The following is a 58710-nucleotide window of genomic DNA, read 5'->3' on the forward strand; positions in this document are numbered from 1 at the left end:
CTCGAAGTCATCGAGGCGCTTTTACAAGTACACATTAGTATCATACATGTAATGTGGACAATACCCACAGGAGCAAATCCGGGTGAAGTGTCTTGCCCAAGGACACAACGGCCTGACGCAGTGGCGGCAGGAGCGGGTTTCGAACTGGAGTTCCCCAACACCCCCCTTGATCTGATGATCAGATGCACAGACCACTGCGCCACCCGTCCCGTGTTAAAGGGGACCTATCATGCAAAATGCACTTTTTTATGTCTTTTATACATAAATGTGTCAGGGAACTGACGCAGCATCAGAAAAAAAAACCTCTCTTTTCCTCCGTACCCAAATCTCTAAAACGGGGCTACAACGGAGCTGATCCAGATTTGCGTCCGATATGACATAATATGGGAAATGTAGGCTGGCTTTACACCCACGGCCCTATCAGAAAGTTCACTTTAAGGCTTCATGTTGTGCGGCAGTGTTTGGGGGCTTTAATTTACAATAGTAACGAGAAGGATAATTAGGTTAAATTTGGCTGATGGGTAAAGTATTGTCATGTAAAAGCAGGAGAATAGGAAAGGCATTGAAACTGGACGAAATGAGACAGGAAGACCTATCACTCCGTATTGCTCGTCATGGCAATACTCGCTCCCTGCACTAAATGACAGGGAGCGCCACTCCTCAGCTAACCTATCACTCCCCTCCATTTACAAGCCTAATGATCGCACCTGTTAATCCCTCTATATATGCTCTCCCCTTTCCTATCAGCTGTCTTCCAGGTGTCAACGCGCAACCCTCCTCCACCTCCTGCTTTCAACTCAGGGCCAAGCTTAACCTTCTCCCTTCCAACCGGACCTAACCACTTATCACCACCACCACCAGTGTCTAGACCCAGGGGGGTTCATCGGCAGTGTTGTGCTAGTTACTGAAAACCAGTAACTAGTTACCATTACTAGTTACTTCATTTCAAAAGTAACTCAGTTACTTTACTGATTACTTACACAAAAAAGTAATGCGTTACTGTGAAAAGTAACGTTTTAGTTACTTAAAAAAGGGCTCCATTATATTAATGCCCTTATAGCCTTCATTTCAGTACTGTTATTGCATTGGAGAATAATACAATCTGTTGATCAACTTGACATGCACTATATGCAATCTGGATAGCATCGATATTAGCTGGCTTTACATTTTTGTATATTCTTTCTCAAGTGTTCCGTCCCATATGCCGTGTGCCGCCCGGACATGCTATCATGCTAACTAGCTCCCTGAAAGCGGGTGACTCCACTGTAGCAATAGCCTGCATGTGTTCTACAACATACCGTGCAATGGCTTTATCGACTTTCCCCTGGCTAGCAGTCCCTTAAAGTCCAGCCGCTGTTGCTGAGGTGGAGGTGGAGTGGCGTCGGCTGAGTCTCTGTGGTCTTAGCTACTAGCTTCGTCCCAGCATGTTGTTTCTGCAGATGTTTTAAGAGATTTGAATGACTGGTTTGGGCAGTAGATAGGCTCTTTGACCCGCCAGGACACAACTTACATTTAACTAAAACGTTATTTTCTTTGTGCTCGACAAAAGTGAAATAGTGAGAATATCTCCAGGTGGAGAAACTAGACTTGAGCTCCGCCGCCGCCATGATAGTCTTGTTAGTAAACAACACAAACACGCCCACAGCCCGTCTCCGCATGTGACACAGGAAGTATCTAAGTACATTTACTCAAGTACTGTACTTAAGTACAGTTCTCATATCTGTTCACCTGGCTGTTGACTATATAAAAAAACTAACGCAGTAACGCACCATGTAGTAACGGTAACTGAGTTACTGAATTTAAAAAGTAATGCGTTAGAGTACTAGTTACTGCCAAAAATAACGGCGTTACAGTAACGCGTTACTTTGTAAGCGTTAGTCCCAACACTGTTCATCGGAAACGGTTCTTCCCTTCCCGATTGATATCCTACAAAACCTGGGCCTAATCGCCAAAACACCATTTCATTCACTTGTTATAAACTGTCATCATTATGTTTCATTTATATAATGTGACCGATAATAAATATGTATTCCATAAATCACGTCTCTCCTGATTGAACTGTTGTAAGTCCAACAAAGAACAGGAAGTCTAAATCCAAGCAGATCTGAGAGAATCATGATCCCTCTTTCTGCATTTGTGCATTTCTCTCACAGGTGTGTCAGATTAAACTCCTTACTTTCCCTACCTCTTTTCCTGACAGATTTGAAAGGGGCTATTCTAGACCTCAACAAAATGAAACTACTGGATAGATTGTTAGAAAATGTGGTTAATATTTTAATGTGTCCAATACTTTGGTTTATTTTTACTTGTAGTTGTTTACTACAAGTTATTAATTGCAACTGAACATGTTTGCATAGAAAATATGATCTATAAGAACTACAACATAAATGCTTAACGTTTGAGAAGAAATACTTTTATTTTAATCAACATTTCAATGTTTTTAGAACAGACGCATTAGAAATAAGATGATACAGATACTGTATTCCTCAACAGACGATATATCATGTTTAGATTTGACAAAATCCAAGTTCAAACGGATGTCTCCTGCATTTTCTTGGTTTCAAAGTTCACATAAGTCTGCGTTCATCGTCCGTTTCCTCCGTGGGCCATATAGACTCAACAGCCCATTCCATCCAAGGTCAATACAGTTTATATTTGTCTCGTCCGGGCCGACACTGGATCAGAACGGTGCCCTGGGTTTCTGCACAGTTATAACCTCCAGGACTGATACACTCTGTGTACTGCAGCTCCGGCTAGGACTTGACTGGTGTGTCTTTCCTGTTCCTCCCGGCGCTGTATCGGAAACTCTTCAGTGGGTTCTTCCCCTGGATGTTCTATCAGAAGAGATTGAAACCATACATTTAGCAACTCTCCAACGTATTTCTATGTGAGATAATCAGCTCATTTTCATATTATGTTCAATGGCATATAAGGTGTTCAAAATCGTGGGTAAACAACTACTTAGGACCAGGGGTTAAATTGGGCCGGGGCTGTCCGGGGCTCAGCCCCGGCACATAGGACGATGCTCTGACGTCATCAACCTCGCACATTTGTCATATGTTTACAAAAAATGATATATGTTAAAACGTTTCTCGTTCTTAATATAGACTATGTGTTGACTTACTATGTGTTGACTTTACAGGTCTCTTTGACCAGATAGTTTTTTCGGCTTAGTGAACATGTGTCTCTTCCTTGGAGGAGCAGCATCGCCCGGACTCCGCTGCTCCTCCGTGCAGAGAGTCTGCGGCAGTGTGTGTGTGTACACAGAGAGTCTGCGGCAGTGTGTGTGTGTGTGTGTGTACACAGTCTGCAGCGGTGCCGCCAAATGACCCGAGCAGTCTTGTAACACGGAGCTCGGTTCCTAAACCATGCTAAATGTATGTGTGTGCATAAAGCCGAGTCATAATTAAATCATTTACAGTGAGATTTACTCCCATACTTTTGGCAGCCCTACAAATGAATTTGATTAAGCATATACCCTCAACTTGCTGTTCTTCTGCTCAATTCCCTGTTTATATATGCCACCACTTATGGTTACATTAGATGTTTGCTGCTTGTTCGTTAATCCTCTCTGAAAAATGCTAGAGATTCTGAAATCTTTTCTTGTCCAGGTACCATCTCCTCCGAACATAATGCACAGGAAGCAAAAGAAAGGTCTTCTGGAAAGCTAGCCATTTTTATCCCAGAGAACTAAAACCCGTAGAAGTTGTAGCCGAACCCTGTACCAGGTGAGCATCGAGGGGTTTATTCTCTTTTCCAGGTTTGGCTGGTGTTGAATCGAAAACTGTCACCAGTTACCTTTATGGGATTCAGTCAATTTGAACAGATTGTTTTTTCTTGGGTCTCACCTTGAAGCTGCTCTTGATGACTCCATCTGGTTTTGATTTTAGCATCTTCTTCTTCTTCCTCCTGCTTGACAGCGGATTCACGACGCCCTTCAGTGTCTCGGGAACTGGAGAACGGCAGGGGGAAAGGATTCATTACAAATGATTGACATTTACCATGTACAATGTAAATGTACTTTTTACTTTAATTGAGTATTTCTATTTAAAGATGCAATACTTTGCGAGCAAATATATTATAAAGTGGTATTCTAAATATAGATTTCACTAAAACTGATATTTCAGGTGTTATTTTGTGTGTGTCTCTTACTGAGGTAGTCGGGCACGTTCCTCAGGTGGGGTTTGATCACAGCAGGATGGAGGTCTTTGTCGTGTCTGAGCAGCTGCAGGTCTCTGGGATTGTCCTCAAAATATGTCTGAGAGACAGCAGGGACACCAAATCACAACATGTCCTCACACTTCAACTCTCTCCTAAAAAACAGTGGCTATCACTCACCTTGAGTTTTTCTGAATTGAGCAGCTCCTGTTTGATCTCCTTCAGTCTGGCCTCCTTCACTGCCTGCTTTGTCACTGAACGCATGGCATCCTGCATACAAACACCAGAAACGTTCATCATCCAAACGCTAGTTTTTTTCGCCATGCTGGAGTTTTAATCCAAATAAATTGTTGATCCTGTTTGGCTTTGTTTGGTTAGTCACAGATATGAGGAGGATGCTCACCCTGCACCTGTACCTGAAGCCCTCAATCTCGTCCATCTTAAACTCATATGGTTTTAGAACACAATCAGACGTATCTAAAAAACAAAATACATGTTTCATTATTTAAAACTGGCCACATGACTAAAGGCTTAGACTCAAAGTGTATTAAAAGAAGTCCTGGTTACCTCCTGTGAGAGCGTCCTCCACCTCTGATAGCACACCCATCTCAGTGTGAGAGATGAAGGACAGAGCAGTGCCGGGGTTGTCTGCTCGGGCTGTTCTACAAAAAACAATAATACCAAATCAGGAATTGATAGTTATAGAACATAAATGGCTTATTCCTTTTAATAGGAAGAAGGTTCCCTCATGAATCATTGATCCTGAAGTGTGACTGAACTGAAACACTGCTCACCTCCCAACTCGATGAATGTATGATTCTACAGTCATGGGGAAATCAAAGTTGATGACATTTGAAAACATTCTGGAAGTCCACCCCTCTGGAGACTCCATACTCTTTGTCCTTCGCCCTTTAACAACAGAAAAAATACCAATCAAGTCAACAAAAATGTACAAATGCCATGAAAAGGACCACAGAAAAGTCTGTCCGTTCATTATCTGATGAAAGAACCAAAATCAACACTTATGGGTTTTAACACATATAAGGATGGTAGGTAAATTATGAGCTGGGCCGTTTTAAAGGTAATGTTTGCAGTTAAGTTGCATGTGACATAAATCAATGTGCCGTATTTGATAAGCCATATTGTATCACCCTTGACTTCTCCCGATCATTGTCTATTGTACAAAAGAGTGTTCAGGGCTGATAAAAAAAATCTCTCAATGGACTCACCTTCCTCCCTTGTCTGTGTTCTTCTTCTTCTTCTTCCCTTTGCCTGCCGTCGGCGGTGGAGCAGCAGCGGGGGTCGGCCCAAACTCTGTTCATCTGTGGCGATGATGTAGTCGTAGAAGCCCTGGTGAACTGAGTGATGATGTGACACCTGAAGCAGGGAGGAAGGAAACATGATCAACACAAGGAAAGGGGATAACATGTTGTGGTTAATAATCTACTGTATGGCTTGAATGGCACTTTGATTTATTTGAAGGGTAGTTTCGGCTGACATGTTTGTTACTGTGTTTTAAATTGTACTCATTATTTTTATATCGGTGTTGAATGTAACGTTAACTAGGGGGCAAAGAAGCCCAACAAATAATGTATTCACAGTGCATGACATTCAGGATTTAGGGAGATGGCCCTGTGGGCCGTCTAAGCTAATTTACAGATGGCCCTGAGCCCAATAGAGATTGCCTGAAAAATGTGCGCAGACAAAATGACGCACGAAGGGTTTGGGGGGCCTCCCCCAAGAACATTTAGATTTTTGCAGGTCTTAGATGCTGTCTGGTGCATTCTCTAGACTGGATTATAGATGAACCACCACAATATTATATTGTACAATTTCAATTTTATTCTTCATTTCACTTGTTTGTTTGTTCTTGGTTTGGTGTTTGCTCGCTTGCATGCCCTGCCATAGCTATAAGAAACACTTAAGTTGTTGGTCAAGACACTTCCATCTGATGAAGGCAAATGCCTTCCCAGATGTTAAAAAAGTAGAAAACATACATTCAGTTATAACTGCCAAAACAAACATTATTTACACTCTTATGGCCCCTGTTTAAAAATGTTTGTAATGTTATCTACTGTAAGTTGGTCGAACGAATGCCTCCTCATCCGGAAGCTGACCGAGCAGACCCGAGCAGCAGTCGAGAGGAGCCGAGCGCATCCGCGAAGCACAAAAATAGCGACGTCAGAGTTCCCGTTAGCCGGCAAATCTAAATCTCTTCGGTCAAAATGTCCGGTCAAAATAATTTCCCTTTAGCGCAATACCGCTTCAGTTGCGCACTTATTGTGACAGGACAAGAAGAGTATGTGACAGACAAGAATAGACCATTCTAATGTCTAACACTTAATGTGGAGAAAGAGATGTCCTGTATGGGTTGATTGTGCGTTGATCTGTTGGTAATGCCTCGGGGTTCCGGTGGGCATGTAAACAAATGCATAATGCTGCGCTATACTTTGTGGCCTCACCCGGTTGCATAGCGACACTTATTGTTTAGGTGTCTTTTAATAAGCAGGTAGTCCTATCATTAGCTAGAACTAGCTGGATCTGATCGATATGGACATAAACGCGAGTGAAGTCTAATCTGACGGGAGAGAGAGATCAGCTGCTGCTGACGAGTCGACACACAGCTCTGCATGATCACATGCAGCGGTGAGCGGACAAAACACACACTTCAGGTTAGAATATCACACGTAGCTATTTTAATTACCTCTAAAACTACCTACAATTGTTATAGATACGTTTAGTTTTACTGTCGGGTCACCCATTACTGATCCGCGAGCTGCATGATACTGGCATAATAGATTGCCCGATCGGGCAACCAGCAGGTGAGGCTTCATTGCCCGAGATAAATACTAGATGGCCCCGGGCCATCGGGCAGTCCTTAATGTCGAGCCCTGATTCATCTTTAATATCAAGCTTTGAATATAACTGAATGCTTGGAATAATATACTATTAACTGCAATTACTGAGATACCCGGCAACCCTTTTGTGACTCTTCAAATTACTTTTCAGATGTGTATTTGCCGGTAAAAACACAGTATAACTGAAGAGTGGTAGAAGAAGAATTCAAAACCTTACTCAAGTATCATCAGCAAAATGTACTTAAATTATAAAAGTACTCATTGTGCGGCAATAGTGTTTTACTTATATTATATTTCTAGAATAATATTACAACCGATTGAATATGCATGATGCATTTTAATACTCTAGATATTTAGAGTTGTGCTACTTTATGAGAAGCATGTATCTCTAAAAAAACATTATCGGCCCAGAAAATAGCTTTGTATTTAGCTTTGGGACAATGTATTTTTGAAAAAGACGATGTCGGACAACTTATCTAAATGCATGAAGAAATGTTTATCTTAAATATTCTAAATCTCCACATTTGGAGAAACATGTTTTTTTCAATAGACGAAAAGGCTATACAAAATCATTAAGTTTAAACTAACTAGTAATTCTATTCTGCACTCTTCTCTCACCTGGACTGGACGGGCAGCTCAGAGTTCAGCACACAGGGCAGGAATACCAAACTGCTCCAGGAACAGTTTGAGTCTGTAGCTTCGGTCCACCGCTCCCACAAACACCAGCGTCTTCCCCTGAACCAGGCTCAGCTTCAGCAGCGTGTAGATGAGCAGGAACTTATCCTCCTCCTCACACTTGAGGCCGTACTGCTGCAGCTGGCTGCTGTCGGGGAGCTGAGAGCCCTGGAGCTTCAGGATCACCTGGGAGAACACAGATACCGGGGTAAAGGACAAACCAGGAACACTTACAGCTTCTAATATGTATTTAACTTAATAAACTGTAAGCAGATAACTCAGACACACATGCAGCCTGTTTAATGCTATGATTTTGAATAAGACATTACAGGGTTGTGCAGCAGCAGCTCCTTTAAGGCCTGAACGTCTTCTGTGAGAGTAGCTGACATCAGGAACGACTGGTAGATCTTTGGCAAATGACTGGTTAAAACACACAAAAATATGATTATGTACATTTTAAGATAACAGAAATAGTGTAGAAGAACGTGTGGAAATGTTGCAAATGTCACACGTTTATTGTTATAATAACTGCCTGCCATGGCTTATTGCTTAATTAAACCACGTGCAGCTGCCTCAGGTAAGTGATTTAAAGTCAACTGTGTTCTCACCACAACAAGTTCTTCAGGTCTGCCTCGAAGCCAAAAGAGAAGAGCAGGTCGGCCTCATCTACCACCAGCATCTCAAGGGATGAATGCAGGACCAGGTTCTGGGCACTGAGGTGGGCGAGCACTCGTGACGGGGTCCCCACAACCACATCGGCTTCTCCATTAAGATAGGCCTGTTTAAACACAAAAGACATATTATATCTTATTACACTTGATACAGGAGAATACATTCTAAGGTATTAAAACTCCTCAACCAGACCTGACCTCTGTGCTGATAGGTCAGCTTTCCCCGTGATGTCGGCCACTCGGACGTCCCTGGAGCAGTACGCTGTTAACTGTCTCATCATGGCCTGAACCTGCTGACCCAGCTCTTTGGTTGGAACCAGGATCAGAGCTCTCACTTCCTGCTCTCTAACGCTCTGAAAATAACAACAAAACACAGAGTGAGCTGACCAAGGGACAAAAAGGAAAGCTGAAGGATATGCATCACAGAGAGAATATCTTTGGTTTTTAATATCCTGAAGTTGTTTTCTCACCTGTTTGGAGGCCAGGATGCGCTGGATGACGGGAATAGCGTAAGCAGCGGTCTTTCCTGATCCAGTCCTGGCTCGTGCTAGAAGGTCTTTCCCCTCCAGAGCCAGAGGGATCGCCTTCTCCTGGATCAGAGTGGGCTGGGACCACCCGAGATCTGCAACCGCCTAAATCATGAAAATAAGAACAAGGATTAATGTCATGCATTTTGATACAGTGATTTCAATAGATATGTGTGTTATTTTGTCAGCTCTGACATATAAATGTAGTTAGTGTAAATAACGGGGAAACGTTTTTTGGAGGTTAAGACCTTTTCACACTTGGGAACTGCCATTTTCACAGTTTTATCAAATGTTGCAAATCTACCTAAACAATGTGTGGAAACCCTTTTTCACCAATTAAAGGAACTGATTAAGTATGACTAACAGGTCTGTTTCAGGTAACAAATGTTATGCATCACAATAAGTCTATTTTATAGCTCTTTGATAGCATAAATATAAAATGAATGCATTATTATTATTGTTTTGCAACTACTTAGCCAACTTAATTTTAAACTGATTACACACAGGTTTTAACACTTCTTTTTGGGTGATCAATAGACCTCAGGATATGAAACCTAATGTTAAAGTAAGCTCAGAGCAACACACATATCTACATATATATATATATATATGAACTATCAGAGACACCATATATGTACAGGTTTTTTACATATTGACAGATATTGTGATTCCATTTTTTGGGGGATAATGACATTCTGGTATGGATTTACAGTATACGTCCTGAGAAATAAATAGCCTAATAGTGGGAAGTGAACGTTTAATGCAAACAACAAAAAGAAGATCATGTAAACTCTACCGTGGATCTAAACACAAAGATAACAGTAATAATAGATTTGTTTAAAAAAAAAATGAAGGAAAGGGTTTAGCCGTAAAACCCTTTCCTTCATATTTGTTCTAGTTCCCCATACACGAGACAAGTTAAAGCGACACACGGAACCTCTTGTAGTTATTTACGTCGCGTTGCCTTCACGTTTCTGCCGTTTTCCCTCTTAAAATAAAGGTTTACCGTTTTATCAACAGTCTATTTATGATTTACTGATAGTGTCAAACTGGTTTTTACCTTTAAGAGACGGTCGTCAAAGCCCATTTCATGAAAATGAAGCATTTCAGCAGCCATCTCTCCTCCTCACTACACCACACGTGCGTCGCAAGGTTCTGACGTCATGATGCCTTCACGTCCCTCCTCTAAAGCTCCAAATTCCCACTTTTCCTTCATATAATCTTGCTTCCTTTTTTTCTTGTTTTTTAGTCAAACAAACATATATTTAAGGTGGTAAGGTAACACATAAAGAAAATAATAATAATAATAATAATAACAAGTTAAATAGAATACATTGAAATGTAATTCAATTACATTTAATTGAAGCAATACTTAAAAACTATCACATCCTCACAATCACAACAAACATAGATTAAAATCAAAATCTGGATCTTTGCCAAAGTACATTTTTTTATTTAAAATAATTGTTGCTTTGGTGTATTTGTGCAGAAAATATTTTTTTAAAACGTAAAAATAGTAGAGAAAATTAGACAAATGCAAAATACAGTAGGATAATGGGAATTTTAATATCATAGGGATTATGTTGCTTAAATATGCAATGTACTTCTACAACCAGGGAAGATATGAATAATTCAAACAATTCACTGTTGAAAGGACGTTGTGGTGAGATTGTTTACTCCATTTTCTCCCTTATTTCCCTAATATGGCCAGTAGATGGCAACAAACGCAACCAATGACTCAATCTCTAACGTCACTAAGAATTGTATTAACAATTAAATGTAAAAATAGCCACGGTACATTCAGCCTACTGAAACACACACACCAGAAGAGCGTCCATAACACAGCATGGACGTGGCTTTGAATTAGCAGCCATGTTTTTGTAGTAGTTTGTTTTGAATAAGGACTTGTTGAGAAGATGGTGCTGAGGGAGCGGGGGCTGGAAATGAAGATGTCTGAGCTTCAGCAGCAGCCTTTCTCATCTTCCCATCCATCCTCCCAAAGCAAAAATAAAGAGTCAACATGGCCGCGGAGGCTCGCCCTGCAGCACCTCTGAGGCTGAATAAAACCACACACAGGTAAATAAAACAAACATGGAGGGTTCGTTGTGGGAAATACTGGGTGTTTTTTCCTCATTTTAATGGATTGTTCAATCACTACGACACATCCAGCCGAGTATTCCCCAAGATAAAGCCACAGGTTGTTACATAATCTAAAAATGATAATATTCTAACCCTAAAGGCTGTAATAATGTCCCTTTATTGGATCATATGTTATACAAGCTCTTTATTGTTTATTCTTTAATATGTCACGGTTATTTCTCTATTGTTTTCAGATTAAATGGCGTTTATGTCCCGGTTCTCCCGGTCCAGGAGCAGCTCCAGGTCCCCGAACCGAAAATACACCGAGCGCGTGTCCCCGCTGCTGACCGTGTCCGAGCTGGAGAGGCTGCTGTGCACGGGCAAAACTGCCTGCAACCACACAGACGAAGTGTGGCCGAGACTTTACATTGGAGATCAGTGAGTGTACATCACCCTCACTTCATGATAACAGTGATGGAAGAACTCTATGTGCAAGTACAACTAGTGCCATCAAATAAATACTTTAGGAAAAAGTGTTTACTATTTTGAATACAAGTACAATTAAAACTATTTACAATGTGCCCATTGCAAATAATACATTACATTATTAAAGGCGTCACTTTAATCAGAGATGGCAAAGTACACATCCTTTACTCAAGTAGAAGTACAGATACTCGTGTTTAAAAATACTCTGGTAAAAGTTGAAGTACTGACTAAACTTCTTATCTTTACTCAAGTAAAGTAAAGAAGTATTGCCTTCAAATGTACTTAAGTATAAAGCACATAACTACCAACCGTTTTATAGAGTAACTGGTAAGTGGACCTCACTTTATTTTAATAGAACATTAAAGATATTCTATTTCAAATTGTAATAATGTCATTGTTAGCTAATTACTGTTTTCAACACTGAACAACCACCATTTAGAACACAAGCAAAGAAAAACAAAGTGGGGACAGGAAAAAAACGCCTAGGCCAAATTATATATTCAAGGGTGATTCTACCTCTTCTTGGACACACCACATTATAGAGAGGCGAAGTCCCTCCCTGTCCGGGGGAGCTCCATGGGGACCTTATTTCGGAAAAATTATGTATTGAAGTCAATGGAGAGAGAAAGATCATCTTTCGATCCCATTTGAATTGTGCCACGAATTGCACATATGATGTTTGTCAATTTAAAAATAATTGTACAAGTCACAAAAAATTAAATGTGTCCTAAAACTGTGAAGTAACACTTTGTTTGTGTGAAACCGCTCAATGGAACTACATCTCCCATCTCGCACCACACACAAGACAGCCGTCACGTTGGCACATTTCACTTCTTTCTTACAGAATGAGGCGAAAAAGTATTAAAAGAGGAGAAAATCACTACAAGTCTGGGCATGTTGAGAGCTGTACATACACACAAGGAAAGTTTAGTCGGTTCCGTAAGAGCCAGCATGCGGGACCGGGATTCTGGTTTGTAGTCTTTCTAGTTGCGTTCATTTTCATAGTCTTATATTCTAACAGTTTCTTTTTTACATGGAAATGATTTTGTAAGATTGACAAACATCATATGTGTAATTCGTGGCACAATTCAAACGGGATCGAAAGATAATCTTTCTCTCCCAATTGACTTCAATACATAATTTTTCAGAAATAAGGTCCCATAGGTCGGAAGTAGATGGGCGGGACTTCGCCTCTCTATTATGGTAATGATTTTTTTTTTTTTAAACTGATTTGATGTGAGTTATATGGTCAACTTTATTTAAAATCAAATAATTAACGACTACAAGTACTAGTTATACTATTAATCTGAAACTGTAGATGAACTCTTAACAAAAGCTGTTGTATGTAATGTAATATGTTTATAATATACAGTGGTCCTAAATGTAGAATATTTCCCACGCAAATGTCGTGCAGTAGAAGTATTAAGTGGCATAAAATGGAAATACTCAAGTTCAAGTAGTTCAAAACAGTAAAGGTAGTGTCACACATGCTTAAGAAACTAATGCACGACATGAAAATGTAATGCATGCAATAATGCAGGCGCACAAAGAAGCTACTCCTGCAGCAGATGTTGGTCAAAACAAACTCTGCATATGCATCCTTTTTGCAAAAGGTCAGAGTCAACCCCAGAAAACATGACATACAGTCAGCCATGTAAGAGCAGAAGTTCTTGTCATGCAGGCAAGTTCAGGCAAGGAGAAGAAAAAAGGCCGGAAAGCTAAAGGGCGTTTGCCAGTCAGACAATCTGGCAGAGAGCTAGCGTACATAAACTTGTTGGCTGAGAGCCAGGGGGAGGAAATGGCGGGAAAGGGGTTACTGCAGGGCAGGAGGGAGTGGCAGGGTCTCATGAGAGTCAGTAACAGAAAAAAGAAACACCAGGAAGGTAACGAGCAGGCTGAAATTGGTACACACAGTTTAGAGTTTAATTTATCCTCAATTGATGAAGGTTCACTCACAATATCTTCCGTACATCAGTGTTGGGAAGTTTGTTTTGTTTGTACTGTGCTTCAATGTTATGCCACTTAATACTTCCACTTCATCACATCTCAGGGGGAATATTGTATGTTTTTAGTATTTGTTTATCAAACCGGCCGTCAAACTCTAACATCTGCACAAACCCAACTGCCTTTGTTTATGTCACATTTACAAGTCAGAGGATTTCACTTCATTACTTAAATGAAACTGATTGGGAGAGAAGTGAACAAAAAGCTGCAAAAAATGTCTTCTCTGCAGAGATATCGCATCAGACCGACGAGAGCTGGCCAAACTCCAGATTACACACATCCTCAACTGTGCCCAGAGCAAGTGGCGAGGCGGTGCCGAGTATTACGCTGGGATGAACATCACTTATCACGGCATCGAGGCTCATGATTCCCCCACCTTCGACATGAGCGTCAACTTCTATCCTGCTGCTGAGTTCATCCACAAAGCCCTCATCAATGGAGGTATTCTGAGAGTGCATCCTTTGTAAACCTCAACAACATGGAAATATGTGGATTTGTGTGTAGCCATGATTTCAGAAATGCTAGATCGAGAATCTAAAATTATAATTAAAAACAATATAAATTTGAAAAACACAAAATGCTCCAAATTGTTTTACAGTATATTTTTTGAAAGTCACAAGTCCCAGGCTTCTCCAGCAATGCACATTTTACACAGCACTAAATTAAAGCAAATATGTATGGATGGATTTCTGGTCTATAAAACTTAATTCAGACTAGCAATCATTTTTATTTGTTTTACTCTTGTCTTCAGCAGACACCACACTGACATATCATCACTTTTTTTTAAGTTGAAGCAATGACTATGTCTCAACGAATTACCTAACAAAATGTATATAAACACGTAAGAAACATATGGAACAGATTTAGGGTTTCATGTTGTTTGTGTGTTCAGGTAAGGTGCTGGTCCACTGCACAGTGGGAGTGAGCCGCTCGGCCACTCTGGTGCTGGCGTACCTGATGATCAGACAGAACCTGACGCTGGTGGAGGCCATCAAAACCGTGAAGGACCACAGAGGCGTCATCCCCAACCGAGGGTTCCTCCGCCAGCTCAACGGCCTGGACGGCATCCTGAGAGAGAGCCGTAAGACGTATCCACAGAGCTGAAAACACACTCAACTGATATCTGATATTGGTTTCGTCTGATTCATTTGAATTTTTAATTGATTTATTTAAGTATTTTATATTGTTGTTCGTTTGTGTTTGAGCCGCTGAAAAACATCAACAGTGACATTTAATGTCTAAGGGAACTTTCAGCGCATTAATGAAGATCTCATTACGTCTACTTAGTCGAGTCAGTTTTATTGATTACAATACAACTTGGCTGTAAAGGGTCACAAGCAGGACAGTTTAGGAGCAACTATTCTCTTTTTATACCAGGGTAAAGTCCACTTTAATCAAACTTCAGACAATTCCACTCGAAACTGATGTTCTACTGCCACTGAACCTTCAAAAATGAAATCATAGCTAAACAGAATACAGGCTGCAGGAATCCATAGCAAATCTAATCCATGGTGCAATTTTTCTTATGTCAAGAAATGTCTTCAAATAACAATTATTACTGAAAGAAGATTAAATAATCATAATCATCTCACTGGTAGATTTGTTTTACAAAAAACAGTCACTTGTACTCATTTTATTACCAAAGTCCAAGCAGTCCAACCAACCACATGTACATTTCAACGATCCCATGTCGTTGTAGTAAATATAGACGTATAAAATACATAATTTCATTCACTGGAGACATTGAATAGTGTAGTTAGAAACTGTGTTAGAATAATATATGAGCAATGTTGATGTTTTAATAAGGGAAACTGTAGGTGGTTGTGTTATTTAATAAAATGCAGCAATTTATGTAAATGTTTTGGCAACTGGAAAGGAAGACAACCAATTTAATCATAATGAAGTATTTGCTAAATGATATACCACAGAAAAAAACAACAAGGACAAAATAAATAAACATTAATAGTACTTGTTTTGGTTTTAAATGAGGCATCTTTAATGTGAACTAGATCAATGGGAATCAGAGTATTGCCACTGGCTCTTAGAGCTCCTATTAGAATCATAAAGGTGATATTGTTCTATCACGCAAGAGAGCTAGTGTGCAGTGTTCACACTTAAAGTTTATGGTTGTGATTCAGGGTCCCAAACATTTAGTCCCTGGAAATACCACACCTGGTTTTTCAACATATGGGCTTCCCTGTCTTTTGTAATCAAAATGGAGGCTTAAACCTGTGATATCAGCCCTCAGTAAGAAGACTCTTGCTCATTATTCCCCATAGATTAAGCATTTGCAGGTCTTCCCTCTACTTGTGTTACATTCAGCAAGTGTCATTAAGTGCTCTGAACAGCTCACACACTAGCGCAGTTACTACCAGCAGTTATGTAGCCTGTCGATTATTGGACTCCAGTGTTGTCACAATCTGTACACAATTGTTAGCTGTGAGTTTGTGAATAGCGCATACAGTATACTATGATTTTCGTTCGAGTTCAATGTATTGTTTCAATCAAATAGTCACAGTCCTTCTTAATATTTGTATTAGATATCTGAATTTCATCCAGTAGAGATGGATGGACATCTACGAGATGAACATTACAGTCTGCAGTCTGGTTTATCACTCCTTAATCACTATAAGGGTGAATATTTAATATGCCTGCATTTAGAGGCACTGAGACTTGATGTGCAGTGGGAGAAAATACCACAAATGTGCCATTGCAAAAGCTACCAACTGCCTGGCTGTCAGGAGAGTTCAGTGTTCAGTGCTGTACGCGGCGAGTCTTACAAAGTCCGCTCTTTTGTCTTGTTATGTAGTGATGCCTGTGTTCTCATGTTAACGAAAAACAATCGAGGATCCAATGCTGACATTTAAACCAGCATTTCAAATACCCTCCAGTGTTTTGTGACTTGTGGTCTTCATTTGTGCTGTTTTAAAACCACCATGATGAAATGGAGTAAAGAGTTGTACTTTGCTCAACTCACAGGGAAAAACCCATGTAAACTAAAAGCTAATTAGTGGATTTGTACAGTCTGTGGGGGTATTAGGGCATAGTTTGAATGTTTTTTAATTAAGCTCATCGGATTTTCCTGCCGATAGTAAAATGAGAAGATAACTCAGGAGGTGATTAGCTTAGCTTAGCATAAAAGCTGGAGGCTGTCTAACATGTTTTTACATTAATGTTGTCAACGGATTAAACATACAAGACGTTTCATGGGCCCCTCTGTTGCTACGCCTTTCAAAGTCTGTGTTTACAATTAGCAACAAAAGCAGTAATTTTTGATATAACAGGTATTTGATTTCCCACAAGAGTTAAAAATGTTAACAATTTTGACAGTGTTGTTGGTAAACTAATACTAGCAGATTTTATAAGATGTAGGCTAGTTGTTAATGCCAACTCTGTAATTTCGCTGATTTTGGTAGCCTTTTAAAAAAAAAATATCTAGCAGTTTTTATTTCTGTCTCTAGTGCTAATGCTAAGATAATCACCTTCCTATTGACTGCACGATATCCTTAGAGTGTTTCGTGTTGTGGCCTTGGAAAGCACTATCGCGATTTCACGGGACAGTTTGCTTCCATTGTGTGTTAGATTAATAATACCCATTTGCATCGTTGCTGAATTCTTTGGGACCAATATATGACCCAAGGGGCCACATCAGACCCCTTTATCCATATTGCATGAAACATATTTTTCATGGGATCTTGGATATTTTAAATTGGCAAATTTGGTATATTTGGATTGATTTGTGAAGGCATGAAGTAACTACCAAAGTCCAGAATATATGCTACATTTGGTGTCAGGAAAAGCAGAGACTTACTTATGTGTAAGACTTTGTTAAATACAACGATGCCCTGGTGCAGCTTAAACCGTCTTTTTCCAGAATATTTCCACTCAGTTAATACACAAAATAAACACTTAAAATAGGTGAACTATCCAAGAATATTCCTCTGGATAGGGCCTTTAACCATTGCGATCTTGACCTTTTCTGTATCGGATCTGTTTTGTATTTGTGGTTTTACTGTGCCGTGATTGGTCGTTGATCTCTATTCCCGTTTATATTTTTGTTTTCCAACTGAAGCCTTTCTATAGGGAAACTTTAATTATTTTGAATTTATTTTACTCCCTTTGAGGTTCATTGGAAACTGGCAAAGGAGATGTCGATGCGTTAATCTGTGTACTTCACTTTGGATTTTAATGTTTATATTGTGAATAACACTGAGCCTTCTTTGTTTTGATAAATTCTGTACTTAATCAGAAATAAAACAAACTTCTCCAAGTAGTTGTACTGTATTTTGTATTTGAAAGAGATATATTTATAGTTCTACACCATTACATCAAAGATGCATTTTTAAAACACTGCATTTGTCTGACAGCTTTTGAAGGACTTACATTTATAATATACTTATTCCAGCACCGTTTAATGATAAGAGTAATTTTTCACTGGTTTGAGTTCAAGAGATTCCCCTAAAACTAAGACATGTTGTGTCTGTGTTGTTAGCTTAGAATGAGCTCTTCACATCTACAGAGTTCCACGTTTTGTCCGTAGCCCAGAACAGAAAAAAGCAATCACTATAAGAAGGCCTTTTGCGCTCATTGACCCAATTTTCATTTTTAATTCTTATAATGAGTTTAGAAGCAATGTCACAATGATACAAGACTAACCTTATTGTTAAAACACTTGCAATGGAAGATCCCACCCAAATTCCCCAACAATTATTAGAACAAAGCATCTTTATGAATGAGATGACAAACACATTCAGCTTTAGGTTGCTTTATTGACACTTTGGGCATCATTTTGAAGTGGATGTTAAAGGGTGCATGTGAACTTAAGGAGCTTTGTCACACTATTGTAATTCACCACAGTCTGCAATGACAACCTTCTTCGAAGTAGAACCTTTATCCGAGCCTACCCCGTTCATTTTCGTGACGACGTCGATGCCCTCCACCACCTTCCCAAACACCACGTGCTTCCCGTCCAGCCTGAAAAAGGAAAGAGGCAACTCTGAAATAGGCTGAAACAGTTTGAATAAGCATGAAAGCAACAGCACATGGCCCAAAGTGGAGCTTACCAGCTAGTGGGCCCTGTGCAGATGAAGAACTGGGACCCATTGGTGTTTGGCCCAGCGTTCGCCATGGACAGTGTGCCCTTGCCCTGATGCTTCAACTTGAAGTTCTCGTCAGCAAACTTCTCTCCGTAGATGGATTTGCCTCCAGTTCCATTGTGTTTGGTAAAGTCCCCACCCTGAGAAAACATTAAAAAGTCTCAGTTGACTTGGCAACAGGCATACAAAAATCTATTTGAGGTTCAATCTGAACTAAATTCTTTCCTTTACTCTACCTGGCACATGAAGTCGGTGATGACTCGGTGAAAACTGGAGGCCTTGTAGCCAAACCCTTTCTCTCCGGTGCACAAAGCACGGAAGTTTTCTGTGAAATAAAAACTGTTATTTCCCCCCAAAAAGGTGTCACAGATAATCAGCAATATTTATTCTTTTTTGCATCAATCATTTTCAACTACCTCTGCAACAAGTTAGGTGAGGGGCAACCATATAGCCTAGTTTATACATAAAACTGAATCATGGTTGGACAATAGAGTTTCCCCCTTTTTGTTATCCACAAAAGACCAAAAGCTAGCTAAAACGCAATTGGACAACAAACTGAAAAAGAAATCTGCCTGGATACAGATTCTGTATTAATGTGCTTTACATCTGTACTTGTCAGTGGAGTAATAATAGAAACTGTATTTAAGTATCACCTTCTCAAAACTACCGTTATAAAATGTATTGTGAACCAAGAAACTCAAAAGCAAAACAGGAGAGCATTCAAAAACAAAATTAGTAACAAGTAGGAAATAGCACATAAGACGCAGGAGTAAAAGCAATGCAAGAACATGCACAGAAATAAAACATCTGATTGGAAACAGATTGAAAACTGAGGGGGGAAAAAAGCCTAAGTTGAGTCGAGAGTCCAATGTACAAGAAGCTGGTGAGTTTTTTGTTCATCAAGTAAGCTTTTCCAAAGGGTTGGAGCTTATCAGACAGACATGTTTTAGGCCTCTCGACCTTCCTACAAAGCAGCAACATCGTTTAGTTTCTCTTTGTGGTCGGGATACTGAGGATATTGCAACAGATCACAGCATGATGTATTTGAGCCACTATATAGTAGGATACTCTATGCACAAAGCAAAATGTAGGCCATTTTGTCTGCATCTACTGGATATATTTAAATAAGGTCTTATCACAAAATCAGTTCGACAGTTTCTAAGGATTCTCATGCTAGATTCAAGGTTGTGGTACAAAATAAGCAACACTATGCTGTCATCTGCTTGGTGGAAATTACCAAGAGAACAGTTGCTTCCTCTTTCTACTCTTACTTCCTCCTAATCCTCCCTGTGGTAGTACTCCTTTTTTGACTCACATTTGGCAGTGCAACTGGTTCTCAAACCCTCACCTACAGCCCGCCCCATATTATGAATCACTTCTCAGGTGAGGACTGAAAGCCAATCATACATCCCTTTGATCGTGGGTGTTTCTCAATGTCGAGGAAAGCTGCTCCAGAGCCACTATTTATAGGATACTACGTCATCGAGTGCCGCCGAAGGACTGTTCCAATGTCCAGCATACTTGGAATTCTACCGAGGCCGGAGTACTTCGGTGCGGGAAATGTCGAGGTAGCACATGTGTAGACTCCGCGGTCTTAAAATCCCCACAATGCTTTGCGCACGGGCCAATTTCCAAATATTTGGCGGAAATCCCGCTTCATTTTAGGCAGGGCCTTGCATATGACGTGCAGTTAGCCTGTTCCCCAATTATTCGTTTCCCGAGGCTAGAAAAGATTCTTGCATCACTTCTGAAGGACCTGACTCGGAGGGACATGTCCCACCAAGGAAGCGTCTTCGACATTGAGAAACACCCCGTGGGTGGAAAAAGCCAGAGCAGTAGCTCAGTTATTGCTACATGCAGTACATCTTCAACGCTTTCTTCCTTATTGGCAAAGCTTACCTGCCGTCTTTGGGACTACATCATTCCGGAGCTGCAAAACACAGACATTGGAATTTGTAAATCATTCAGAGTTTTGTAAAATGCATCCTAGCTGCTCATTTTAAACCTTAATGAAATCACCATCGCTGAAATAAAGGGATATAACTTAATAGTCTTACCTCCATTACAATCCTGCCAGCAGGAGCTCCACCAATAGTGATGTCAAAGAAAACCTTTCCCATGTTTGCAAACGAGGTTGTGAGGTTACGATGAAAAAAACATTTCCTGTTCAAGCCTTTATTCATATGAGTCCAGGAACATGTGATGTAAAAGTTGTTAACAGCCAATCACAGCCATGTGAAGGCTCAAGAATACACCAATAGGAATGAAGATGGGTGGGGTTCAGTTAGTAACATTACTCCACAGGCGGAGCAATGATCAGTTTTTGAAAATCAGCTCGATGTATCATGCACTCCAGTACAAACGTGTTATGATCCAACTCCCCTCAAAAGAAGAAGGTGACATATTAAATATATGTTCAGAGGGGGAAGGGGGCTCATCCAAAAGGAAAGTATCTGTCCAGATGTGAAAAAAATGGTTCTATGGTTAAGTTAACCAAATTATTGTCACGACGGTCAATACATAATGAATTTTATGGAGGCAAGGCCCACATTAAAGGCAAGTAGAATTAAAACCATAGCACTCGAGTGTAATAAAAAGCCTTCGATGTTGCACAGCTGACACTAATATATTTCAGCTGCCGTTATATAAACACAGACACCAAAAGCACAAGAAGACTCAAGATGTCATGTCATAAATCACCTGTGCCACCCCTTGAAAAATCCTGTAGGCCTACTGAAATAAAAAAAGGTTTGTTCTGACCTCTAGTGGTAAAATATCTCAACTGCAACAATAGAAGGAAGAAACCCTAATGGTTACAGCACTTAGAATTTGGATTGACATGCATCATTTTCAGGAGGTTTTATTGACTCAAATCCTGGATCACGTCAACAACCAGTATTTCCAGTAAGCTAATTACTGCATTAATAATTAATGTAAGACAAACAGAGGTGTAAAGTAAGTAGATTTACTCAAGTATTGTACTTAATTACAATTGTATGCTACCTTGTACTTTTACTCCACTACAATTCAGAGCTAAATCATGTACTTTTTTCCACTAGGTACCTTTAGTTACTTTGCAGAAGTATTAATGTGAAATATAAACACTTAAATCCGACTTTAGTTACACCCAGAGTAAATTCACAAGCTACCCTGTAGTATATAAAGTCATTCAAACTAGCTGCTTTGATAACACTTGAATGCATCAATAATTATAATCAAAACATAATATATATTAAAATGGTCCAATTTGCATAACAAGTACTTACACTTTTGGTACTTTAAGTATATTTTGATGCCAATACTTGCATTTTTAACTTATTATAAATGCATTATTTGTACTTGGAACAGGTTTTTTACACAGTAGTAGTTCTTTTAACCCTTAAGAGTCCCTTTTGCCTTTCCCAATGCCACCTTCACAAAAACTGCTATAAACATATGATATATTAATATTTATTTCCACTTTCAAAGAGTCAGTCTTTTAAAACTACTCCAGCCTGACATACAAATATGAAAAATGAATTATATTTTGGGGATTTTAACCCTTTAAATGCCAGTTTGTTGAAAAAACTCCACAGTTTTTTTATTGAAAAAACTAAAACCTAGAATAATTTTCCAAAAATACATTTCAAGGAATATTTCATTATTGTTATTATTAGGTCCCTAGATTGGTCAAGGATTGGCAGCAAAATTAATTTGAATGCATTGTTATTTTTTTTGCAGTGTTAGATTTAAACAAAAACTCACACTCGTGTTCCTAAGGCCAGAAAATGCCACCTTCACAAAAGCTGCTATAAAAATATGATATATTCATATTTGTTCCCACTTTCAAAGAGTCAGTCTTTTAAAGCTACTCCAGCCTGACTAAAATGAATAATACTAGATCATTTTGAACCAGAAAAACATTTATTTTACAAAGATGAACATTGAATGAACACTGTGTGTCTGGCTGTGAGAGTCCAGCTCAGGTGGAGCAGGGGCTGCACATGGACAGACTGTGGTCCTTGCATATGAATTTCCCACATTTGCAGCAGGTGCTGCAAACTCTTCCGTCCATGCAAAAGAGGCACTGCCTCCTGCTCTTCCGTTCACTGATGAGAGAGGGGCCTGCAGCAGCACCCTGCAGATCTGACACCATTGTTGCAGCGGCTGATGAGCGGGGAAGGCGCCCTCTCTTCTTGATTTGTGGGGTCACCAGCATTTCTCCCACCTCTTCAATGAAGAGCCTCCTCCCGTATGGTTTCTGCTGCTGCCAGGATGGCTCGATTGATGTCCACAGGATGTAGGCGTTGTAATGGGAAATGTCAACCAGGTTGTGGAAGAGGGCAAGTGGCCAGCTATTTGTTCTCCTCCTGCAGGAGTAGGTGGCAACAACCTAACAAAAACATAAAATAAGACAATTTGAATAAATGATTCCAAGCATTTTCTCTCATGATGTAAATATTAATTATTTTATAGGAAAATGCTCATTTGAAAAAAACCTACATATATTTCAGACAAGAATATAAGAGTACGAATACATGTGTGCCTACCTTATCAAGGTTGTCGACACCTCCTTTGCAACGGTTGTAGTCTTTGATTATGACTGGCTTTCTCTTCATTTCGTCGCTTACGTCTGGACAGCAGTGTTTCGTGCTTAGAAGCAGCACATTCCTGCCACGTCGAGGGATGTAAGAGACCAGTGTGTGGGTCTTCGTAAAGGCAAAGGTGGAGGAGAGGACTGCTCTCGCTCTTGCCTGGAGCAAAATAGGGGGAAGCTCAGGCTTGTTTCGGCGAATTGTGCCAACCAGGGCCAGTTTTCTCCTGAGCAGCTCCTCAGCCAGTGCAAAGGACGTGAACAAATTGTCACAGGTAAAAAAGAATATCCTCTGGCAAGTTTGAGCAATATTCATTCAACACAGCCAAAATGGCTTGAACATGAAAACCTGAATGGCTGAAAAATGGCCCCAGGGACTCTTAAGGGTTAAGTACAATAAAAAGGTGAATGTGTTAATAGTTGATTGGTATCTGTCTACTTTTATCTACAGAGACCAAGTAAGTGTGTTGCTGAACTTAGCGGAAAAATGCAGAAAAGTGAAATAATTTGAATCGAAAATTGTTACAGCTCAAATGCATTGCACTGACTTTGATGAAAACTTGAAAGTGAAATGTTCAACTGGAAGAGTAGGAAAAATAGTGATGAAGCTTAATATTTCAAAGAATAGTTTAAAAAGGTATAAACAACACAATGTATAGCCTCAATGTCCTGAAATAGCTGAATCATTTAACAGTTGAATGGTTTCTGTAGCTGAAAGTAGGCTGAAGTAGTTAGATATCAGATGTACATAGTATACTGTAAGTACAAGTAGTACAAGTAGTAGTAGTAGTAGTAGTAGTAGTAGTAGTAGTAGTAGTAGTAGTAGTAGTAGTAGTAGTAGTAGTATTAGTAGTAGTAGTAGTAGTAGTAGTAGTAGTAGTAGTAGTAGTAGTTGTTATAGTAGTAGTATTAGTAGTAGTAGCTGTAGTAGTGAATGATAGTAGTAGTATTAGTAGTAGTAGCTCTAGTAGTGAATGATAGTAGCAGTTGTAGTTGAAGTATAGTAGCAGTAGTAGTATATGTACTAGTACTAGTAGCAGTAGCAGTAGTAGTAGTAGCAGCAGTAATATAAGTAGTTGTAGTAGTAGTTGTATGAGTAGTAGAGGTGTTGTTAGTAGTACTAGTAGTTGTATAAGTAGTTGTAATTGTATTATAAGTTGTAGTAGTAGTAATGTAGTAGTTGTATTAGTAGTAGTAGTATTTGTAGTAATAGTGGTAGTAGTAGAAGTAGTCGTAATAGCAGTATAAGTAGTAGTTGTAGAAGTAGTAGTAAAAGTAGTAGTAGTAGTTGTAAAAGTAGCAGTAACAGTCATAGTCGTAGTTGAAGAAGTCGTAGTGTGTATGTGTGCGGGGGGGGGAATAATTTTGAAATAATTTGAATAGTGTATATTTTGGGATTGTGCGGTTTTTAAATATTTTTTCAGAAGATTTCAAACACCCTCTACACACTCAAAGTGATGATGTCACACACTCTAGCCCTGAAGAGTCCGTCCCATAGACACCCATTATAAAAAGGGCCCATAAATGTACCATAACTTACACTGTGATAAGTCAAAAACTGTCAAAGATATCAAAAATCTGAATATAAGTTTAATAGCTGAATGTCTTGTGACCATTTTAAAGTTGGAATGAAGTCTGTAGCTGAAAGTATGTGGAAGGAGTAGTATTTTGCACATGGTGTAGGTAAAAGAGGATTTTAAGGTTCCTCTCTTCGAGTTACATGTTAAGAAAAGAATAAAAAAAGCTGAATATTTTAAAAAGTAAACAAAGTTTGAAGATATGCTGAAGTTATTCGACGGCAAAAAATGGGGTCAAAAAAGAAGAAGGCAAGGCAAGGCAAGTTTATTTATATAGCACCTTTCAACACAGGGTAATTCAAAGTGCTTTACAAAAATAAAATACATTAAGAACATGGCATTTAAGAACAGTAATTAAAAAGCAAAGATAATAAAAGAAACATTAAAAGAAAAAATTCATGAATAAAGGTTTACAGTGCAGTTTAAGATAGCTCAATTAAAAGCAGCGGCAAAAAGAAAAGTCTTCAGCCTGGATATAAAAGTAGTAAGAGTTGCAGCGGACCGTCAGGTTTCTGGTAGTTTGTTCCAGATATTTCGAGCATAATAACTGAACGCTGCTTCTCCATGTTTAGTTCTGACTCTGGGGACAGAAAGCTGACCAGTCCCTGAAGACCTGAGAGATGTGGATGGTTCATAATTTAGCAGTAGGTCAGAAATTTATTTTGGGCCTAAACCATTCAATGTTTTATAAACCAGCAGCAGTATTTTTTAAATCTATTCTTTGACACACAGGAAGACTTCCTGTAAAGATTTCAGAACAGGAGTGATGTGATCCACTTTCTTAGTGTTGGTAAGGACTCGAGCAGCAGCGTTCTGAATTAGCTGCAGCTTTCTAATAGATTTTTTAGTGAGACCTGTCACCTGTGAAGACACCATTACAGTAGTCGAGTCTACTAAAGATAAAAGCATGGACAAGTTTTTCCAAATCCTGCAGTGACATTAGTCTTTTAATCCTAGATATGTTCTTTAGGTGATAGTAGGCTGATTTAGTAACTGTTTTAATGTGACTGTTGAAACTCAGGTCAGAGTCCATGACTACACCTAGATTTCTGGCTTTATCTGTTGTTTTGAACATTGCAGACTGAAGCTCAGCGCTAACTTTTATACATTCTGCCTTGGCTCCAAAAATCATTACCTCAGTTTTAACTTTGTTTAATTAGTTCTGACACATCCAGTCATTGATTTGTTCAATGCACTTACTCAGTGTCTGAATTCTGAGCATAGTCTCCTGGTGAAATGGTTATGTAAATCTGGGTGTCATCCGCAAAGCTATGGTAACTTATTTTGTTGTTTTTCATGCATGGAGATGTTAAAGAGAAGAGGCCCCAAGATGGAGCCTTGAGGTACCCCAAATGTCATATTTGTCAACTCAGATGTTTATTTACCTATAGAAACAAAGTTGTTTCTGTCCTTTAACCCTCCTATTGTCTTCGTTCCCCCCCCCCTTACCAAAGTAAGTGTTTGACCAGTCCTGTTTTAACTGCTATTACATTAACACAAAAACCATTAATCATCACCACATTTCATTTAACACCCTTTCAAACTGTAAATATTGTATCAGACTACTGGTATACATGAAAAACTGCAGTAAATATACAAATAATAGACACTGAACATGTATTGTGCCAGGTGTGATCCATGTGGGGGGATGGGCACATAAGAGCGGGAAATGTGTCAAATTGTTCTGTGTGTGTGTGTGTTTGTGAGTGCCAGGTGTGATTCACATGGGGTTATTGGGCACATAAGGGGGGGGCACATCTAGAGTATGTGTGTGTGTGTGGGTTGGTGTTTGTGTGTATGTTTTATCTGATCCGAATGGTTACTAATTCCTTTTCTTTATGGCGGTCATTTTTGACCGGGAACACCATGGATGTTACAAAGTTGACTAAATCATCCAAAATTCAATGAAAGTGGTGATCAGCTATTTTTTATATTCAAATGTCTTCTGTGAAGGATATCATGAAGCCTTAATGCAATCGAATGTAAAACAAAAAAGTTATGATTGATGAAAGTAGTAAATCGGTCAGATTTGACCCGAAGACAACAGGAGGGTTAAGTAGGATTCAAACCAATAAAGAATTGTTTCCAAAAGTTTTCCAGTCGGTCTAGTAATACATTTAAAATATATATATATATACTAAAGAGACTAAAGTCAATTTCTTCATATAATGATCTTTGCTTTGCATAAGCTGTTTAATACGTTTTCTTTCGAGACTTTTAAATATAAAGCAGTCTCGATTGTTAAAGTCATAGGATAACACACATTATATGTTCTACTTGCATACTTATGCTCCGAGATTTTGTCTTTCAGTCGGCTGTTTGTGCAGCCCATAAAAACCCCATGGTACAAGATAACTGTACACAACAAATGTAGAGTTACTGCTTTAAAGTCACTGATGTTTGTTTCTTTTTAATTCATGTTTGCTTCTGTCTTGTTCGCAGGCCATCAGCTCTTTGAATAAGTATCCATTGCCGATTCAAAACGCCAAAGAGGCTAAAATCCTGCAGAGCTTCCGAGACAGCATCTGTAAAATACTGGATTAGAAACTGCAGCGATACCTCAGAGAGAATGGTGAGAGACAGAGGAACGGATGGGTTCACGATTGTATTAATTCACTTATAAATATAGGACAAGATGATTAAAGAAAATAATTGCATTGAGAAAGGGATGAAACTATAAGAGGGGGAAACTAGTGAAACTGGGGACAATTTTACAATGAATGGAATACAAATACAAATTATAACCATGCATATAAAAACTACATGAAATACAACATGAGCATCAAGAAAAGCTTGATGGAGAAAAATACAAGAACATATACAAAAAACTATAAGAGAATAGATGGGTACAGTAGATTTATTTGACATAAAAATGTAATTATAGCTCCTCTGCACTAGAAGTAATACAGAAAGGAAAGGCTAGGAAATAAATACTTACTTAAACCTTCAATATAATGTATCACAAAAGCGTTTTTGTGTCTTTAAAAAAAAAAAAATTCTAAAACTCTTTAAATTATAGCATGAGACTTTTTCTTGGATCTTAAAAACAACGTAGTCTTAAAATGTGTTGAAGTTTATCATTTTACTTTCTAATTTGTCTTCGTTTGCTCCCTTTACTTTTACTGTAGGTCCAGACCTCTTGAAGGAGCGCCCCCTCCTGGTCGACAGGACAACAACAGCCTGGATCCATCCAGAAAGGTAGATGGAGTGTGTGTGTTCATCTCACTGTGTAAAGACACCATTTCATGGGGGGGAAATCCCAATAACATCTCAAAGCAGATACATGTTTGGAGATGTGTTCCTATGAAGTAAGTGTGTTCCTGGTCAAAATTATTCAACCAAATCAACACATCCTCACTCCCAGGTCGGCCTATGTTGACGTTATGTCAAGTCCCCTGCCGGCTTTTTCCAACGCAAGGGGGGGGGCCTTAGCGTCCATTTTCAACGCAAGGGGGGGGGCCTTAGCGTCCATTTTCAGCTTTCCGGGATGTCCATGTGCTTCTATGGACGCTCATGGAAGCACGGCATTCGTTTGTGTCGACTGCCCTTAAAGGCAACGTGAGCGTCCATTCTCATTGGATAGCGGAGAATTGTACACCCGGAAGTAAATATTCCCCTTACTGACGATTGATTTTACAGTGATATCTGCACTACTCATCGACTAAAAAACACCAGATTATCCTTGTTAATTACACAACATTGATTGGTTTAAATTGTGTGCAATGCTTTTGTATTTTTCCCCTTCGATTCGGAGAAACAAATCTTTTTTCGGAGTAAAGGATGGCAGAAGACACTACGCTACCCAGAATCCCCAGCTATCATTTCTCCCTGCAGAAAAAGAAAACATGGCCGAACTTCGTTTTATTCTGGGTGTAAAATGCCTATTTTAAAGTTAGTTTGGCCATTAAAATGCGTTTTGATGTCATTTGATGCGAGAAATATGAGTTGTTATTTCAGATTATGTGTGCAGTGGATGTACATGATCTTTAGTTTGCTAGTTATTACGAAGATTACTTCAGGAAATTGCGTCCAACGTTTTCATTGTTACCAAGGTGGTTGCTAGGGACGCTGCTATCGATATTATTTCTGTTATGTTGTGTAACTGTTTAATGGTGTTATCTTTATTGCTACCCCCTTCCCCGTCAATGTATAGTGTTGGTCCACAGCGCAAACATATTAGTTTAACAAAATCCGCATCTAAAGATACGTTATTTCCCCCTGTGCAATTCCAGTCTCACATCTCACAGCACATCGTCATTAACAAATACCGGAAACAGACCGAAAACATTTTTAAAAAATAAAATAATACCTTATTCCGAGTGTGCTTGCTTTTCTCTTTCAAAGTCATCACATAACGGCATTGTAATACACGGTTCGGCTGCATTAAATATTACATATCTGCCGTAGTTCTGTATTTATAGCCCTGATGAGAAGACAAACATGAGGAACTGAAAACGTGACGTGGATCATAAATATATCAGCCATTAAACAACATCTTACATTTCTTTTCACACAATACGTCTCCTTGCCGTATCAACACTAATTCGGCTCACTTTTATATTTGATCCAATTGGTAGATAGGCTGTATTTACACCATAAAGGTGCACAGATGATATAAAGAGACACCTGGTGGTTAAAGCATGTTATTGAATTTCATTATTTTTATTATTAGATATTAATAGGATCCCTATAAAGTATATTCATTACTCGTTATTCTCTACTAATAGTTAATTAAAGACTGTATATAATGACTATTTTGCACATCCCGTTCAAGATTTCAAGATGTTCTAAGGTTTATTGACATATCATATAGGCCTACACAACTATGGTGTAGTTCTGCACTGAATGAAAAACTTGGGTCGCAGGTTCCTCAACAGTGCATTACAAGACATCTATCAATATGTGTGCATACCTCCAGCAATGTTAACTATGTTGAAGCACTTATTTTAACTGATATTATACATAATGTATTATACTCTTATGATGTATGCAGATATTTCATCTCCGGCCTTGTCAGGTATTGAACAATCAATAAATAAAGAACACAGAATTGTTAAATATAAAACACAGAATTTGTGTGATTATACTAAATGATTTTCAAATAAACACCACTGCATATTTAACTGTTACACATGCTGATGTAACGCAAATGTTCCAACTTGGGATCAATAAAGTATATCTTATCTTAAGCTGATCGATGGCTACTGCCATATTTGCAAAATGTGCCTCTGAACCTTGACAAGTGCATCTTTCAGGCTTATCAATTAATGTAATGTAATGTAATGTTATCAATTAACAACAGGAGGGGTCACAAACATAAGTCCAGCTGTTAAATAAAGCTCTTCTGACCTTAGCTGGCGTGTGGGTATATATATTAATACTGCCCATTATGGGCACCAGTAATTTTCACCCATTTATTAATTATATGTTTTAAATGTGAGTGTTTCCTGTCCCCTAAACCTCCAGGGATGTACACAGTTTAATACTGGCAACTTCTTATTATGGGAAATACGAAAACGTCTTTTAAAACTACAACTCCCAGTAGAGACGTGCCATAGAGAACATGTTGCGAAACAGAATAGCCAGCATGTGTAGTTCTGGGGACAGGGTGGGGGAGGGGGGGGCGCGGTGGACCCGTTCAAATCCAGTTTTGAACAGTCTGCTGTGGTTCCATCCCATTTCAAGTGCTGTTCGAGGCTCGGTAACCCTCGGAGCACACTCTCCAATCACAGAGCTTGAGGACTATCACGGGGTTTGTCAAACAGAGCACATGGTGTAGTCCAAACGATAGCTGGGGATTCTGGGTAGTGTAGTGTCTTCATTGCCTTTAAGGGCAGTTGACACAAACGAATGCCGTGCTTCCATGAGCGTCCATAGAAGCACATGGACATCCCGGAAAGCTGAACATGGACGCTAAGGGCCCCCCACTTGCGTTGAAAATGGACGCTAAGGCCCCCCCCCCTTGCGTTGAAAATGGACGCTAAGGCCCCCCCCCTTGCGTTGGAAAAAGCCGGCAGGGGACTTGACATAACGTCAACATAGGCCGACCTGGGAGTGAGGATGTGTTGACCAAATACATGATTATCAGTCAATCATGTGTTAAAACACCAAAAATGAAGCCACCCACTTGTTTAATAGAAGTTAAATGGCTTTTTCCTTTTGCTAACACAAAATGCAACCTTTAGGAAAACACACATTTTTAAATCCCTTGAGACGTACCTTTTTTTCAACCTATTTGTCATTGCCAACCTCTAATTTGTGACTTCTCAAGTTAGATACTTTTTAATTTCCTTGTAGAAGAATGCAGCAGGGGATTAAGGGAAAAACAAAGGAGGAGGGAGTATATATATAAAGAATGAGGCAGTTAGCACTAGCAGATATAGTTGCAAAAAGAGGACATTTCAAAGGATTCAAAGGCTTTATTTCTCGAAAACCCAATAAAATAATGCAATAGACAAAATGGGGACGCAAGTTGAAGGAATAAGAAAAATATGTTAACATAATATAGAAGATACAAAAACTTCATTGACATTTCTGACCGAATTCGGTCAGAAAGGTGAGTTTTTCGTGAGTTTTGTTTAAGAAAATGTTTTTGGTAATCAAACACAAGGTTGAAAAGTAAAGGTATACATAATTTTTTTTACAAACTTATTTATATTCCCGAGTACAAGACTACTGTAAGAGATTGTTGATATTTATTTCAAATCTTTCTTCCCCTCTTAATCTCATTCCGACAGCCTATGAACGATGTGCAGGTGAAGCCGAGAAAGAGAAGCTCCTCTCCATCAGATATGGGAAGCTCAAAAGGTTTGTAGTCCAACTGGATTCACATTTTTCCCAGCATGCTCTAATGATCCATGTAGTATTTGTTGATAACAAGTCGAAACCACTGGCTTTACTTACGGTTCGGATACAAATTGATGAAACTGAAAGCAAAACATGCTAAATACTTCGTTCAGATGAGCTAATGACTGTAATGGCAGTACTGTAAGAAATGGCAATTCATCCACATTTAATGTTCTGTTTTTCAGGAACCTGGGTCCAGCTCTGAGCAGAACAGTTCATCAGCTGTACTGCACTCAGGGAGCACTGACATAGCTTAATATAAAAACATATCATGAACATTTCACAGTTTCTATCCCTACTTTACTTGAATACACATTTTTAGGATGGAATTGTCCTTTGTTATGTAAATATAAACATGCTCCCAAGTTCTCATTACTGCAACATATTGCTACTTGTATAAAGAATTTCACAAATGCCCCGGGGAAACTTAAATAAAGTTTAAATATTGAATGGTATTTTTGTTATCGAGTATGTTAAAGATGTTCTACAGTACAGTTTGTGAAAAAGGGGCAGAAATCACTGTGGTAAACTTCTAAACTGTCAGAAGTTAAATAAAGAAGAATATTTGTTTAACCCCCTGTACTTTTCTTTGTGACCCCAGCTGCTGTTGAACAGCATTCACACCAATGACAAGACAAACAAAGTTAACCTTACATATCTTTTTATTTCTCACCATTAGAATCATTTTATCCAGACTTTAACAAATGTGGTCCTTAAAGAACAGATAAGCAGGTACAAAATCTTAAACAGACAACACAGGAGAGAAACATTTTTAGTGGAGAAAGGGAATTAATTCAGCGTTGTTCTCTGATATTCAACACCTCAAATATTAACTGGGATGTGGATGATAAAGGAAACAACATAAGGAGCCTTGACGCACTAATTTAATTGACCGCAGTCGGCAATGGCAACCTTGACCTTAGGAGTGCCGCTCTTTGTGCCTTGCTTCTCCATTGCCTTGACAACATCGACGCCCTCCACAACACTTCCAAACACTACGTGCTTCCCGTTCAGCCTGAGAGGAGTGAAGCTCATTAGTATGCGAGACGGTCATGGGAAACAGTTTGAATAAACCTGAATGCAGCAGCTCATGGCTGAGGGGAGCTCACCAGTCAGTTTTGTCCGTGCAGATGAAGAACTGGGACCCGTTGGTGTTCGGCCCAGCGTTCGCCATGGACAGTGTGCCCATGCCCTGATGCTTCAACTGGAAGTTCTCGTCACCAAACTTCTCCCCGTAGATGGATTTGCCTCCAGTTCCATCGTGGTTAGTGAAGTCTCCCCCCTGAAATAAATAGTTCACTCAGCAGTCAAGAGTTGAATCTGAGCTCGTTTTAAAAATACAAAGAAAGACACATTTCTAGCCTATACTGTACCTGGCACATGAACTTTGGGATGAGGCGGTGAAATGTGGAGCCCTTGTAACCGAAGCCTTTCTCCCCGGTGCAGAGAGCACGGAAGTTTTCTGTGGAATGGAGACACTTCAGTAAGTACACACCACATTTCTGTATTTTAGTTTGTGTAGCGTCTCTCTGCGGTTGGCTAGTGTCCCTTTGTAGTCGTTAGAGTCCCTTTTTGGTTGCTTTGCCACTCTTCTTTGTTTATGGTAATTTTTGTGTCTTTGTGATTCTTTTTTTTCTGTCTGGTGACTTGTCTTTTTTTTGTTAGTCTTTCTAAGTAGTAATTTGCATATCTTTGAGGACATCTGACTCCTTTCCAAAGCATCCCGTCACAGCAGATCCATTGACGCTACTTTGCACAGATTATTCTGAATCCTACAGCACACTATACATCCTACAGTATAACCCCCCCCCCCCAGACATTAAGAGGGCCTTGCGGAAAATAAATGTCTGGAGCTGGCCCTCAGGGTCCTGCTTTTGAGGATATAACATTAAAGTGCATTTGAGTCACTTAACAGCACTGTATGACAGAGGAAGCATATCGGCAATTTCTCTGTCTGAATGAGGTCAAATAAACAATGGCTACAGTATGCGGGTCAAAATGGGTTAGTCCTTGATGCATCCTGCAGGTTTCCATGTTGGGAGTTGAGACAGAGCAACCAATACGCTGCCATCATCCACCAGGAGGTAAAACAAATCTATGCGAATTACAGCAAACAAGTCATTTCTCCTTTCCTCTTCCCCTTATATTTAAAGTGAGAGAGCACTTGGTAGCATACATTCTTGAATAAATGTTTACACTCACATTCAGCTCTATAAATAGGTACGCAGGTTCTTCAGATTCATACAGTCACACTATGAATCACCCACAGCCACAACATATTCAGAATAAACAGCTGTGGATTAATGTGGACCAGTACTTTCCCCAACCAAACAAATCCTTTTTCGGTGTGTGAAAAAGCAGGAGCAGTGTGTATTGCTTCTTGAAGTGATGTCAGAGTTTCCTGTCTGCCTTTAAATCTTACATACCTGCAGTCTTTGGGACCGCATCCGCTCGCAGCTGCGAAACACAAACCGTTTCAAATGAGTGGGTGGCAGTTGAACACAAAATGCATAGAATCAAAATAAACCTCTCGAAGAAAGCTCAACATGTCTGACAACAACAGCAACTACAGGTAAAGTGGCTTGTTCAAACAACTGCAGGATGTTAGGCTTAAAGTTGAAATTAGTCATTTAGGATTTTGTGTTTAGGGCTGCCAAAAAAATAAATTACACAATTTTCTCAAATATCGTTTTGTTCAACTACCGTCATCAAACATTGAACATTTGTTGTAATATTTTATTAAATATTTTGCATTATTCCATAAATATATCAGATCATATAACACAAGACAAAGCAATATATTCTTACATTTAAGGAGGTTAAACCAGAGACTGTTTGGCACGTCACTTTAAATATGAACAATATGTTGATTTTCACATGGGTTGATTTTCGGTCTATCCATTAATACATTACTTCACTTATCATTTCAACTCGCATTGTGTTTTGTTAAGACGCATCAGAGAATATTCATCCCCCTTTATCTGCTCATCACACAGCAGCACCATTTGTTACACCCGTCTGTGCTGCTGGGCGTTTCCATCAGGATATGGTCACTCTGGAGGACTGTTTGATGTAATTGATGTTAACTGTGCTAAGAGAATAAATAAAACAAACTACAACGGGCTATACAAACATATACAGCCTGTAAATGCAAATTGCGACCAAAATGGAATCCTAAAAGATGCATGAGAAAAGTTGCCGCACTACAATATGTCAGTCATTTCTCCAGGCCCTTCAAAGCACACAGCTGGATGCAAGAGATATAGGCTACTTGTCATCAATTTAAACCTTACCTCCATTATAATCCTCCCAGCGTTAGCTCCATCAATAGTGATGTCGAAGAAAACCTTGGGGTTCATCATGTTGATGAACGCTTGTGATAGAGTTGATGGGAATACGCACTTGAATTACAACAGTACCTATCGAAACGCCAGTACACTCTGTCTATTTAGGTCGGGTCTGTACCAGCGACGTAAAGGATTACAGCCAATCACAGCCTTTTCTGCTGAAAGACTGCAGAACGGACCAATAGGAATGAAGAGGGGAGGGGTTAGTGTGATGCTGCATGAGATGGGGAGAAAGATGGGCCTCTGTGGTGAAAATCAGCAAATTGAATGCACCCGTGTGCAAAGGTGTGTCCAGTTAATTCATTAATTGTAAAACAAGTTGACCCCGTTTGTTTCTTCTTAGCAACACGTGTAAAAAGCCAGCTCCTCTTTTAGGGACTGCCCCTGAAGTAACACTTTTTGATATGACCCCTTTGATAGTCCTGTTTTAAAACAGAAAATGTGATAATCCAACTCCAAATTAGTTTTTTGGATGATGTAATGTCTCAAAAGAAAATGTATGTCAACAATCTTATTAGCAAAATATCATAAATGAAATGTTACTATGAGCAAAGTTTTTTTTTTCTTGCCTATTTATCAATCTGAGTAACTATAATCATGGATAATAAATGTATGTAAAGGGTGCAATAGGTCCCTCGCAAATAATAGGGGTGAAATAAAAGTAAAGAACAAGAACCTCACAGTTATATGAAGTAGCATTTTATGCAACAGTATTGGATATAAATACAAATGACAACCACTTCAAAGGCTACTATAAAAATAAGAAAGCCTCCAAAACAAACCATTTGTCAGATAGTGATTTTTAATTCTGATTCTGAGATTCAGGAAAGGGACAAGGTAACTGTAGGTACAATGACGATTATGATTAAAAAATAAATAGAAAATAATGGCAATTACAATGTGTTACAAAATATGTGGAATAGTTTACATATTAAAAAAACATTTTTTCTAGCAAATTTGCAGTTAAATAGTCCATAGTTTCCAAATATAACATTATTGGCTTTCTCAATTGGCAATGAACATTAGTTCTTGTTGCCTTGTTGGACCACAAAGGGTGAGATCATTCATAGAAAAAAACATCAGCTTTAAAAAGTGTTAATAAGAATAATTTCTTCCTCTGCATCTTTAACTGCATTACTCAATGTCAGCTGACTGTTTTCTGTCATACATGCATTAGTACGACCTTTTTACAATTGCTTTATAATCTTCTAACATACAGTATGTATACAGTGCCAACAATGATGCATTATCCAACTAAATAACATTACAATTACCATGATTAACAATTCATTTGATACACACACGTTCTCTAATGAAAACAGCTGATTATAGAGTACATAAACCCGTGTCATGATGGGTTATACATGTGAAACCATTTTAAAACATACTAGCTTTCAAATGGCAGAAAATGCCACGACACACAGCTGTACTCATTTACAGATGCTTGAAAAACCCTTCATCGGAAGGTGAAAACAAACCGAGGTAAAGATGGGAGCTTTAATATATTTCACAGTGCTGAAGGATGTCAGAGATACAATGAACCTCAGCCTGCTCCCAAACTTCATGAATTAAAAAAAATTCTATTTTACATCTGGGCCCCGCCTTCATAGGCTGGGCTTAGTTTGTCCTTAGGTGAGGAGGCCCCTCGGATCTTTTCTTTTACTCTGCCATCGGACTGCACACAAAGAAACAAAAAAAGTGACCACTGCCCTTATCTTACATCATTGTGAATAAAGTCTGGTGATGCTCTGTATTTCCTTATTGTCAATAAAGCCCAAATCAACAGAAATGGTATCTACTAACAAGTATTGTGTGTGTATTAAAGCTCGATACACCTTGGTATGTGCCATAGAGCTCGATTGTTGTCCAAAAACACCCGAATACTCAGAGACCCAAATGTGGATACATGTGCCGCTGAAAATAGTCCCTCACAAATGCCTTACTTCCTGCATTGTATTTGATTACCAGCTGTTTGAAGAAATAACTTAGCTTTTTTAAAACATAAAAATATAGATGTTTTTGTGTTTTACTGATTTTTGCTGTCCTTGAATTGCATTGACAATTAAGGCTCCGTTTCTCAAGATCTGCACCACAGACAGGAAGTCATTTAGTATTGAAAGATGGATTAATATAATGTTGGTTCTTTTCATGGGAGTCGTTGACAATACGAAAAGTAAAGAATATCCTTTAATGCAGTGGTCCCCAACGCGGTAGAGGGTTGGAGGGGTTTACTGCTGTTCAATATATATTGAGGAAGGATTTTACAACTCTGGAAACTGTCATCTCAAAGAAAACAGTTGAAATCCGGTTGTTGGCTGCAAAGTAATTGACCAGGAATGTGCGTGTGTGCAAAATAGCGACAGAAACATTTGGGAACCACTGTATTAATGCGTCCTATAACTCCTTATAAACACACCCTATCTTCCATTATCCTCCACTTCTAACTATTACAATATATGAATTAAATACTGTATATTTAAATCCTTCACCCTGTGGTTTGTGCTATAGTTTAAAATGCTGGTCTGCAGAGTCAGTGCCTACAGTTTGTACTGTTATATTCTTCATGAAAGACAGTGATCACATGTGAAGCATGTTCCCTCCGGTTCCTGTATACTGCAATGAATGAATTTACAGCAGGACACTTAAAAAAAAAAAAGATACACAAAAACGCAATCATGTACACACTCGCACACACTCACACATTTATGCACTCACACACACCCACACACAGAAGAGGGCGCCCATAGAGACAGTGCTGGCTTTAGCCAATGAGGGCCGGGCTACAGCACCGTGGGAAGCAGAGGCTGGAAGATGACTGGAGGGGGTCAGTTGTTCTCAAAGAGAGATAGCAGGTCATCACTGCTGTTGTTGGGAAGGTCGGGGGGGCCCAGGTAGGACAGCAGCTCGTCCGGGTTGGTCAGCTCAGGAAGAAGCTAAGGACAAATGAAAGTTTTCCCTTAAGTCAGAAATTAGGTTTTCTTAAAATATACCTGTTGCATAAAATATAAAAAGGTCACATTTTCTATTTAAGGTTTCCTTCAAATGTTCACATAATTACTCAAGGTTTCCTCCCTTGTGCTCTCTACTTAAGGAATTAATATCTCATTATTATTTAAAATGTTAGCAAAAAGAATTAGCAACCAAAGTAAGGAAACAAACTTTCTTTAGGGTGCTTGAAATGCTTTAAAGAGACAACTTGGGAGTAAAAAAGATATTTTTATATGGAAGTCGAAGGGTGAATTGCAACTCTTAAGTTTTCTCATGTTTAATTACATGTATGTTCCGTGCAGTATACAAGCTGATCAATATTGGCCCTGAACCTACAGAAGAATAAAGCTACATTTAAGGGTGCATTCACACCCAATAGTCCGCTCTCTGGTGCGCACCAGACGACAGTTTGTTACATTGTTTCATTTTTCAGAAGGTTCGGTTTGCGTTCACACGGGCAAAACTCAAACGGACTATAAACTTTAAACACAAGTCATGTGCACGGAAATGCTGTTCAACCATTGGTCAGACATTAAGGGGGTACAAACGCAAATCCTGGCAATTTCTAGCGGAGCCTCCGCCATGGAGCATTGGCACTTTCGGCAGGTTATTCTCATGCTGCTGTTAGTCTGGAGATCAACAGACACTAGCGGCCCGCGCATATGATTATATAATCAGACGACGTCCGTTAAAAAACATTATAACACATATAATGAGACGTTCTGCAGAGGAGGGGCGTTTCACCGACGACAGGTGTTCTTACTTGTATGTAGCTGACAGAGAATTTTTACTTTACACGACACTGTTCAACACTTCATTCTGTTTCGCTCTTTAACTAAACAACCGCGGATGTTTTGAAAGACTCTTTCGCTGAAGATTTTGAAGACATCCGCGTTCTAGTGACACGTAAATACTACGCTTCCTATGTTTTGGTGCGGACTGCGTTCACACCAGCGATGAACCGCTCCAGAGTTCGCAAGAAAGAGCTCCGAGACCACCTATTTTAGCGGACCATGAGTCCGGTTGTTTAGTTCACTTCAGAGGTCTCGGACTGCGTTCACACCGACCCAAATGAACCGCACCAAGCGGCTAAACGCACCAGGGTTCGATTCAACCGGACTATACAAGGCAGGTGTGAACGCACCCTTAGCCCTGTGAAAGGGCCAGTTTGTGCTCTTAAACAACTGAACAGGTTGGTCGACTCACGTCTAGTGCGTGGTCGGACGCGTCCCCCCCGGGGGCTCCAGGGCTTCCCAGAACGAAGGGGCCTTCGTTCTGCAGCCGGGAATTCTGGGTGTTGATGTTTCGCTGTGACAGTGGACTGCCGACGTCTCCGAGACTCTGGTTTCCATGGACACCTGAGCTATGCTGCTGCAGGAGGTTATGGCCGTGTTCCATTCGTCCAGGATGAGACGTCTGAGAGAGAAAGAAGGAAGAGACGAAAAGACTATCTTTAATTTATGGAAATAAAAACAACAAGATGATGCTATTAGGCACATTAAATTCAAACACTATGCTTTTGATAGATTGAAACCTTTCGCTTCTTTCTTTAGAACAACAGAAGTGTGTGACAGTAAAGGAGGATGTCTTCATTGTTCTCTCTCTGAAAACCTTCAGCAGACAGCTGAACAGCTGACAGCGACAGGTGGTGTAGATGCTCGCTATGTAATCAAATATATTCTCAGTCTATGCCGTCTACTTCAGGTTTAGATAAAGGCTCTTAACTAAACTCACAAGCCAGAAGGACGAGACAGTGCGTGTTGGTGACGGCAGCACAATATCAGCCCCTTTCAACTGAACAGCTCCAGGCACTGAAGGACTGAAAGTCCCTGACTCTGGTGTATTCTGTGTTTCTGCAACATCTCAACGGGTTTGGAAATAATTAAGTAGTAATACTGTTGTTCTGTGATGCTTAAATGGATGTGATGAATGACATGTAGAGGGTCCCTTCCCAAGGTAGACCATCTGCCGATTGTTTTTAACTTTATAATTCAGTTTTGCAAATGAAGTTTGAATATCTTGGCATCCTCTCGTTGCTCTAGATCACACAGTCTTTCTGTGAAAGTGTTAAGGCAGCAGTGTCCTGTTGTCATACCTTTCCAGCCTTTTCCGATGATTCATATTTAGTGTGATGAAAGACACACACACACACACACACACACACACACACACACACACACACACACACACACACACACACACACACACACACACACACACACACACACACACACACACACACACACACACACACACACACACACACACACACACACACACACACACACACACACACACACACACACACACACACACACACACACACACACACACACACACACACACACACACACACACACACACACCTTGTTGGAAGCTACATTAACTATTGGTTATGGGATTTATTGAGAATAAGACAAAAATAGAATCACCTGATTTGCTCTTCTACCTCTACCGGTTGAAAAACCCCATTTGAACTGTGACATGATTTCAGTTACATAACAGATACCTCCTACAGTGGGTCTGTATGTGAGGGGAGCTCAGTGCCTTCAGGCTGGGGTCTATTCATACTATGTTTGTCATTGTTGCCTACTCGACCATTAAGGAAAAGGCAGCGAGTGAACTGAACAGAAAAAAGACAGTGATCCTCGTAGCAGTGGCCAAAGGCTATGTCGAGGAGAAGGGACAGGAACATGCAGCATGTGTGGGGGTGTTGAAGTAGAAGGAGTCTGACCTGCTCCGACTGATAGGGGAGGGGAGGTCCGGAGGAGGAGTACTCTCCCAGTGTCGGGGTGCCGGGAGTGTTGGGGAAGTCTGAGAAGCCTCCTTGGCCGGAGAATCCCTGGCTCCCTACCAAAACAAAACTATTATTTACAAACAGAGAAGCATTGGACTCCTCGTCGGTCATTTTGATGGACATAGCGGTAAATATTCACAATCGATTACAACCTGTAACTTTAATCTTTTAATGATGAATAGACTGACTCAATAGTATTTAATTTTTGTTCATTTTTGAATAATTTATAAACAGAACAAGCTTATGGATTATGCTAAGGCCATGGATGGACACAACATGGAGCAGATGAAGGATCTGCGATACTCTTTGCTCTGCTGCTTGAAATATTCTTCTGGGTCACCTCCCATCTGAGGGCAGATGATCTGAGCTGTGAAGCATGATTTGGTTCAGTATGTGTAGAGAAAACAGAGATTGCATACGGTACCAGTCAAAAGTAAACATTTACTAGGTTTAAAAAAGATATCTACAACTTAAAACTAGGTTAATAAGTTATTATTGTTTAGAGGTTTTGTTTTTCACGGTTGACTCTTAAGATTGAATTGACATGATAACTTATAAGAGACAGAGTGAGTTGTTTAACAGCTGACAGAGTGACAGGAACAGCTGCAGCCTCAAACATTGTCTCATAATTATCTCCATGATATTGAATGCCTGTCATTTAAATCCTGGACCAGTTTCAATCAGACAGATCTCTTTTTAGAATCCAACGTCATATCAATGTTCCCCTCTTTACTTCTGTCACAGAGAACAGCTCTACAGTCATTTTCAGCGTATTAAAATGTTCTAATTTTGGGTTCACTAACACAATAACTGTCTCCGCTGCATTCCATCGTCTGATGATAACCAACAGCAGGAGTTGAAGCTCCACAAACAGGAACAGGTTGCTTTGTGTAGTATTTTTGGAGGCGTTGATGATGCTGATGATTAAATGTCCAAAACGTTCAGCTCCTTTTCAACAGTTTTCTTTCATCTTGTTGAAATAAGTAATATAAGCCACACCTGTTTGTGCAGTAAATACAGTTTGATTATTTAGAAACAAATCAAAGAATAAACTACATTTTATTTACATACACATGGGATATATTTCTAAATTAAGTACATTTTCGCCTAGTGTTCTTCTAACTTTTACTAAGTAACATTTTCAATGCTTGACATTTACTTGTTACATTGTGTTTACAGTGTGGTATTAATATTTCCCTCCATCTGTTTCACTCCTCTCTGCTGACCCTACCTGGCCGGTTGTAGTCGGGGGTGTTCCTGCCCCCTGCAGACAGACTGTGGTAGGGGGACGACGCGGGGCCCAGAGCCGCGATCATCTCCATCACGTTAGGCAGCACCATGTGACTCGGGCTGACGGTCCGGCAGCGCTTCAGCACCGGGCCGTCCGGCTCCTCCTTTATGTGCAGGTCTGGTTTTACAGGCACCGGCCTCCAGCCACACACCGGGTCTATGGTGATCTCCTCATACTCTGAGCTGAGGGAGTAGGGTATGGAGGTTTATCAAGATACTTGATAAACATACAAATAATTCAAGGAGATGCACTAGTTACAATTATGTTTTTAAAGTCTGAGCTGCTGATTCCAATTTGTCTTTCTTTCCAAGGAACTATAAACGACTTAATACACAAACATTTTCTAACCATTTTCTCTTCCATTAGCAGCCTTCTATCATAGCATCTCTCGTTGTTCACATAACAAACACAAATAAGCACTCACTTCTGGATGTAGACGAGAATCCCGAGCATGTACTGGTCCACCTCCAGTCCTTCTAGCAAAGCTGATTTACTGTTAGACCAAAGGAAAAAGTGTTGGTTATATTTAATTGTGAGAAGATTCCAAAAAGGTGCAATGGGTGCTTCTTTACGTACTTGCACACAGGACATCTCCAGGTCCCTCTTTCACAATTAAGCTGCAAATAGGACTCCAGGTCGAAACACTGACAAATAAAGGAAATCACATATTAGCAAGCCATTATAATTTTGTGTGTGTGTGTGTGTGTGTGTGTGTGTGTGTGTGTGTGAGACCCCCACCTGTATGTGTCTGCAGTCGTGCCCCCTGGCTGGCAGCTGGATTCGTCTGAACGTGATCGGACATTTGAGGGAAACTTTGATTGCCGTCTGCTCTACGCCGTCCTCTCCGTTCAAACCAGGGGTCCCGGGGATCGTACCGCTACTGAAATTTCTCTTTACTGAAACAAGAAGACAATTAAGAAAAGCAAAATGACTTTCTAGATCGATGAATAACTTGTATCAGTCTGTTTATTTGCAATCAACGAATACAAATAAGTTTACTTTTCAGTATTGACTTTCTTTGTAAGCAAAAGTGTTACAATTTAGGTTTACAGGGAGACCGAACAACCCCCAAACAAACCAAAGAGGTTGCAGGACATGTGAGCCTGCTGGTGTACACACTCTCTAGATTTGTAGGGTGGTTGAAGAACTAGGAAGGCGTTTTACTCAAAACTCCAAAAATATCCTGCATTCAAAATCTTGTAGTAAAAGTTTCAAGGTAATGAACTTAGTTACTTTCCAACACCAGACACAGAACCACTAGGTTAAGCTAAACAAACATAATCAGCCGCTGTTGTGCACCATAATGCTTGAAATCTAAAGCGAGCTGGATCTGAACTCACTCTTGGTGATGCAGTGCTCGGCAGGCAGGAGTCTCTTCTTCATCAAACCCTGCAGGACAGACCTGACGGACGGCCGGTGGACCAACTGTAACACAAACAGGTGCGACTGGAAAGAGAAAAGGGTGGGTTCAAAATGGGATTAGATGTTTAATGTAAGAAATATGAACATGGGAACCAAACGCTGGGACAGGAAGTTGTCATTTTCAGGGTACTTACACAGCAGCAGGCGGTGACTGTGATCTGCACTGTGTTACGTCCCGGTTGACACACTGTCTTCAGGTACAAGGGCTTGTGGGAGGTTTTGTTGTCCCCTCTTTCAATGCACAGAGGAGTTGCATTGACACTGACCTAATACAGATGAAAAAAGTACATTATTATATTTATTTAATGATGTTTAGCCTTGTTTGAAAGCAGAATCCAACAATAATACAAGTAGCTTGGTATTGAAGTTCAACAATCAAAAATAGCATCCTGGTGGTATGAAATCTCTACAATGAATACAAGTGGTACTTTATTTGAGTAATGTCGATAAAAACAAGGGAAATAAAGCCAAAGCTCTAAAATAGCCATAGTTACCCTTTAAGAAATAGTGCCGTATCATGACTTAACTAATAAAGAAAGGCTGATGATGCTCACTTGAACGGATGCAGGCCAGTTTGTGTTCATCTGTCGGTCCTCGTGGTGGTAGCATTTAAACTGCAACTCCAGGTCCGGCCTGCAGGGGGCAACACAACACTTCCATCAGGGGAGACTGGGTGGGGTTATCAAACATTCCTCATTAGTTTTTTCTTCATGTCTCTTAGAAATCCTTCAGTTAGAAAAACGGAGAGCTCTGAATTCACACTGAAGCCACTTATCACGTCACAAATAGAGTCGTATTTATTTTTTACGGTTAACACCACAAATGTATCTTGTATTCGCAGTAACTTCGGCTCCGCAGAGAGTAGAAGACTTTGAAGATATTATTTCAATATTGTTATGATATACTATTTTATTTGAATATAAAACCCATGAGATGTTTCTTTAAAAAGGGAGTAGTGCTGCACACAGACTGGACATTCATAGATGTTTCAATATAAAAATAAAACTATAAATAATAGTACCTCAACATAAGTGTTTTGTACACAGAGTCTCTCAGCTGGAAGGCGTGGTTACTGACGGCCAGGTTGTGCTCCAGTCTGAACGGCTCCAACACGACGCCGTCTCGTACCGGGAACGTCAGACGCAGGTCGTCACTCGGGTTACCTGGAATGAAAAAGCCAATGTGGTTTTTGATTAACTTGCATACATTTCAACAAAAAGCTGCAGACGGTGAGGGGTGGAAATGCAGATTTTAATGTGTAAAGGCCCTTTTAGTTAAGTCATTATGCTTCTCAAAACAATTTGGTCAAAATAGTTATATTAAAAGTATCTTTTACTGTAACACTGATTACGTGTATGCACTGTAACAACAGGTTAGTCATAGAAACAAGATAATGCTTTGTGTTGCAAGGACTGCTCAATAATGATTGAGCAACACATTCACATGCACTACATTAACCTGGTAAATCTGTATTCATCTCAGGTCAATGACAAGTATTTTCCTCTACCCTGAACATAATGTTATTTTATTAACAATCTGTTCATAGCCAGACCTCGGAAAAAAGTTTGGACTTTCCGATTTAATTCATTTTAAATACAAAGATACATATATTTGTGACATTTCTTTTTTCAGCTCTATAGGTCATTTCCCTGCCTGCAGTGTTTGTCATGCTCTAACGTGCATCTAATAAGCTTACAAGCTGGATGTGGGGTCTCACCTGTAGAGATCTGCTGGGCGTTTATGTTGGGTTTGATGTCCGGTGGGAGGTAGGGGGGTTTTGTGTCCTGGCCCGGGGACAGGTATGGGGGTATTGACGTCCCGGGTGTCATGGGGGGCGTGGGATTCCCTCCCATGGGAGAGCTGGGATATCCGGGCATCACTCCACCCCGACCTGGCTGAGGGACGAGGATGAAAACGAGTGCTTAGAACTTCAGTGTTTCTCATTAAAAGCCATCGTCAAACTGTTAGAACTCAGTCCTATAATGGGATTAAGAAGAGTGCATTTATGGCTTACCCCGTTGACTGCAGCCTGTGTGAAGGCATTGTATCCTCCTGCTCCTCCAGATGGCAGGCTGCCCTGACCATTGAATGGCTCCGACTGGAGAACAGACATGAAACATGAAACTCAGCTGATGATCGCTCTCTCTGGACCCTAAAGAGTCCAACAGTGCTGACAAAATTAGATCTGTGTGCTGGAAGCTTTCAACAACTTGCTTTTAATAATGTGATCAAACATCACCAGGTCAGGTGGAAATAGGACTATTCTGTTCTCGATGAAAAATGTATTTACATTATTTTTTGCTGTTTTACTGTCCTGCCTGTCAAAATCTTTATCATTAGCAAACTGTGAACTATTTAGAAAAATATGTTTTATAAACAAATCTTAAATAACTTGCAAATAGCTTAATAATAGATTTTAGTGAATTATTGCAATTTTTCTTTGCACATTTTTCAATTATTTTGGACAAAATTACTTTTTAACATTGGTGATATCAATGTTAGCATGAGCCTCAAACATCCAGAATCTTTCGGCTGTGATTTGTACAGGAAGTGGTTTACCTTATAATACTGTGGAGGGTTGGGCTGGCCGGCTCCTGGGGGGAACTGTCCCAGGTTGTGTGATCCAGAAGAGTACTGCCCCATGAGAGGCATCCGACTGGAGGGGTAGGAGGGTGAGGGCGCACATCGCTGCTGTGGACCAGGGGGGTACTGCAGAGGCTGGTTAGGGTACCCCGACATCCCACCAGAGCCGTACTGCTGCACTGGGAAACCCTGGGGAAAACACAGAGTACATTGTAAGAATGTATTGCTGAAGGAGCAGGTAAATATTCAATGCATATATTATATTTATATTATACATCATATATAAAACGTTTTATTTTGTCCACCGCTTCAAACCATGTCATCATATTTAACACGGTGAAGATGTGCATTTAAAAATACAAATAGCAGTGAAAGACTGGGATTATTAATCCCAAATACAGTTTCTTTCATGTTTACATTTTTGTTTTAAAAAAGAGCCTGTGCACTTTGTCTGGTCAGAAAATTCTATTTATTTTGGGCATGAAGTTAAAGAATCTACAGTCTAATACTCAAACATATTCAATTTGTAGTTTAATAAAAACAGTCCTCACATTGAAACTAATGAAGATTCAGCTTTTCCCCCCAAATAAATTGGTTAATTAATTATTTAACAGATGTTAAATAAAGATTGCTGTTGATGAATCGACTAATTGTTCAAGCTCTCATCTTATCAACTACTTCTGACATATTCAATGAAACTACTATAAATTGTAGAGTAAACTTGTAGAGCTAAGAAAACTGTAAACAACTTATGAGCAGTGCGTTAGTGTTGGCTTGAAGAATCCACACCAGGGCCTGGCAAAAATCAAAAAGTGTGTATGCCCCTTCTGCCCCCTCACTGACCTCTGAGTGATACGGCCGTTTGAGCCCCTGCTGGGGCCCGGGATAGCCTCCGTGCTGGGGCATCTTCTGAGCCTGGTGGGGGTGGGTGGGATACAGGCCTGCGGTGGAAGGTGGAGGTCCAGGCCTGGAAGAGACCATCCCTGGAGGACCGCGGGGGCCCGCATGAGACAGGAACTGGGTGCTGTAAGAGGATGCTCCACCCATCTGGGAGGGAAGAGGAAGAACAACAGCAGGGGGTGAAAACAAAGCTTACCGGGTGTTTGACACAGAGCAGAGGGGGTGAGTGTGAACAGAGTGACAGGAGGGGAGAAGTCATTAAAACGCTGTTAGTGTGACTGTAGGAAAAAACAGACCAAAGTCTGGATTTATTAATTATCAGAGTCTCTCCAAAATATCTCACTGAAACTACATCTAGGATGAAAAACAAGCAAAACACTAGCCACATATTGTATTTCTCCGATAGTTCTGGTTTGAATAATTTCAATACAGAAAGTATGGCAACTTTTAAAACTAAGTCTAGACACTTAGGATCAGCTATGCATCACACTGTGGCTGCCTCCTATTAGCTGGTTAAGTTGTTTTGGTCTTTCTTCATTCAGTTATACATTTTTTCATGAGGAATAACTTTTTTTCAAGAATCTCATGAGCACATCTTTGCTTTTAGAGTGGAAAGTTTACTGGAGACATCCTGTGCAGGAAAGCTGGTCTCATGATGTTAACAAAATAATAAAAAAGTAACATGACCTGCTAGAAGACTGACATGGACAGGCTGCATCAGAAGGGGATAGTTGTTTAGCTAAAAGAGATGAAATGATTCTGGGCTGGGTTAAAAGCTCCCCGGCTCCTATACATTCACACATGTACCTGGCCATAGCTCATCTCGTGGTGCTGTTTCTCCTGTATTGCCGAAACAGTTGCCGTAGCAGTGGCAGTTGCTGTGGCAGCGGCGGCGGCAACAGCAGCGGCAGCAGCCTGAGTGAAGTCTGAGGGAGGACGGATGCCCATGCCGACACCTCCACCGTTACCAGAGTAACTGCAGAGAGAGGGGAAGACGGGGAGAGGAGTGGGCGATGAACTAAGTGAACTGAGCGTGTGAGTGTGTGGTTTCGTCATGAGCATGAGTCAGAGCAGTGGGAGAGAGCAGCCACGCTGACATATTTTGATGCAAAATCACGTAAATGTAGCTCAAAGCGTAGTGCCACATAACACTGAACATTCATCAAACTAATTTAGTTTTTATAGTTTCATTTCTTGCTGATCACAGCCAGGCATGATAAATAATGTTCCCTTCCCAAACTGCTCAATGTAAAAGGACAGTTAACCAGTTAGTAATCAGCTGGTGCACTCCACTCCTAGCAGCGAATATTCGGCGCGCGCTTCAACACATGTATTTCGGTTTATTCCAGGCATTAATTTTGTTATTCTACAGTATTGTTGTTTTATAGTTATTTGTTAATGTTTGTTAATGTAACCCAATTAGTTTTCTTTGAAATTGAAAAGGATATTGCATTGTGTTTGTTACTTTCATTGCAGAGTAATTTGGCTTGGCTTCCTATTTTGTATGGACATGTTTTTATTTTTGAAGGAGTTAGCGCTGTTGACAGGAAGTTGTTGTTGCTATGGAAACAACGTGACGGAGAAAAGGAGCGGAGATTAACGGAGAAAAGTAACATCTACATATAAAGACAGATAAAGTAAACGATAAAGTTTATGGTTACGTGTTAGCACCCCCCGAAGAGACACAAGCTCTTACGTTGATATTGGAGATTTCAATAAATTCAATTTGGCAGCAAATAATAATAATAATAATAATAATAATAATAATAACAATAATGAACGAATAACGAAATTGAAAACCGAATAGTACTCCAACGACCGAATATTCGGGTACAGCCCTAGATAATTGAAAATGTGATATTGTGACAGCCCTTGTTGCAACACAGCCCATGCCACATGGCTATACTATTTTCTTGATTTCATTAACATATAATTATAAACACAAACATCCATAATCCGGTGAAAGTTCAAATAATAATTTAGCCATTAATCAACTTGTTTCTGCCTTTTCAAATGCTTTGCACAACACAAATGGACATGGAGCATTAAATGAACTGCAGCTGATATGTGGTGAGCAGAAACGCAGCGTACCTTCCCCCGTAGCCCGAGGCTGGGTTGTAAGCCGGGTTGGGACGTCCGTACATGATTGGCTGGCCGTATCCTTTGGAGATAGCGTCTCCGTACGAGTGCTGGCCCATGAACTGGGATCCCATGCCAGGACCCATACCAGGACCACCACCAGGCATCATGTGACCGCCAGAGCTCTCACCCGGACCCATGGGTGAACAGAACACCTACATGAGAAAAAAGAGAGAAGTGTTATCAGAGTAAACAATCATAAGAACCATAATCAAGTCAATCAGAGAGAGAGGAAGGAACACAAAGGCCACAGTGTACAGTCATATTCACTTCTAAGTATCACAATGATAGTCCCTCTGATATGAGATATGATATCCCTATTTTATGAAGTCATAAAATTGAATAATGAAAGTCTTTTAGTTTTTCTCAGCAGTTATGGCGTTTAAAATAAACCCATTCAAAAGACTGACTGATATAGTTCAATCCACCTAAATGATTGACATTTCAAGTGCATTTCAATCTTGCAAAGCTTCATTCAAAGCTGAAAATAATTGTTATATGGTACATTGAAAAAGTCCTTGAAAGGAAATCTCAATTAAACTCAAATATAGACTTATTTAGGGATGATAGGTCTTGATTGTAACCTGACATGGTTTCTATTTAGTTTTATTTGTATGAATTCTAAAAAGAAATCCAGTTGCAGAAACATATAACACAAAACAACTGAACAAGTAGCTTAAAAAAACAAAACATGGCATAGATAATATTAACAATTTACCGTTACTGTAAAAGTCTTATACTATATGGGACTTGGATTAAAATTAAATGTATAAAACAATAGAATTTGGGATGGAAAATATTAAATAAAAATGACCTAGGCAATGTCATCCTTGTGATAGGTAGAGAAAATGTTTTTTAAAAAAATGTGCCTTCACTGTAGCAGTCTAGTAAATATGGTTCTATTTTTTTATACATAAATAATACATGTATTTATTGTATCTTTACAGCACATAAAACAGGAGGAGAAGGGAATAATAAAAGATGTCCCCGGGTGCTGAGACATGTGCTACCTGGCTGTGTGTGGGATTGGTCACGCCCCACACTGTGGTTACTACAGAGAGAGATCCTGGGTGCTGATTGGTTCCTGGTTGCCAGGAGACTGGGTCATTCAGGAAGGGGCCGTCACTGCTGCAGGAGGACATGAAGCCGAGTTACAGGGATGTTGAGGAAGGTTCAGGAGAGAGATTCATCCATTTACCAATGACTGTACCACAGACTTTCATAATGTCCTCAATACATCTAAAAAGAGGGTGTACCACCTTATTAGGGTCTTTTTTGGAGCAGACATACAGTATTGAGTAAGAGGTCATCAATACATCATTTACACCCCGTGAGCTAACGATGAACCTGAGCATGGTTTATTCATCTGACGGTTGAGGTTACCCTGTGCTTCCTCCTTTAAAACCGTTTCCTCAACAGGAAACTACCACAACAGCATTGATGTCATACCACATGTTATGGGTTAATACAATTTAGATCTTTACCCCAATAAAAAGTATTTTTACAAGTTCATTTACTATCTATTTTCCATAGTTCTTGGGGCAAAGAATCATAAGGTCACAAGATTGAAATTAACTACTTTGCTCTTTCCCTTTTCTTTTATCACCAGGCCCATTTCTGAGGCTGTTAGTCGTGTCCATGAGCTGGCAACACATTTGAGCTTTCACGGCTTTCTAGTGGGGGAATAGAGCCTTCAACAGGCTTTGTGGCCGCACTCAATTAAAAGGAGCGTTTTGGCTCGAGACCACTTGATCAAGACACTTCCAAAAAGGAAGAACAGAGGACACTCAGCAGCCGGTGTCCTTAACAGTTCTTAATTAAAGATTTGAAGCAGTTTGGTGTCCATTTATCTAGTCTTTTGTGCCTCTACAACAACAGGTTTGGCAGTAGCTCCTCCCATGGCTGCACTCTTGAATTAACACTATTTTCTGATTTAAAGATGATTTTTTTCTGTACAGACTATTAATGTGTTTGTCTGTATGGCAGGAGATACAACCTGACCTACATTCTAGTTGTGTGATAATATTGTGTTTATTTCACCACACAGAATATCACTTTTTCACTGGAGTAAACTGCATCAGCAGGCAACTAGCTTTATGACACCAGCTATCCAGGATCACAAATAAGTGTTTCTGTCCAGCTGTTTATTTGCATTTCACATTATTGCGTTAAAAAACCTGACACGAAACACCAGATTTGAAGATGACGTAGAGTGAACGTCAGTGAAGTGCTGAAAACATCAGACGTGTGTCGAGAGGTGACTTCCTCACCACAGAAACGTCATATTGACATCTTGTTTTCGCACGGTTTCCATGGTTTGATCTAAACCTGGGCAGATGTTGTACACAATCAGCTCAAATGTCTGCCTGATCAGTTGTTGTTTGATGTGCAGCATGATGGAGGGGGGGGGGGGCAATCAATGATCTGGCTTATGCAGTCAGATAAAGGTCAGAATTTTGGGTCTGCAGATTTACAGCCTGATTTCCCTCACGGTTGCTGTCAAAACATCCCTAATACACCGTCTGAGCTTATTTGAATATTTCTGATGTAGTATTTTACATGTTGTGGATACATTTATTCTTCGATGCGACTAAGCTGTGATTTTAAACTGAACCATGTCTTTCAGACAACTTCCATGCCGTATTTCTCTTCTTATTTCTAAGTACTGATGCCTTTTTTTTGCTACATTTCTGAGGTCGTTTTACTGGACAAAATCGACCAGGTGTTCTTTGCTAATGTTCAGAGAGAGCTCCACATCATGGTTGGTCAATTGATCGGTAAAAAGGCCAATTAAAACGTGCAGCGAGTTAACCCAGATACCAGATCAATGAAAAAAGCACATTCATATTTGTAGAGGATGGAAATGCACTTTTAACTGCGTTTCCTTTTATAATTGATCTGACAAATCTAACCAGGTGACCAATACAGGGTGTCACATGGTTCACCTGAGGACACTGAACTTGATGTCACAACAGTGTGTGTGTGTGTGTGTGTGTGTGTGTGTGTGTGTGTGTGTGTGTGTGTGTGTGTGTGTGTGTGTGTGTGTGTGTGTGTGTGTGTGTGTGTGTGTGTGTGTGTGTGTGTGTGTGTGTGTGTGTGTGTACCTTTGTGGATTGAGAGGCAGGGAGGGTTTCATGGAGTTGAGGGGGTTCATCGGATGAACGGGGGGATCATTACAGAGCCCCCACAGTCCTCAAGAGGCAGCCCTGGGAGGGAGAGAGACGCACACATAAAAAGACGGTTACTCAGAGCTCATTTGCTGCACAGCAACAATTCATCATCACTATAGCCCACACTGTGCGCACAAAGACACAGCGCCCTCCCACTCACTTTAATCTGTATGTGTGTGGACTGTGCACATTAAAACGTTAGCCTATCACTGGCTGCTGTAGCTCTGATACCTCTCTGAGGAGGGGGAGGGGTGCTGGAAGCTAAATTTAGCTTGCTGATTTCAAAAGGAATTTAAGAGAACAGAGATGTGAAGAGGCAGACTCTTCTCTCAGCAGCTCACCGACGTACAAAGCAGTCGCTAACACACACTTCTGTTGTGTCGCTGTGAGGAATCATCTTGTTCTGCGATTTGCTTCATTTAGAAACATGTTGATCTGCCACTTTCCCTCCTTCAATACCAGATGTTTTCTCTTTGTTTCTACACTCCATCTCTGCTCCCGCTAATGATTTTCTTTATCTGACAGTTAACAACGGATATGCAAATGGTATTTATTTGTAATTGTTTCTTTGGTAGGGACATTGCACATTAATGAACACTTCCAGCAATAAATGTGCCAAGCGTAAATATGCCGGATTTAGCTTTGAGCTGCTTTCCATCCCTCACGTAAAACATTTCATTTCTGCCATTTGGTTTCCTTTTTGCACTTTTGCCGATTTGGGTCAGACACCCACCCCGCGTCTTGCGTAGAAGGAGGGGAGGTGGGTGCTTGAATCACATGACCGTTATACCTGAATTCCCTCCTATCAAAAGGCATCTTCAGCCGCCAGACAGCACCTTGTAACTTCCATCACAGCTGAGCGTTAACCACACAAAGAGCTTGTAAGATGTCTGTCTCCATCACAGGCAGCACAGGCTGTACCTGCAGTGCAACGACTGAGACACGCTGTTCTCTCACAATCTCTTTGCCTCTTTTGATCTCAACTTCCTGACCTTTCCTAAACCCGCAGCTCTTCCTCTTCATCCAACTGCTTTCTTTTCTTGTCCTTCCGCTCTTATGTCGTGTCAGCTACTGCCATCAGACTGACAGCCAGAAACACTGGAGGCGCTCAATCAACCCTCAGCTGACCCTCGGATTTCAGCCACTTCAAACGCTGTTTAGCTTGGACTGATTCCAGCCATTTGTGCAGAAGCAGATGGAATGGATAACAGAGAAAGGGTGGTTCAAGTTTAATAACCCACATTTATTTCTAATGTTCCTTTTCAATTAATACTACAATAAAAGCCACAATGAAACAATTGTCTGCAGACTGTGTACCACATGTTCAGAGGATGCAGTCAAAACACTGATTTATGCAGTTTGAATGCGTTTTTCGAAAATGTCAATTATTCTGACAATTATTATTATTGGTTCAATGAATTGTGAAGGCATACAATGCTCCTTTTGCTTTTTTAGAGTCTAAAGTAAGGTCTAAATGTTGGCTTCTTTTGTTTAATGAAAATGTTTTTAGTATCTGTACTTCAAAGTTCAAACAATATCATGCAGTTCTAATAATCGTCATTAACAAACATTTGCAAGTTGAAACTGTAAAACGGTAATAAAGCATTCTTTACAGCTTAATATTTGTTACATTATCACGTGACACTTAAGTGTAACATTTAGAACAAAGTTATTAACACTAATTAAAACATACTGGAGTCTATGCATTTGTTAAAAGCTACTGATTACATCTGGAGCCAAAAATATATAATCAAATTCAATTAAACCTAATAATCAATTCACGTCTGGAGAAAACTGCTATTAATGTTCAAGTTGCTGCTCGAGGGTAAGACAGGTTGGCAGCCATTCAGGAGAGATGATTAAACACTCCCTCTGCTACTTAATCAAATCAAAAACACAAATACACTTTACATAATTAATGAGTTGACAGTCAGACCACCATGTAAATTAAATCAAGGCTCTTCAGTGGCTCTTCTGTTACGACACCCACTGTGTGCAGTGATGGAATGGAACTCGGTACACTTACTCAAGTACAAGTTGCAGGTAGTTGGAGATAACTTATTTCATGCAACTCTATACTTCGTTACCACTCTATTTCAAAATAAACATTTTACTCCACTACATTTTTTTGGATGACATAAAGAATCACAACACTGAAGAACAAGTTCACATTTAAACTTGATGAAAAAACGATGCGATTACCTCAAATGTTGTGTATTGTTCGACAAACAGTCCAAAACACAAATTTGTTTCCACACATTATGATATGAAACATACAAAATAAGAAAACCCTTGGAATAAAGATGCTGGGACGGTATAATATTAGACTTCTGTATTCATTGCATTACAAAGACAAGTGTTAGATTGTTTCATCCTACCCTCAGTAATATAAAGGGGGTGGACAACATTATAGTGACACCTTTCAATATAAAACAACCACAGACTACATGTCCAAACTGAACATCATGACCTTTATGAAGGGATGAGTTTTTCAGGACTGCTTGACTAGACTGCATTAACATTCGCCAGCTGTATCTGATAAACCGAAAAAACAACTGTTTTTATTACCAAAACATCTACGAGTTGCCCATCAAACATTCCTGAAGCGCAAAGTGATATCTGTCCAACAGTAAAAAACCTAAATATTTAAATATCACATGACAACTGAGATACTTAAACTATGAAAGAAAGACTCAGAGAATGAAAATATTTCCTGATCACTTTTTCTTTGATCAACCAATTCACTAAATGATGAATTGGCTTATCCTTTTCGTTTTATTTGCCACTGAATTTCATGGCATACATATCAATGAAAATAGCTGAGCAGGCACATTGGATTGACTTGGAACGGAAAACATTTGTTTTCTTGATAATAAAATATATCACCTTTTGACAACAAGGTACATTCTAACACCTGCTCACAATATTGTCGGGAAATTCAAAGTACTTTTCTGAATAACCAAAGCAACGTAGGAGGCCACTGCTGCCTGATAACTGGGCTGCCGGCTGAAAACATGCTCAAAAAATACACAAGCTTAACCTGGTTGATCCTGAGCAGCACCTGCCTTTAATAAAGCTTAATTAAGAGTCTCATTGGGATATGAGAGATTATCAGTTATAGTCTTATAAACACAGAGGAGCAGGAAGCACCGTGGGAGGAAAATGTCAGCTTGCAACCATCAAAAGATACAAATATTACTCCAAGGAATGAAACACTGTCTCAAGCTAACAAATGGCATATACAAATTGTGAAGAAAGGATGTAATAAAGGTATCCAGCACATTTCATATGTTGTTTTTGCTGTTGTTTATGTTTAGTGGTGGAAAGTATCTAATTACATTTATTCAAGTACAGTACTACCAATGGAAATAATGTAGCCTACTCCTTACAGCTTTATTTACTTTGCAGGTGCAGATTACTAATGGTAAATATATTGCTAAATTATGTAATGCATGATAATGTAAAATTACAGATTAAGATACAACTTTCTTGATTCTGGGGTAAATTGATAAGCTTCACAGTAACATATAAAATAATACAAATGATTCCCAGCTTTACCAGGTTCACAATTAAAGTGATATACATGCACGAATAAAAACGCAAATGATATATGGTTCCGAAATTGATCATTCTGCATTTTAAAGAAATGTTTTAGATTAGATGCTTACAGTATTGTACTTTTAGTTACAGAGTAAGATAACATTGCGGTGTTTGGTACTTTTTACCCTAGTAAACGATTGGGGTACTTACATCACACAATGTGGTGGCATTATACGAAAACCAATGCTACAGGTGCCTGATTCGAGCTAAAATGATTCCGATATAGGCTTAAAATTTACCGAAAAATATAAAATATACAGTGCAAGAAAATTAATCGGAAATAGTTAACAGTACAATTAAAGCCCTCACACTTTACTGTGTATCTGTAGAGTTATGTCCTAAAGCAAATCAAAAATCATCAAACCTAAAACATCTGGATGCTCCAAAAAACAACAGCATCGATCTGCTTTGAGTCTTAAACCACCTTCTTCACCCAAGACTGCTTTTTCACAGAAACAGTGAAGCCAACTAACTCAGCCTGGCTTCCAGCCAACACAACATGTTATTGTACCCATGCTACATTCAGGAAGTCATGTCAAACAGGGGAAAAAAACAGGCACTGGCTACCTAATAAAAACACATTGCAATTCAACAACAACCCATGCATATTAAAACAACTGTTGTGTAAACCATTCAGGGTGCACAATCAGCTTGTGCAAAACGGACAGAATTTTATTTTACGATGTGCCAATTTGTATTTTGTTTTAAAAGCATTGTAAAATTATGCAAATTCTCTGTACCTGCAAAATATTATATAAAAACAAAACATGCTGCTTACATTTGCAGCAGTACAAAGCAGAACAAAGCATCTCAGCAGTGTGCATGCTATGGAGGAGTGCAGCCTCTCTCTGTCTCTTCATGTTATCCATCACTGAAAAATGAAAATAGCAGATGTTTCCTTTCACCTACCTGAGCTGATTTGCTTCATAAACGCAGATAATATGCAGCAAGTAAAGCTGGGAGTTAGTAATGATAAAAATGTAATATCTAGGTGATATTGCTGTGTTGTAGCCTCAAGTTTGAGTGATCTATCTTGTTAGTGGCAGTGAGTGAAACAGGAGCTGTGGATGGTCTTTAACACGTTGCTGCTGCGCCGCTGGCACCGTTAGCTCCTGGAGGCTACTTAGCTAAGTATGTGTAACGTTAGCTTGTTCTACGTTACACTGAGCCAGTATCTATCTACAGCGTGTTATAAGCAGTTAACTGAAGAGCAAACAAGGCTATATTGATCATTAGTAACTGTAAACAGAGCTTACCTTTAGCCTGCTCCAGCTGCCAGACGATGAAGTGCCGCTTGATTGTAGACGGTTAGCCACTCGGCTAGCTAGCTAGCTAGCTAGTGTCGCAGTCCCGGCTAACAAGACAAGGCTGCTTGATTACCGTGTGGTCGAACATTAATAATATATTTGTATTTTGTTATCACACACCAGCCTATTGAATAGTAAGTATACTATAAATAACCCTTCAAATGTTATTATGCTACTCTTATTTATTGCTAATTATAAATTATGAACAGTGACTAACTATGAGCTATCCGAGTCAATTAGAATAAGCGTGTTGCAGTCTGTGCTTGGGGCAAGCCATAATAACCTGGCAGCTCAGCAATACCTTCCTCATTGCACAATGACCCTCTATAATATATTCATGAGATCACAAGGGCTAATGTCTCCCACAGAGAAAGGCATTTTCCTGTCCCTCCTCCTACAAGTCAGGCGGCTGGCTGTCTGACTGACTGCAGACCAGAGCAGCAGATCATTTTAGAGAAGAGAGAGGAGGGTGGAGGTGGAGGAGGAGGAGGAGGAGGAGGAGGAGGAGGGGGGGGAGATAGCATGGGCAATGACGTCACCGGTGCATGATCACGTATGTATGATCCATGCATGCACCTGCATACATGTGTCACAATATTGTATCAACACACACACACACACACACACACACACACACACACACACACACACACACACACACACACACACACACACACACACACACACACACACACACACACACACACACACACACACACACACACACACACACACACACACACACACATACCATGTATACATCACTTCAGGGGACATTACATTGACTTACATGCATTTCCTGGAGACTTATCCTAACCTTAACCATAACCAACACATGCCTAACCCTAACCCTTACCCTTAACCTTACCCTTACCCTAACCCTAACCCTAATCCTAACCCTAACCAAGTCTTCACCCTAAAAGTAATGATTCCCCTCATGGGGACCTCCAATCTGTCCCCATAGGGGAAGCCAGTCCCCACATGTGACTATGTAAACAGATTTAGGTCTCCACAAGTATAGTAATGCTAGACCACACACACACACACACACACACACACACACACACACACACACACACACACACACACACACACACACACACACACACACACACACACACACACACACACACACACACACACACACACACACACACACACACACACACACACACACACACACACACACACACACACACAAACACACACAAACACAAACACACAGGTGGGTGGTGTCACTTGCTAACCAGGCGGTGTTTCTCCAGCAGCAGCAGCAGCATCAGGGCCAGCAGGCAGCGAGTGTTATTGGAGTCATTAAGAGGTGTCTGCAGTATCTTGCCAGAGGGCAGTGCAGCGTGGAGAATAAAAAAAGTCCAACCTGCCTGTGTTTTTCAGACCTCTGTTGCCCTGGAAACAGGTGCAGAGATTTCCCATTTCTTCATTTTTTTCCTCCACACTATCCATATCTATCCCCACCACCACCACCTCTACACATCCACACTGCTGCTGCTGCTTCCTCCCCCACGACCTGCCGCATAGTACAATCACACATACACACACACACATACACCCTTTGCTCACAATTTCCAATCTACGACTGCAGTCATTTCACAATG

General features: G+C 39.9%; 5 protein-coding genes across 7 annotated transcripts; 1 reads left to right on the top strand and 4 right to left on the bottom strand.

Moving 5' to 3' along the window:
- Window positions 1-2391: 2391 nt before the first annotated feature.
- Window positions 2392-10058, bottom strand: ddx56 (DEAD (Asp-Glu-Ala-Asp) box helicase 56). The gene is given in 19 exon segments (XM_034095847.2): window positions 2392-2834; window positions 3849-3952; window positions 4153-4258; window positions 4339-4428; window positions 4562-4635; window positions 4726-4820; window positions 4953-5014; window positions 5016-5067; window positions 5388-5461; window positions 5464-5513; window positions 5516-5535; window positions 7635-7669; window positions 7671-7877; window positions 8021-8111; window positions 8300-8447; window positions 8450-8469; window positions 8561-8715; window positions 8833-8994; window positions 9950-10058. Coding segments are annotated over 19 exon segments (1683 nt in total). The 5' UTR covers window positions 10007-10058; the 3' UTR covers window positions 2392-2753.
- A 794-nt stretch (window positions 10059-10852) lies between these two features.
- On the top strand, window positions 10853-18106 carry LOC117455913 (dual specificity protein phosphatase 26-like). Its single transcript, XM_034095542.2, has 4 exons — window positions 10853-10965; window positions 11223-11406; window positions 13688-13899; window positions 14351-18106. The coding sequence occupies exons 2-4, from the start codon at window positions 11228-11230 to the stop codon at window positions 14560-14562; spliced, it is 603 nt and encodes a 200-aa protein (XP_033951433.1). The 5' UTR covers window positions 10853-10965; window positions 11223-11227; the 3' UTR covers window positions 14563-18106.
- Window positions 18107-18207: 101 nt separating this feature from the next.
- Window positions 18208-20722, bottom strand: LOC117455914 (peptidyl-prolyl cis-trans isomerase-like). The gene is made up of 5 exons (XM_034095543.2): window positions 20612-20722; window positions 20454-20484; window positions 18791-18879; window positions 18522-18694; window positions 18208-18432 (listed from the first exon to the last, which is right to left on the bottom strand). Exons 1-5 carry the CDS (start codon window positions 20672-20674, stop codon window positions 18297-18299), a joined length of 492 nt encoding a protein of 163 aa, XP_033951434.1. The 5' UTR covers window positions 20675-20722; the 3' UTR covers window positions 18208-18296.
- An 11472-nt stretch (window positions 20723-32194) lies between these two features.
- Window positions 32195-35010, bottom strand: LOC117456241 (peptidyl-prolyl cis-trans isomerase-like). The gene is made up of 5 exons (XM_034096049.2): window positions 34844-35010; window positions 33977-34007; window positions 32924-33012; window positions 32660-32832; window positions 32195-32565 (listed from the first exon to the last, which is right to left on the bottom strand). Exons 1-5 carry the CDS (start codon window positions 34910-34912, stop codon window positions 32430-32432), a joined length of 498 nt encoding a protein of 165 aa, XP_033951940.1. The 5' UTR covers window positions 34913-35010; the 3' UTR covers window positions 32195-32429.
- Window positions 35011-35574: 564 nt separating this feature from the next.
- zmiz2 (zinc finger, MIZ-type containing 2) lies at window positions 35575-57469 on the bottom strand. Of its 3 annotated transcripts, none has more exons than XM_034095665.2 (21): window positions 57044-57469; window positions 56566-56658; window positions 52122-52223; window positions 50028-50145; window positions 48970-49172; window positions 47686-47854; window positions 46822-47025; window positions 45955-46167; window positions 45410-45493; window positions 45113-45290; window positions 44417-44558; window positions 43950-44028; window positions 43530-43661; window positions 43314-43419; window positions 42712-42869; window positions 42550-42617; window positions 42398-42466; window positions 41914-42155; window positions 40620-40735; window positions 39092-39301; window positions 35575-37830 (listed from the first exon to the last, which is right to left on the bottom strand). In XM_034095665.2, the coding sequence occupies exons 3-21, from the start codon at window positions 52169-52171 to the stop codon at window positions 37723-37725; spliced, it is 2649 nt and encodes an 882-aa protein (XP_033951556.1). In that variant the 5' UTR covers window positions 52172-52223; window positions 56566-56658; window positions 57044-57469; the 3' UTR covers window positions 35575-37722. The 3 variants fall into 3 exon arrangements, with proteins under 3 accessions (XP_033951556.1, XP_033951554.1, XP_033951555.1); XM_034095663.2 differs by having other exon boundaries at window positions 43923-44028; XM_034095664.2 differs by lacking the exon at window positions 56566-56658 and having other exon boundaries at window positions 43923-44028.
- Window positions 57470-58710: the final 1241 nt, after the last annotated feature.

This window comes from Pseudochaenichthys georgianus, chromosome 12 (assembly GCF_902827115.2).
Source record: "Pseudochaenichthys georgianus chromosome 12, fPseGeo1.2, whole genome shotgun sequence".
Taxonomy (NCBI): Eukaryota; Metazoa; Chordata; class Actinopteri; order Perciformes; family Channichthyidae; genus Pseudochaenichthys; species Pseudochaenichthys georgianus.

Coding starts and splice junctions, on each gene's coding strand:
- LOC117455913 (XM_034095542.2), top strand. CDS start 11,228: ATGGCGTTTATGTCCCGGTTCTCCCGGTCCAGGAGCAGCTCCAGGTCC. Junction 11,407..13,687: donor AGACTTTACATTGGAGATCA/GTGAGTGTACAT, acceptor TCTTCTCTGCAG/AGATATCGCATCAGACCGAC. Junction 13,900..14,350: donor CAAAGCCCTCATCAATGGAG/GTATTCTGAGAG, acceptor TTGTGTGTTCAG/GTAAGGTGCTGGTCCACTGC.
- LOC117455914 (XM_034095543.2), bottom strand. CDS start 20,674: ATGGGAAAGGTTTTCTTTGACATCACTATTGGTGGAGCTCCTGCTGGC. Junction 18,880..20,453: donor TGTAGTCCCAAAGACGGCAG/GTAAGCTTTGCC, acceptor TTTATTTCACAG/AAAACTTCCGTGCTTTGTGC. Junction 18,695..18,790: donor TCACCGACTTCATGTGCCAG/GTAGAGTAAAGG, acceptor ATGTTTTCTCAG/GGTGGGGACTTTACCAAACA.
- LOC117456241 (XM_034096049.2), bottom strand. CDS start 34,912: ATGATGAACCCCAAGGTTTTCTTCGACATCACTATTGATGGAGCTAAC. Junction 34,008..34,843: donor CTGGGAGGATTATAATGGAG/GTAAGGTTTAAA, acceptor TGTGTTTCGCAG/CTGCGAGCGGATGCGGTCCC. Junction 32,833..32,923: donor TCCCAAAGTTCATGTGCCAG/GTACAGTATAGG, acceptor TATTTATTTCAG/GGGGGAGACTTCACTAACCA.
- zmiz2 (XM_034095664.2), bottom strand. CDS start 52,171: ATGAACCCCCTCAACTCCATGAAACCCTCCCTGCCTCTCAATCCACAA. Junction 47,026..47,685: donor ACGAGATGAGCTATGGCCAG/GTACATGTGTGA, acceptor CTTCCCTCCCAG/ATGGGTGGAGCATCCTCTTA. Junction 37,831..39,091: donor CGTCCGACCACGCACTAGAC/GTGAGTCGACCA, acceptor ATTTGTCCTTAG/CTTCTTCCTGAGCTGACCAA.